The sequence below is a fragment of the Cyprinus carpio genome, chromosome A8 (assembly GCF_018340385.1).
Source record: "Cyprinus carpio isolate SPL01 chromosome A8, ASM1834038v1, whole genome shotgun sequence".
In the NCBI taxonomy this organism is placed as follows: Eukaryota; Metazoa; Chordata; class Actinopteri; order Cypriniformes; family Cyprinidae; genus Cyprinus; species Cyprinus carpio.
Window position 1 is genome coordinate 19,797,588 of NC_056579.1, and position 72,089 is coordinate 19,869,676.

A 72,089-nucleotide genomic window follows, 5' to 3' on the forward strand; every position below is an offset into this window, starting at 1 on the left:
AAAGAGACCATAAGTCGTTGAAACCCCAAACATACATTTGCATTTTAGTTCATATTCAGTCTCTTAAGAGCTACAGTCAGAATTCCCTTCTTTAAGTCTAACAGTAAGAGGGAGTGATTTCCTTCGGATGTCAGTTGTTGCCTTTGACACAACGGTTGCTGTGATTTTGCCAAGAAACACATGTTCCTGGATCAACATCTTTTGTTGATCCTGGATCAACATTATTGTCCAAAAATATAGACTTAACCCAATCCCTACCCCTAAACCTAACCCTACCCATAATTTATTCCTAAAATCAGTGTGAAATGACAGCTGATTAACAAGAGTGTAGAAGCACCTAACCCTCATTGTAAACCTAAAATAGATATTTCCTGAAAAGTTGTATCTCAATTCTGATTGGTTGATTGGAATGTTGTTCCAGAATCAACAAGGATGTTGTATTTGGTGAAATCACGCTTGCCCTTTGACACCAGTGCGTTCTCTTGCTGTTATTAGGCTATTATTATTATTATTAGGCTATTGTAATTATTCATATAGTTTTAAAAGCATTTTATAAAGACACAATATTACATGTCTTCTTAATCTTAAACACGCACGTTAAAGAAACTGTTTGTTTAAATATTTATTTATTTTCATTTGTTGTTTATTCCACGCGTTTTGTATTTGACAGCTTTTCTCGCGTTTCCATTATTTTCAGTGGCGTCACGTGTGTCTGCAATGCATGCTGGTAAATGTAGTCACCCAACGCGTCAAAAATGGTGGATGTTCAGCCTCCGCCTTTGCGAACCCTGGATGATTTTCTGCTGGGCTCGGCCCGATTCTCAGTGCCTGATGTGCGTAACTTAGACCGGTGGAACAACCGCATCATTAACAACCTGCTATACTACCAGTCCAACTATTTAGCCTCCGCCGTGGCGTTTCTGCTCGTGGTCGGGTAAGGAAACAGTGACGTGTTCGTTCATCCAGACCTATTCACTGTTCTTCTGTCACCCAGACGGGAGCAACACTTGTGTTGTGCTCTGTATAAAATGCACTTTTAAAAAGGCTCACAATTTATTACTTTGTAGTGTCACTTAACTGGAGAAAAAAAAGGTTAGGCCATTGTTATATTATTACAAACATTCACATCTGTTTGGAGTTTCAGTTTTAAGTGATAATGCAGATATGTTTAATTGGCTTTGATAGGTTTAGGCTATAAAAGACATTGTTTTGTTGGCAGTCTGTCACTAGATAGTTAAAAAGCAGTAGCCTAATTATGATTTAAACCCATCCCAGGATTGGATAATAAACAATTATCCAACCCATTTCAGTGCCCTGTACCTTATTAGGCCACCATTTATATGAAATGTACGAAATAAATTAATAGATTGATTATGCAGTGTGTATTAAAAGGCTATAACAGTGCCGGTGTCCTGAAATAGTCGGTGTCTGAGATTTTCTGGGCGGAGTTAAATGAATATTCATGAGTTTCCTGTTTCGCGTTAAAGCGCTACTAATGTTTCATTTTGCAAGCTTTTAAAACTGGTATAAATGTATCTTTTGCGGCATAATAAAGTTTCAGTTGTGATAATACTGTCTTTCCTTATTGCAGTTGGTGGCATACATAACTTCAGCTAGAGATTTGTATTAAATTAATGAATGTTTTTTAATGTTTCAATTCAAATATAAACATTCTTAATTTTTTTTCTTCCGCAAAACACACAATGCTCTGTATGGTTAGAAGCATAGGGTAAGATGGTAAAATGAGCAGCCTTGCTTTACATTTCACAATATTTTAATCCTATTCTACAATCTTACATAACAATTGAAAAGTTAACATTTTAGTTCCATGTGAATTAAATAATAAACCACGTTAAAGATGAAAGTCACTCATGATGCCATATTTAAATCTATGAATAGAGAGCAAAATATTAATTTTATTCACATATGTGTATATGTAAGACATGACACTTGACAAAGGTTAATGCCTGGATTTCAACAGTGTTGTGATTATTCTCTGCCATTGCATAATCTCAGGCTCATTATTTAGATAATAGCTTTAAATTCCAAAGATAATACAATAACCTTTTTTTAATCATTTTCTTTTGATCAGGTAACAAGGGGGAAAAAAGACAACCTACCCAACTTTCATAATTGTATAATTAAAATAATAATAATAATTAAAAAGCACTATGACAACAACATTCATAATGAGTATTTTTGAAGCCAACAAGCAATATTTGTTTTCTAAAATATTACTCAAATCACATGAAGGCCCATTGGTGTAAATGTTTGGGTAATGAAGACCAGTTCTGGACAATTACATATCTATAATCTAATGTGTGATGTCAAACAATTTAACATATGAGGAAATAGACAGGGTAACATAACAAGTTAACAACCAATGATATATAAGACCCCTCCACAGATCTGTCAGTGTGGTGTTGAGGCACGAGATGGATGAGGTAAAAGTCAAAGTCCTTGCAGATTTCAAAAAGTTTGGAAAGCTACCTGAGGGTCTTTCCAGACATGAATAAAAAATCATATTTCTTAGAAGGGCTAAGAGCTTCATTATTGAAAGTAAGTATTTGAAATATACACATGGGTTCAGTGGCTTCAGTGATTGTCTATAATGATCAGTCACAACTTTATACTACTTTTTAGATGAAGTTTTGTATTATGTTTGCAAAGTAGGCACATTGGCAGAAGCGGTCAGCAGTAAAAAAAAAAAAAAAAAAAGTGGCCATGAAATTTTTTGACCAGTTTCAGAGTAGCCCAATATGTGCACACTGTGGCATTCAAAAAGCCCTGGTGCCGTTAGAAAGTGCTTTTATTGTCCTGGCATGTCTGTGGACATAAAAAATGGGTGAGTTTAATAATGTGAATCCTTCCACAGGTGATGATACTATACATTTGCATTGTTACTGATCTGTTAGAATGTGCTTTTATTGTCCTTTTTTTACTTATCACATGTATTTTTTATTGTGTGAGATGTGATTATTTTGTGTGAAAAATCAGTGTTATTAAATAAATTTGTTTTTAAATAATATATACAAGGAATGATGGATTATGCATGTGATGACAAATATAATGTATATCACATTGATTACTTTCCACATGCAGAACCGCTTGATGACCTGTGCTTGAGAACAATATCCCCACACACAAGACCAAGACACTGTATTACGATGTGTTTCTTTCTTTTTTTCTTTGTTAACCATAACAGTGTATTTTTAAACACAAGATATGTCCATTTGTGTCTGTAAAGGCCCGTTCACACCAAGAACGATAACTATAAAGTTATGTTTTATTTTTATATTTGTTCATTCAGTTTCTTGAATGCCACTGCTAAATACACCTACTGTACCTGAAAAATGTTTTGTTTTATTTGTATATTATGTGTATTTGTAATGTGTATCTTTGTCCTTATTTTTTTTTTTTAATAAAAAAAGATCTTATACACACACACACACACACACACACACATATTATGTTTATTTGTACAATTATGTTAATCTTTCTTATGATGATGCTCATTATCATTACATGTGTCATTACATGTTTATTTATTTTAATTTTATATTTCTTTTGTGTGTGTTATTGTGTTGTAGGTATTTCCAACCACTCCAGCTGATTCTTGGGGCAACAGTTGTGGTCCTTCTGTTCTTGGGGTTTGTCTGGGCGGCTGAAAACAAGGCCGTAATCCGGCGATTCCGGAGAAATCATCCATCGCTCGCCGTCTCTGCAATTTTGGGCTCCAGCTACCTTCTTCTGTCTGTTTTAGGAGGGGTAGCTGTTTTCCTCATTGGCATTGCCTTCCCCATTTTAAGTTAGTAATCTTTCTTATGTGACTTTGTTGTTTTGATAATATTTTGCATGTACTGTATACATGCATTTACAAGATTAAGCGGTGTGTATTAAATGGCTGTGACAGTCCTTTTTTGACTTTTTCTCCTCGTAGTGATCCTTATCCATGCTTCAGTGAGACTCAGGAGCCTTAAGAATAAACTGGAGAATAAGCTGGAGAGTATAGGACTGAAGAGGACTCCTATGGGTCTGCTGCTGGAAGCACTGGGACAGGAACAAGAGGCTGGATCATAGCTGTATTAACTATTACCTAATTGTGCTATCGCTCACCCCTTCTGGAGCTTCTTACGTGTTCTTAAAATATGTATGAAAACAGAAATTGGCAAAACATGTATGGCATTTTGCTAAAGTCTCTCAGAAATGCAGGAAGGGCCCAGTGGACCAGGATTACATTATGATGCAGTATATGAAGGACAGCCAAAAGTAAAGTAAGATTACAGGATCAGGTGTGTATAACTATAGATTCCCAAATATAAGAACAACAATATAATGCCTTGTAAATAGGATGTAGGTTAGTGTTACTCATTTCACATTTTGGCTTCATTCTATGGATTTAATTGTGCCTACACTTTATTCCATCCCTAAGTGTGTTTTTCGTGAGCTTGATTTTGTGAATTGTGTTTGAAGGATGTCTCTTTGCCTGTTTGTTACCTGACCAAATATTATTTTTACTGATTGTTTTGAATTGTATTTCATGTTTCGAGTTGTTTGCACTCTTACAAAGTGCCAAGGTTAAGACTTCTCTGTCATTGCAACACAAATGAGTGATCAAGAAAATGAATCATGTTTCCATGTATGTGGATTGTGCATCACAAATTGGCATTGTTTGGCAAAATGAACTTATTTTAAGGAGAGATATGAACTGTAGTCATATACATAAATGATTTTATAAACATTCATCTTAATATTTTTGAAGGTGTAACCGAACACAGATTTGGCTGATTCAGAGAAATGTGGCATTATGCTCATTCTTACTTTATCCGAGGTATTTAATATGGTTGAAGATCGTTGCTTAAGTGATCATTCCTTCAAAAATGAAGGCATTTGTATTTCCTGCATATTTAATGTTTACAACGTCAGCTGCCTTGTATTTTCAGGAAATGCTCGTCCATTGCAATGGTTATAATAAACTTTCATATATTCGCGGCCTTTGTCTTGTCGTCTGCTACCGCTTAGAGGCGCTGTGGTCGTTAAAATGACTTTATAATAGAGATGTGACTCGTGAAGAATAATTTCGTTTCAAATTCTGTTTTTATTTTCCTACGATTAAAAATAGTTTACTTGGAGTAACTTTAGAAATATTTGGTTAGCATGCTTCAAGGCACCCAGAACTTTCCTCGTGCCTCCACCGCCCTTTTGAAAGGTTTGAGCACAATGATCCCCGTTAACCGGCTCACGCGAGTTAATCCTGCATTCACGGTTTACCGCACCCGAGACCTGCGCTCACGCGGGGAGAGAACACACTTTTGTTTTATTTAGAGAGTGTTACATATAAAACAATCTACGTGTTTATTATTATTATTTTTTTTACGTGTAAATACATTTACTAAAAATGTTTTGGTCTTTGGACCTAGCTTTTAAATCCCGTCTTTGGAGTCGCGTGTTTTCATTGCAGCTCGCGTGAGCGGATTCAGCTGCGCGCGACACCTGTTCGAGACGCGCTTCAGTAGATATGAAAGGTGTTGTAAGTTATTGTTTCATGTGAGTTCGTGGGAATAGGAAGCAGACGGTGTTGAAGAAGCCGTGGATATGGATGCGGTCCCGAAAGGTGAGTGATTTGACAGAAACCTGCACTGAAACACTGCCAACACAGTAGACAAGACAGCATTGTCGTTATTCAACTAAAATAATAAACAGATTATTGACAAATGACATTTTAAAATATAGAGGTTAGCCCATATATTGTAGGTGCAGTAAACATTTCTTAATTTTTTTTTATTACATGTTTGCATTTGCAGTTCACATCCTTGCATTTCTAGCAATAGATAGATAGATAGATAAATACTATCAGAGTGTCAAATACTAGCTGTTCTTTTCTCTCAGAACTAGGTCACTTAGTTCTGCCCAATCCCTTATAAGGCGTCTTAAGTGTACAGTATCTGTTTGCCACATCTGGCCTCTTTATTTAACATTCCTTTATTTTTTTATATTGTTATGTTGTTTTGTTGAATGGGGAATTTTTTATTTTTTTTTTGTTTGATAGTATGATGGTTTGGTGAATTGGTAAATTGTATGTTATTTGTTAGTTTTTGACTATTTCACTATTTTCTTTTTTTATTTAACATCAGAGGCTTTAAACGTTAGAAACCGATCACATAAATCTCACTGATGCTAAATTATCTTTGCTCTTATTGCCTTTATGGTTTAGCTGGAACATTTCTTTTGTTGTCATTTTTGTGTTTTGAGATGCGAGTTGATGTGATTAAAGAGTTCACCCAAAAATAAAAAAAATTGTCATCATTTATTCTGAACACATGAACACAAAGGAGAATCTTTGACTAATGAGCTGGTGCTGGTTTGTAGATTGTCAGTTTGGTCACACTTTAATTTGGGGACCAATTCTCACTATTATAATATATAGTATAATATGTGCTTAATATGTGTTTTATAAATACTAATAAACAGCCAATATGCTAATAATATGCCTGCTAATAAGTAACTAGTTAATAGTGAGAACTGGTGTATAAACTAAGTACTACCGAAGTACTACTGCCAGAGATTTTGTTTTTTGAGTGTACTTTTATCTTTTAATATTAAAATTAGACAGAGATCATTTGTTGGCGACATAGTTTTAATAAGAAAACCCTTTATTTCAGATGGGGCCGGTTTGGGTGACCCCAGCAAGACGGACACACTCAACTCAACGGGTTCAGCAGGGCAAAGGAGAGCTGGAGGAGCCAAGAAGCACACGCAAGCTAACAAATCAGCCCTTCGTGCACCCAGAGCTCTGTGCTGCCTCACTCTCAGCAACCCTATACGCATGGCAGCACTGGCCTTGGTGGAGTGGAAATATCCTTTTGCCCAATGTGTGTGTGTGTGTGTGTGTGTGTGTGTGTGTGTGTGTGTGTGTGTGTGTGCAAACCTTGTGAATTCTCTTGTATGTTTTCAAGACAATTGTTTCCTTGATCTTAGACCTTTACCTTTTGATATATTCATATTATTGGCCATCTTTGCCAACTGTGTTGCTCTTGGTGTGTCCAAACCATTTCCTGAAGACGATTCCAATGCCACCAACCACAATCTGGTGAGTGTGCATTGCCAACATTACCATGATCTGCCACAGTGAATGAAGACTGATTTCCCCTGCAACACATCAAACCACATAATAATAATATACCTCTGTGCTCCACCCAAGCACGTTCGGCTACTGACATTCATATATTAGATATATATATATATATATATCTATCTATATATATATATATATATATATATATATATATATATATATATATATATATATATATATAATATAATATAAAATTAAAGCCCACAAATGCCTATATTCAGCCATAACATTGAAATACATCCAATTTCTATCTATATTTTTTTCTATACAGTCTGTTGATATTTATAACATGTTTTTAATTAGTGTTTAATTTTTTAATTTATTTTGTTTTTTTATATTTATATTATTTTTTTTTTTTTTTTGTATTTTAAAGTTCATTTGTTAATAATAATAATAAAAATAAACTTTATCTTGTTTTTTTATATTTATATTATATTTATTTCAGAGGAACAGAGATTAGTTGACAATTAAAGTTCTGATAATAATGAGGTGACTATGACATGCGGCCACTGGCTGATTGGTTCAAAATCTTGCAAACATACACCTATGTCCTGCATAGACTTTTTTTACAGTGTTGTTATTAGTACTTAAATTATCTGCCCCTGTGAACAAAACTGTGAGGGATCTGCCAAACGCCTGTGATAGATTTTAATTTAATGATCTGCCTGTGAAGCTGCCAATGTTAGGTACAACACTATAATTGCATTAGGCTTGAAGTTTGACTGACAGCTCTGAATACCAAACAGGATAAGCGTATCAACCATCTGTTCTCTCACTATGGCCACTCGCTCATTGCCCTTAATGTGATCTACTCTCTGACTGCATATTTAATATAGACAATTATGATACCAACAAATCATAATTCTTGTTAGATTGCTTCCATGCTTCTTTTTCTCTTTTTTTGTCTGTTTTTTATTTTTCTCACACAACAATGTCCATCAGGATTTAAAGGGATAGTTCACCCAAAAATGAAAATTTTATGTTTATCTGCTTACCCCCAGGGCATCAAAGATGTAGGTGACTTTGTTTCTTCAGTAGAACACAGAGAAAGATTTTTAACACAAAATCAAAGATGTAGGTCTGTTAGTCAGTGGTATAGCATGTGAAAGCGGATCGATTCCCCGGGACACATCACGGTAAAAAAACTGAATGCACTGTTACTAAAAACAAAAAAAAAAAAACCATACACAAACAAAACCAAATTAAACCCTGTGGCTCGTGACGATACATTGATGTGTAAAGACAGAAACTGATCGGTCTGTGCAAGAAACTGAACATATTTATATCGTTTTTTACATCTGATCCACTTTTGTTTTTTTACCCCTGTTTCACTCCTGAGCGCATTCTCAGCAACAGGTGCATGAGGGATTCTTCTTGCTTTATGGTGGATCACAGACTTATAAGTGCATTACCGCCACCTATCGCTCAAGTGGACCATTGACACTCCTAATTGAGATTGTAGATAGAGTGTCAGTGGTCCACTTGAGAGATAGGTGGCGGTAATATTGGCATCAAATGGCATATTTTTGTCATAAAATGTACAGGATTTGAAAGCTGGGACTTTATATCTTATCAGAAGTAACAAAGCACAAAGCTCTTTGCGATTATTGGATGGGAGGCACATTACAAATAATCTTTGATGAAGGGAAAACCGCAGATCTGGCAACCCTGGCTTACACTACTGGTGATTCACAGGGTCAAATAGAACCTGCATTATTAGTGCTTTAACTTGGACAGCCCTAAATTTGACACAATAAACATTTTCTTCACTAAGGCTGCTGTCTGACACATTTTTCCACACTGTTTGGCAGGATATAAACGGCCCTGATCATCAGCTGTTTTTAAACAATTGGCCAATTGCCGATAGTGTAAATAATTGCTTTAATCAGCCAATACCATTTATTGGCCGATACATTGGTGCATCTCTATATATATATATATATATATATATATTGGCTGTTTTTAGATAGTTTGAATATTTGCTTTATTGAGAAAGTAATATTTGTTTGAAGATACATTGGTGATTCTACTGTTTGTTTTTATGTTTTTTTTTGTATTTCTTAGTTATTTGGTTATTTGGTACAGCATGAATTTAGTAGTTTTGAAGTTTTAGGGTATGTTGAAAGTTTAGTAAGTATTTTGATTTTTGATTTATGATATATATGGGTATTCTTGTTCGCTTGTACTTACTACCTTAATTATTCCTAGGAACAAGTGGAGTATGTGTTTCTGGTCATTTTCACCATCGAAACATTCACAAAGATTCTCGCGTACGGCCTGGTCATGCATCCCAGCGCCTACATCCGCAGCGGCTGGAACTTGCTGGATTTTGTCATTGTCATTGTCGGGTATGTGCGAGGTTACTTCACTTTAAATGTATTTGTATAGTGCTTTTCACAATACACATCGTTTCGAAGCAGCTTTACAGAAAATCAGAATGTTTATGTTTGTAACGTCTTCATGTCTTTTAGTTGCATTAAGCAGATAATATCGCGGTTAAGATATAGTATATATTGCTTTATATGAATATTCTTTATATATGGGGTAAAGTTGGATATATATATACATGTATATATATATATATTTACTTTAATTTAATGTATTTATTATTGTGTTATTTTTATTTAAATGGTTTAATGAAGACAAAGTTTAAGGCTGCATGATGTACTTAACTGACAGTAGAGGTCACAAGGTATGTGTGCTCCATTTGCAGTCTTTTCAGCGTTATAGCTGAGATGGGCGAGCACAAACCAGGAGAGGCCCATCACGCTGCAGGTAAACCAGGCGGTCTGGATGTCAAAGCGCTGAGAGCTTTCAGAGTACTGCGACCACTGCGGCTCGTGTCCGGTGTGCCGAGTAAGTGTGTGTTCATGTGTTCTTCTGACTGTATATTTGTACACATCTACAGTGATTGTGATTCTGTTTGTGATGTGTGCAGGTCTGCAGATTGTGTTGAACTCCATCATGAAGGCCATGGTGCCTCTGCTTCACATTGGTCTGCTGGTCATGTTTGTCATCATCATTTACGCCATCATTGGGCTGGAGCTCTTCATAGGCAGGATGCACAAGACCTGCTTCTATGTAGGAACAGGTGAGAAATGCAAACATGAAATGTTAAAGAAATGATGACATTTTTGGGTGAACCATCCCTTTAAATGGGAGCTTGTTCACTATTAATAATGGAAATCCTAATAAACTGTGTTTGTTTTCATGTGACAAGATCTAAATGTGGACGATGATCCAACACCATGTGCTTTTGCTGGTAACGGTCGATTCTGTGTGGGGAACAACACCGTGTGTCGGGGAGGATGGGAGGGACCCAATGGAGGCATCACCAACTTTGACAACATCTTCTTTGCCATGCTGACTGTGTTCCAGTGCATTACTATGGAGGGCTGGACTGATGTGCTCTACTGGGTACGGCCTGTCCTCCGTCTATTCATTCTTGATTTTATTAAGCCATAGTTACTAATGTTACAAAAACAGGATAATTTATTAGAATTAAAATAGAAGATTATTTGAGATGTTCCTTCTTTCTGATTTAAATATTACAATTTATGGAATGTTCAATTTATGCAATATTTTATATATATATATATATATATGTGTGTGTGTGTGTGTGTGTGTGTGTGTGTGTGTGTGTAAGAAATTTTTGATATCATCAGACCAACACACATGCTCACATATGACGATTCTTCCAGAACACCATTAAGGGTCAACTCGACCCTTAATTTTTATTAAAAACAAAAATGTAAAAAGCACTTAAAATTAAAGTAAGTGAGGCCAGGCAATAAATGTTAAAATGCACACTGTCTATAGCCTAAATGTTTAAATATTATACTTTTTAAAATATGACTAATGTGATACAATCAGTGTTTTTTCAGTATTATTTATATAATTTGTCTTAATTATGATTGTATTAAATTTATTAATATTTTAAATTAGCTTTTAATTTATGTTTTGAAGTTTTTATTTTAATTTCAGGATAAAGTTACAGTACTTTTGTTATGTCCTATTATCATTTTCATTTCTATCATTTTCAATTACATTTCTATTTAGCTGTATTTTTATTTGTTTTATTTTCATTTTAGTACTTAAATTACATTTATTTCAGTTAATTGCCAAGGCAACATTTTTAATTTCCACTTTTTTTTTTAGTTTAATTTTAATATTTTTATTTTATTTCACTGTAATTTAGATTTTTCTTTCCAGTTTTTGGTTTTAGGTAACAATAAAAACACTACATAGAATGACTTACCAACCTTGACTGTTAGTACAGTCTGTTTACATTTATATCCAATCTATACCACTCAAAAAACACTTGACAGCAAATATGCAGCTTTATAACATCTTATTGTTTCTCTCAGATGAATGATTCCATCGGGTTTGAGCTGCCTTGGATTTACTTTGTGTCTCTGGTCATTTTTGGATCTTTCTTTGTCCTCAATCTTGTTTTGGGTGTGTTGAGCGGGTGAGTGACTCCAGCCCTGATCCTGTTGAAGCCTTTTAACTCATATATATGTTTTTATAATAGTCTAGTGTAGTATGGTTAATAGTTGAGACTGCTATGTAAATATATGAGACTTAAGGGTAAGGGGGAGTTGTGATGTCATTTGTTGGTCATCTTGTGAAGGTTTGGACTGTAATGTGTGTGTCTTTTTCACATCACAGTGAGTTCTCTAAAGAGAGAGAGAAGGCCGTGTGTCGCGGTGAGCTGCAGAAGGCTCAGGAGAAACAGCAGATGGAGGAGGACATGATTGGTTACATGGACTGGCTCATCGAAGCAGAGGACATGGATGAGGATGGAAATAAACGTAATATAAGCTTTATTTAGTATTCCTTTCATATTACACATAATCACACTATCAAAACAGAGAGTGAGCAGCATATAAATTATAAACAAACACTTTTGCCCACTGAAGATGACAGAAAGTCACATGATGTGCCATCCATGTGAAAAAACAGTACACGCTTGCATACTCTTAAAAGGAGTACTTATTAAAGAAATATTATACTTCAAAAGAATATACTTAATGTTTTTAGACACTTAATTGCATGATAATTGCAATAAAATGAAAGTTTTAATTTTAAAGTTTAAATATATATTAAATGCAATTAGCTGAATTTTTTGCGTTTTGTACCAAGTAGGACTCTTTATATGTAATTTCATAATTACTTCTATTGAAACTGCAAAAACTGACAAGCATTTAAAATATGCATGAATGTCATTTCAATTGAAACTCTTTTAAATGTGTACTTAAAAAGGACAAAAAAAAGTTTTTAGAAACATAGCCATGAAAGTGGACTCTTTTTAAGGACACTTACAGTAAGTGGCAATTTATCACATTAATATTGTTTTATCTGCAAGTACCATTACTGAAAAAATTTACTTTTAAGATTTGAAGTGCACTACAAGTGCACATTTTCACAAGCGCAGCCAGCTCTGTTTATCATGACAGACAGGTTTTAGATATTTTTTTCAGTCAATAAACAACATTTTTGTTTGTGCATTTTGCCTTTTTGTGGTGTAAATGGCAGGTGCTGTGGTGGCTAAGAAAAAGATGATGAAGAAATATGGCTGGTACAAACACAGTGAAGATGGAGGTACTGCACACAGTTTCACTCAGATTTTTAAACTACAAAACTACACAACAGACATCTGACTTTATTTCTGAGTTACACATTCAGTCCTTTTTCTTTTATTCAGAATCGGATTCAGACTCTGAGTTTGAAGCGTTCCTGGATGATGACAGTGGCTGCTGTGCATCTATAACGTAAGTACAATGTTTATACTGCTGTTCCATCAATTATAAAGTATTAAACACCAGAACATTGATTAACATTGATCTAAATTCTCTCATTTTCCTTAGGGCACGACTGATGGCTATAAGTTTCTGGTAGGTGTTTATTTGTTAAATAATGTTTACCAGAACCCCAACATTTCTTCTCTTCATTTCTAAAATACTTTATTTTTTTTTATGTTTCATATTAATTTAATGCATTCATATATTTGCCGGTTCTTCTCTTTCTCAGTGAGCAGCTGTACCACTTGAATCTAGTCATCAGGAAGAACTGCCGTGTGGCTGTCAAATCCACTAATTTCTACTGGCTGGTGCTTCTGCTGGTGTTCCTCAACACTGCCGCCAGCGCCTCTGAACACTACAGCCAACCCCAGTGGCTCACCGACATACAGGGTGTGTGTGTGAGTGTGTGTCTGAGAGTGTTGCCAGAGTTTGCCTTTAATGACATGAATTGACCCTGTCTTAAATACGGTCTCTTTAATGTCCCAGAACGAGCAAATAAGATCCTTCTGGCTCTGTTTACGCTGGAGATGCTGATGAAGATCTACAGCTTCGGCTTTCAGATCTACTTCATGGCGCTCTTCAATCGTTTCGATTGTTTCGTGGTGTGTGGTGGGATTCTGGAGACGGTGCTGGTGGAGATGGATGTGATCCCCCCCATCGGGATCTCTGTGCTGCGCTGCGTCCGTCTGCTCCGTATCTTCAAAGTCACGAGGTGATTCAGCTCAGAAGTGTTTCCATCTGTTTGAGATTCACTGTGAGATTAATGATTTGGCTGTATCATTTCAACTAAAGGGTAATGGGTCTCAGTGTAGTTTAGGTTTCATTGAGTGCTTTTACATGCATGTTTTTAAACCGATTATGCTTACAGATGACAGCGCATGTGGTCATGTAAACATGTTAATTCGTTTTCCTTTATCCCCGTAAGGTCATAAACAGCTTAAAAATAAACTGACATCTAGATTTCTGCCCATTACCTGATTTTACCCAAAGCCTTAATCTGTGTTCTGTCGGCTTACTGGAGTGTGCATGTGTGATATGAGGAAAGTGTCCCTATACAGCGAATTTATGTGCATCCAGGCAGAACTAGTTTTTCAGGGTAGAGGAGGAGGAAATATACTGCAAACTCTGACTCTTTCTTGACCCAAGAAATTATAAAAAATGTGTTCTCATTTTGTGCAGCTGTAGGACAAGTGGTACAGTAGTAGAAACTTCAAATATGAGAGGAGAATGAGTCTTTTCTTTATTTAACATCACAACTCACATAATAAATAGAATATTCTGAGTGAAATAACATGGATGCTTTGGCTACATTTTGATATCACCACCAGGAAATAACTTAAAAATAATAAATTTTTGTGTCACACTGGTCTTTAGACACTGGGCTGCTCTATCAGACCTGGTGAGCTCTTTGCTGAACTCTATGAAGGCCATTTGCTCCCTGCTGCTGCTGCTCTTCCTCTTCCTCATCATCTTCGCTCTCCTGGGCATGCAGCTCTTTGGTGGAAAGTTCAACTTCGATGAGACTCAAATGAAAAGAAGCACCTTTGACACTTTTCCATCTGCCCTGCTCACCTGTTTCCAGGTAACTGCCTCTGTTACTAATACATTTGTGTTTTTCTAACAGTGTTTTCTAAATGACAATTAACTCCTAATCTAAACTCTTAAAAACAGTGGAAGGTAAAGGTACGGTATACCCATGTGAAAAAGAGTGTGCTTTAAGTTAGGCTTAAGCATATATATATAGAGAGAGAGAGAGAGTGAGTGAGAGTGTGAGATAGAATTAAAAGAATGTAATTAAATGAACTGAATGTAATGTTTTTAGACTCATACAGTGGGGGAAATAAGTATTCAACATATCAACATTTGTTTAATTAAACACAGTTCCAATGCAGCAATTCCCATGAAATTTTGACCAGACGTTGTTATTAACACAATAAATCTACACAGATAAAGAAATCATGGTAACACTTTAGTATAGAGGACCTATTCTCACTATTAACTAGTTGCTTATTAGCATATTATTAACTGAATATAGGCTGTATATTGGCTGTATATTAGTACCTATAAACAGTGTTGGGAAGTTTACTTTGGAAATGTAATATGTTACAGATTATAAGTTACCCTATTTAAAATGTAATAGGTAGTGTAACTATTTCAATTACTTTATTAATATAACTGATTACATTACTTTTCAAAATTTCTAACAAATGTTTTTCAAACATTTTAAACAGGCAGGGTTAACCTTACAGCAGGACTCAACACTGATTACTGTTAGACTTCAATCCTTCATCACTTAAATTAAGATTATAATCATTTAATTTTAAGATTAAAGGTTAAATAAAGATTTTAATTCATATAAATAACAGCAAACACAGGCATCTAACAAAAAAAACATATACATAAACTCAAATAGGAAATAAAACAGTTATTGTATAAACATGTTCTGCATGACCATACTCTACATCCCTAATCCTACACAATACCTAAACTTAACAAACTTTTAAATGTACTATATAAAAAAAGTTTCCCCCACTGTAATTGCAATATATATATTTATATTAAATGTAATTAACTGAAATTTAGAGTGTTTTTATCGACCAACTTAAGTAGGACTTAAGTAGGTCTTTACATGTAATTTCATAATTAATATTTCATTGTTACTACTCTTTAAATTATGGGTAAAGTGTACTGCTTTACCATTTATGGTAAACTAAAAAATACTTTAATGTAATTTCTACTGAAACCTGGATCTCATGTGTTTAAATATATTTGTATTTTAAAATATTAACTTTAAATGTAATATCAAATAACATGCTACGGTTAAAATTATAATGTGCTTCAGTATGTTAGTATCAAAATAAATGTACTTATTTAAAGCACGACAAAAGATTATTAAACCATAATGGTTTAATATGTACTTTAAAGTAAAACCTTTAATTTGACATTATTAAAGTGCCTTTTTTAAAAGTGTACTTAAGTGCCTTGAAAGTGTCTCTCTTTAAGTACACTTCAGTGGCCTTTTATTTCATTAATATTATATTATCTGCCAATATAGTTTTTTAAACATACTTTTAAGATGTAAAGAACACTACAATTGCACATTCAATACAATTAAGTGCACTTCTTTTTCACAAGGGAGTATAGGCTTATGTGCATCTACAGATAGTGTAGGAAGTGTCTTTTTTGTCCAAAACAATGATTTATTTTATTAGCATTCATTTTAATGATGGTTCTTTACATCTTTATTATACTACACAAATGATAAGAGATTGAGAAAAGATTCAGAATACGGTAGTTTCTGTACTGAATTGGGAGATGTAAACTGAAGTTGTTTCTTATGTAGATCCTGACAGGAGAGGACTGGAACTCAGTCATGTATGATGGCATCATGGCGTATGGAGGACCAGTGTTTCCCAACATGATTGTCTCTATTTACTTTGTCATTCTTTTTGTCTGTGGTAACTGTATCTTTTCAGTGTGAAATATGCATAAAATACATTCAATCTATAAGCTCCATATTTTTATATGGCTATTCTGTTCTTGTATCTGGAGTCTTGTTTCTGGCCCTTGACTTTGTCATACAGACATCTTGTTGAATGTCTTCTTGGCTATCGCTGTGGACAACTTAGCCGGAGACGGAGGCAAAAAGAAAAAAGAGTAGGCAGCATGCACACACACAGACACACAGGACAGAAGCAAAATGTGCACATCCTTGTTATTGTCCTGCATTCACAGGCACAGAGCTCAATCTGTTTGTTGTTTTAAAGAGAGAGAAAAGAAGAGGAGGAGGAATGGGAGGATGATGAAGACAGAGAGGAAGACGAAGCTGGAGTAAGTTCTGGAGTGCTCTTTCGTTCTCTCTGCATTTGAGACACATATAAAGGAATAGTTCACCCAAAAATGAAAATGTACTCCCCCTTAGGCAAAGCAAGATGTATATTAGTTTGTTTCTTTATTGGCACAGATTTGTAGAAATGTAGCATCACATCACTTGTTCACCAATGGATCCTCTGCAGTGAATGGGTGCCGTCAGAATGAGAGTTCAAACAGCTGATAAAAACATCACAATAATCCACACCACTCCAGTCCATCAGTTAACATTTGTGAAGTGAAAAGCTGCATGTATGTAATAACCAAAACCCATCATTAAAGCATTATAACTTTAAATTGTTCCTCCGGCCAAAACATGAATCCATAATCCAAAATAATGCTTTCTTCAGTGAAAAGTCCATCCTCTGTTGCATCATAATCCTCTGACATATTTGTTTAGAGATGTTTTGGACTGTTTTCACTTGTATACTGTGCTTGATCTATACATATTTCTCTCCTGATTCAGACGAGTTTTAATCTATGCAGTATTATAGATAGAGGTCTTGAATTTTAGCCGAAAGCAACATTTTGAACTTTAAAGTTATTATTGAGGGTTACTGTGATGTTTTTATTAGCTGTTTGGACTCTCATTCTGACGGCACCCATTCACTGCAGTGAATCCATTACTGAGCAAATAATGTAATGATCAATTTCTCCAAATCTATTCTGCTCTGTTCATATGATAGAAGACATAATTGATTAATATTAATGTTTTTTTCAGTGGAAAAAGTAAAAGTTATTACATTTTGTTGAATGAAAAATTATGGTTTTATATACACTTATTAATCATGTATTATATGATCAAAGAGCAAGTTAATCAAGTGATTTCCATTTGACTGAGGATTTCTATATTGTCTGTTGATTATAATTTCTATTAATTATCCACTTAAATAATTCCTATGATTGTTCTCATCATATTATTCTTTATATTTGTCTTGTTCTTAATTTGTTTAGAATGATGTGGAGGATTGGGAAGAGCATGAAGAGTTGAGAGCAATTGAAGGACTTGAGGGTAAATTCTGTCCAGTCCAATGCTTTATATTCACATTCATTATATATGTGAATTTATTTAATGACATTTTTTTTAAATCTTCATATTTTCTAAAGGTATAGGCACTCCCTTGAAAGTTGAAAGTTTTCAACCCAAAGAGAAAATTGTACCCATTCCTGATGGAAGTTCTTTTTTCATCCTTGGAAAGAAAAACTGGTATGTTAAAATTTTTTTTTTTTTTTTTTTTTTTTTACAAATTATGGTGGTTAATAATATTTTTTCTTATCTCTGACCTGAAATTGACCATGCTAATATTCACTTAGTCTCAGAGTCGCCTGCCACAACCTCATTCATCATCATTACTTCACCAACATCATCCTCATCTTCATCATATTCAGTAGTTTTTCATTGGCTGCTGAAGACCCAATCAAAACTCATTCTGTCAGGAATGTTGTAAGTTCATGCACCTCTAGAATAGAGGACTAGATCAGAGCACTTGAGGGCCAGTCTGTGTGCAGATCAGTCAGTGTTCCTATTGTTAAAAATAGTGAACAAAATTATAAATATAGAATTTTACAATTCTGAAATAAACTGTACTCAGGCGCACTTACTGGCCCTGCAAAATTAGCATTTGATGGTCTTAAAACCTTGATAGATGTTGTGTCCCCGCTGCATGGCTTTTCTCAAGAGGACTGTGGTTCCCATGATTCCTGTTCCCATGATTCCCTAATTTTACATCCATTTTTCCCTTGTGATTATTTTCATTTAAGCATGAATTTATTATTCACATTTATTACTTTAATGCAAAATCATTACATTTTTTAATATAATCACAGCATATAATTTAAATATTTATCTGTATAATTTTCCTTAAAATCAGCAAATAGTATGTTTACAATTGTATTCTTAAATTACAAAATTAAAATAAAATGTATTTTTCTTCTTAATGATCATAATTTTTTTTTTTTTTTTTTTATGCAAAGTATTTTATATTTTGGTGTGAAATATGACATGAAATTATGAGATTGACCAGGTGCCTTTATATAATTGCTGTTTTTATGTCTTATGATAGATGCTGGGCTATGCTGATTATGTCTTTACCACCGTCTTCACTATTGAGATCATGTTGAAGGTAAACTATTGATCATCTCATGCATAATAAAAAGTCACTCTTATGCTTCAAACAGATTTTTATCTTTTCTACAAGTCCAATAAAGGCCAGGGGGATTATTGTTAACTAAAACAAAAAACTTCTAAATAAAACTACCTTGTCAAAAAAAAAAAACTTTAGAAATATCAGAAATGATATATCAACTGAAAAATGAAGGTCAAAATCATCCTTTAAAATAACAAATATTAGATGGACAAACTTAAAAACACTAAAAACAAAAAGTTGAAGTGCATTTTGCTATGCAAAAACGTGGTGAACTAACTAAAAATAACTTTTCTACAAGTCAATAAGGGGGTTGAAGAAACGAAAAACAACTGCTAACTAAAACTAGGTGAAATATAAAAAATTAGAAAAAATACACTAAAACAAAAAAAGAATGCTGCATTGGCAAATTACTTCATAAAATATAAAAAAAATACAACAACAAAAGAACTAAATTACTAAAAATGTAACTAAAATTTAAATTGTATTATTAATATTTAAATTGAATGAAAATTATAAAAATATAAAATACTGGTTTTTTTATATTACAAGGGATTGGTCATGTGCAATATCATCAGATGTTTGTGAATATTGAGTTTAAACTTTACTTTTTTTAAACTTTTGTATATTAATGGAAATGTGTGGCGGTGTGTACTCAGATGACTGTGTATGGAGCTTTCCTTCATCAAGGTTCCTTCTGCAGAAACGCCTTCAACCTGCTGGACCTTCTGGTCGTCAGCGTATCCCTCACCTCTTTCTTCTTGCAGTAAGTGTCCATCTATCACTTCAATTATTTGTTGATTAATTTATTTACTTGTCATCATTTCTGTATTTAGTTCAAGTGCCATTTCTGTGGTGAAGATTCTTCGAGTATTGCGAGTGCTCAGGCCTCTTCGAGCCATCAACAGGGCAAAGGGACTCAAGGTACAAGCTCACAATGCATTTCTCCATGCTAACATCCACAGTCCAATCATCCAAATACCATTAGACCTGCATGAATTTTGAAATATAAATTTGATATTGCAATATGGCTTTACTGCGATTATCAAATCGCAAATGCTGATTTAATTTATAATATACATATGTGCTGCGGTAGTGTGAACAGAACTGCTTTGAGATGAAGAAACACTGTTGCATGAGCTGCACATGTAAAAGAACATATCACATTTTCAACATAACACATCATGCTGCCCTAAATACCATTATGTTCATTATTTCCAGTTATGTTTATTCATAACCTTCAATGAGTGTCACTGCTTGTGTCTTCAGAGCGTGATTCAGTGTGTGTTCGTGGCCATCCGCACTATTGGCAACATCCTCATCGTCACAACTCTGCTCCAGTTCATGTTCGCTTGTATTGGTGTGCAGCTTTTCAAGGTGCATAAAGTCAACATGAATGCATGTTCCTGGTCTTATTGTGCTTGATTCATCAATTCATTATTTCATAATAAAAAAAAGGGTCCATCTTTAATCAGTGAGCCTTTCATTAAGATGTAGTAACTTTCCTTTCAGGTTGTCATCACCTAGGCTGTGCAACTATTAGTTAATGTCAAACAATATCCAAATAGCTATTTCCATTTTCTTGTTGATTAACATCAATGTAATCCCTCTTGCAGGGCCGGTTCTACAGATGTACGGATGAGGCGAAACATACACCTGAAGAGTGCAAGTATGTGGTTTGGTCGTAAATGTGTTCGCTTTGCACTCACAGTGACTCACCGGGTTGTTTTCTGAGACTTGTGTGTGTGATTGTTTCAGGGGCACATTTGTGGTGTTCAAAGATGGTGATATGAACCATCCAATGGTGAGGGAGAGAGTTTGGGAGAACAGCGACTTTAACTTTGACAACGTGCTGATGGGGATGCTGGCGCTTTTTACCGTCTCCACATTTGAGGGCTGGCCACAGTGAGTGAGAAAACCACTCAACAGAACAACACTGATAGTGGATCCTCCAAACTTTAATTGTCTTTCATGTATTTCACAGGCTCCTATATAAAGCCATTGATGCTAACGCAGAGAACAGAGGCCCCATCTATAACTACCGTGTTGAGATTTCCATCTTCTTTATAATCTACATCATCATCATTGCCTTCTTCATGATGAACATCTTCGTGGGTTTTGTCATCATCACCTTCCGTGAGCAAGGAGAGGCTGAGTTTAAAAACTGTGAACTAAATAAAAACCAGGTTAGTCTGAATTCAAGGCCATTTATTTAGATACTGAATAGGTGATGGTATATTATCTTTCTTTGGTCATCTAGTCCAGTCATTTGATTCTTTTGTTGCTTTTGTTGTCTGTGTCACGGTGTCTCTCTCCTTTGCTCACAGCGGCAGTGTGTGTATTACGCACTGAAAGCTCAGCCCATAAAGATTTACATCCCCAAAAACCCCTCTCAACTCAAATTCTGGAAGATCATCAATTCCTCTCAGTTTGAGTACATCATGTTTTTGCTCATTCTGCTTAACACGCTGGAACTGGATGTTCGGGTAGGCTGTAAAGGTAAAAAAAACACACACACACACACACACACACACACACACACACACACACACACACACACACACACACACACACACACACATTCATGTAGCTATCTAAATGGAGACATTCCATAGACTTTTATTGTTTTTATATACAGCTAGTTATACTGTAAGTACTATCCCTTGAGAAAACCCCTTGAATATCAAATTATACTTTAAATCTTAAAAGTATATTTAAAAAAAACTGTACTTGCAGTTGTTAAAGGGATAGTTCACCCAAAAATGAAAATTATGTCATTAATGACTCACCCTCATGTGGTTCCAAACCCGCACACAGACACTCCGTTTATCATCGGACACACAGTATAAGATATTTTAGATTTAGTACGAGAGCTTTCTGTGTCCTCCATTGAGAATGTATGTACGGTATACTGTCCACGTCCAGAAGGGTAATAAAAACATCTTCAAAGTAGTCCATGTGACATCAGAGTGGTCCGTTAGAATTTTTTGAAGCCTTCGAAAAATACATTTTGGTATAAAAATATCTAAAACTACGACTTTATTCAGCATTGACTTCAGTTCTCCCAGGGTCTGTTATTTGAGCGCGTTCACAACACTGCAGTTTAGTGATATCCGGTTCGCGAGTGAATCACTCACTCGATGTAACCGGATACTTCTTGAACCATTTGTTCACCAAATCGAACTGAATCGTTTGAAACTATTCGCGTCAACAATAAGCATTAATCCACAAAAATGACTTAAGCTGTTAACAATAGCTTTTTTAACATGGCTGACACTCCCTCTGAGTTAAAAAAAACCAATATCCCGGAGTACCTTCTGTTTACTCAAACAGTACACTGAATAAACTGATGACCGAGCCAGATAACGAACGAAACATTGACTCGTTCTCGAGTCAAGTAAATTTCTGTCGGGACGCGTGCATTCGAGAACCGAGGAGCTGATGATACTGCGCATTTGCGTGAAGCAGACTGACACACAGCGCGTCTGAACTGAACTGGTTCTTTTGGTGATTGATTCTGACAACGATTCTGTGCTAATGTTATGAGCGCGGGTCAAACCGAAGGCTTGAATCAAGGGCAATCATCGCCAATGAAGTCATTACGTCGAGTTTAAAAGAAACTGGTAAACGTTTTTCGGCAACCGGTTTATTGAATCAGTGAACTGTGAACAAAAGAACCATTGTGTAAATAAAATATAACAGAACTTCCCATCACTACCGGTGATCCGAAAACCGATGCAACCGGTAGTTTGACTCGAGAACGAGTCAATGGTTCGTTCGTTATCTGGCTCGGTCATCAGTTCAGTCAGTGTGCACTGTTTGAGTAAATGAATTACTGGATATTGGTTTATTTGAACTCAGAGGGAGTGTCAGCCATGTTAAAAAAGTTAACAGCTTAAGTCATTGTGGATTAATGCTTATTGTTGACGCGAACCGTTTCAAACGATTCAGTTCGATTCGGTGAACTGGTTCAAGTAGATCCGGTTACATCGAGTGATTCGTTTCTAAAACACGAACTGGATATCACTAAAAACTGCAGTGTTGTGAACGCGCTCCTAACAGACCCGGGAGAGAAGTCAATGCTGAATAAAGTCGTAGTTTTTGATATATTTTGGACCAAAATGTATTTTCGATGCTTCAAAAAATTCTAACGGACCCTCTGATGTCATTTTGGACTACTATTTGAAGATGTGTTTTTTATTACCTTTCTGGATTTTGGACATTCTAAATACCGTACAATACATTTTCAATGGAGGGACAGAAAGCTCTCGGATTAAATCTAAAATATCTATATACTGTGTGATAAGATGCAGACGGAGGTCTCACAGGTTTGGAACGACATGTCTTTTTGAGTCATTAATGACATAATCTTTCATTTTTGGGTGAACTATCCCTTTAAGTTTATGTATGGGGTTGAGATTAAGGGATCTAAAATATGGTCATGCAGAATAAGGCATTGATATGTGCTTTATAAGTACTAATAAACAGCCAATACGCTAGTAATATGAATGCTAAAAAGCAACTGGTTAATAATGAGAATTGATCCCTAAACTAAAGTATAACCCTTTTTTTTACATTTCACAAATGAATGTCCCCAAAATGTTTTGTCAAATTTAGCACATTTCTGGGTTCATAGTTCATACGCACACACGCACGCACACAATTGTCCCCAAAAGGATGTTTTGTCAAATTTAGCACATTCCTGGGTTCATAGTTCATACGCACACACGCAAGCACAAATGAATGAAGTCTCTTTAAAAGTGAAATTCAGCACATGTGAATGATTTCTCTTTAGTTTGAAATTTTGGTTGCTAATTTTAACAACACGTTGGTAAAAACAGAGACTTCTATATCCACCTTTTATATATATATATATATATATATATATATATATATATATATATTTCAGTGTGAAGTTAGTGCTCCTCTGGAGAAGTTCTAATCAAAGTCTAGAGCACTAATGAGATCACTTGACTGTGACCCACAGCACTATGAGCAATCCAAACTCTTCAACTCTGTGATGGACATCCTGAACATGATCTTCACTACGCTCTTTACTGTTGAGATGATCATCAAACTTCTGGCTCTGAGACCTTACGTGAGGCCTGCTGCACACTGTCCTTCCTCTTTCACTTTTTTACTTTGCTCCAGTAATTTCATGTGCAGAATTGATATGTCCATTTGTGTTAGTGCCTTGACATTTGTGCTATTTTCTCTGTGTCTCTTGCTCTCGCTCTTTGTGTTTTGGACTACACAGCACTATTTTATAGATGCCTGGAACTCTTTTGATGCTCTGATAGTGGTGGGCAGTTTGGTGGACATCATGATAGCAGAGTTCAGTGTATGTAACTATATCTGATCTGTGAGAGATTCCTATGCATGTCAAAATCTAGTCAGTTTGAACATTTGATAGGACATATCAAGTACTATATCTTTTGTTATCTCTCTCACACACACACTTATCAATTTCTATAATCTCTTCTGTTTCCTGCTCTCCTGTGTGCATTTGGATGGTCCTGTCACTCACTCAGGGTGGAGGAGGCCATGGTGAGGTACGAATATGCCACTTTATACACCAGCTAAATAAGTATTCATATCTTTGAAGTTTTATAGCTATTGTTCATTAACAGTACACACAATACAAACTAAATTGTAGTCAAAAGTCACAGTAAAACCTTATTTATGATCAGTAAGACTTTGCTGCTGATTTGCTTCCATCATTTTTAATTAACACACTCCAAATCAGAACATCAGTGAAACTGTGACTTTGTGTCACTTTGGACTTTATGCACAGTTATCTTGTAAATATGATTATTCCAACATGACATGAATTTTAGGGTGTTGTTATGGTGAAATTGTATAGAAATCTGCAGAAAGAAACTTTGGTCCTGGTTTATGTGACAATAAATAGAAGGTTCTAGAACAGCAGTTTGATGTTTTTTATTTTATTTTAATATTAATGCTAGTTCTTTATTTAAATGTTGTTTTTATTGAGCTTCTCTGGTCTTTTCTTAATTGAAATGAATTTAATTTAACCATTTGATTGTCTTTTGAATTTATTTTTTCTTGAACATTTAATTTACATTAAATATGAATTAAATATTTAACTGAAATTAATAATTTAATTTAATTTTATGATTTGATTGTCTTTCAAATTGAATCTTTCTTGACCATTTTCCAAATTTTTTGTTCCTTACACTTAAAACAGGTTGTTTTTTCTTCTTTCTTAAAATGAGCTATTATGAATGTTTAACCTCGTGTTCCAGGTCTGATGTAGTTTGCACTGCCATCTCTTAGCAAAACTTGCATTATATTGTGACTGCTTAACAAAACAATTCACACTGAAATGTCAGACTGACAAGATCAGAGACTTTGTTGACTGGACTCTTTAACCACATTAATATTTGGTCTGTCATTTTCCTTCTCCACTTTTAAAAGGGAAAAGAAGGGGAGAGTGCCAAAGTGTCCATCACCTTCTTCCGTCTTTTCCGAGTTATGCGACTGGTCAAGCTGCTCAGTAAGGGTGAAGGCATCCGAACCCTCCTTTGGACCTTTGTTAAATCTCTACAGGTGAGAAATTTAGATAACAAAGCTAAACTATCTTTCTCAGTTATTTATATATATATGCATAATTTCTTCCTGTCTCTCTGCTTACCTTTAGGCATTGCCATACGTTGGTCTACTCATTGCCATGATCTTTTTCATCTATGGCGTGATTGGGATGCAGGTGGGTTCATCTTTATACATTTGTCTATGTTCATTCTCTGCTTCTCCTCACACGAGGAGTGTTACAGATTGGGAAGTTTAAACTCTCTTTTCTGTTTTTTCAGACATTTGGGAAGATAGCTATAGATGACAGCACAGAGCTCAATCGAAACAACAATTTCCAAACCTTTTTCATGGCTGTACTGTTGCTCTTCAGGTGAGCATAGACCAGCATTAGCCTCCTGGTTGATTTCTGAATTGTGTTTGGTTAATTATCTCTAATTAGTAAATGATTTTAAGTACATTTCATTGAATGGTTTTTTTCTGCTTCAAACCCAGATGTGCAACAGGTGAACAGTGGCAGCAGATCATGCTTGCAGCACTGCCAGGGCGTCGATGTGACCCAGAGTCTGACATTGAGCCGGGAGAGGAGTATAGCTGCGGAAGCAACCTGGCGTACCTCTATTTCATCAGTTTCTTTGCACTCTGTGCCTTCCTGGTAAGAGATAACACATGCAAAGCATTCACTTCAGCTTCAGAAGTTTTGTTTTTGCTTGCAACAGTTTTAAGTTGACTTTTTACGTTAACTCACCAAAATTTAGCATTCCCTAGAAATGTTTGTTTTCTCACAAAAGTTTTGTTCTCTTGCAAAAGTTTTGCATCAACTCTTTGCAAAAGGTAAAAAAAAAGTGCATCCACCTGCATTTCTCACAAAATTTTTGCGTTAACTTGCAAAGGTTTTGAGAGTGAATGCGAAACTGGTAACAGAAATCATATTAGGTGGGAGGAAAAACTACAAAAATGCAAATGCTAAATTTAAATAATCCATCTCTGAAAATAATAAACAATTTTGTTTAGTGATTAACTGATCCAATCTGTGTTTTCTCAGATCATTAACTTGTTCATCGCTGTCATCATGGATAACTTTGAGTATCTGACCAGAGACTGGACTGTGCTGGGCACTCATCACCTCGATGAGTTTAAAAGAGTCTGGTCAGATTATGACCCAGAGGCCACGTAAGTGATATCATACAAGCTTTGTGTCTGCCTTAAATGAGTATGTAAATTAAAATTACAAATACTTTTGTATCCTTTTGCACCAGGGGACGGATTAAACATCTAGATGTAGTCACCATGTTGCGCAGAATTCAGCCTCCGTTGGGCTTTGGGAAACTCTGTCCACATCGAGTAGCCTGTAGGGTAAGCATGACTTGGATTTGTATAGTCACTGGCTGACAATGAAATGGGTGAGAAAAAAAAACAAGCCATACACTACTGTTCAAACGTTTCTAATCAGCATTTATTTGAAAGCTTTTTAAAATGTCTTTATTGTCACTCCTGTTTATTTAACATGTCCTTAATGTATAAAAGTACAAATAATTGTTTTTTTAAAAAAAGACCAATATATCATAAAATCCTGTGAGGCCCAGTAAACAACTACCCAGAATGAGCAAGCAACCTGCTCCACATAGCAAGGTCATTACAACCACTAATCTCTGCACCTTTCTGTTTGTCTCTCTCTTTCTCATCGGCAGAGATTGGTTGCTATGAATGTGCCTCTCCATCCTGACGGAACCGTGTCTTTCAACGCCACTCTGTTTGCTCTCGTCAGAACGTCACTCAAGATTAAAACAGAGGGTAGAACTTCTACACACACACACATTCTACAAAAAACACACACACACACACTAGCATACTAGGTTATTAAAAGTTAATTAATTTTGTTATTTCAATTATTAAATAGAGAGGATGTTAGTAATTGTTTCTATAAATAAACTTCTATATGAAAAAGGTAGATAGTTATAGATTTAAAGACTATTTGACACACTACAGCAAAAAATGAAGTGTTTATCTATCTTAAATACAGTAATGCAGTACCTTTCCATTCACTACAGGCCCCATTGACCAGCAGAACGAGGAGCTGAGAGCTATCATTAAAAAGATCTGGAAACGCACCAAACCCAAACTTCTAGATGAAGTTATTCCTCCTCCTTCAGGTACAGTATGTTATGAGATCTTCTGCCGTTATGGACAAACAAATGACAAAAACAAAAATACTTTTTAGTCTTTTTATAAATCCATCTGTCTGTGTTTTAGGGAATGAGGTGACTGCAGGAAAGTTCTACGCCAGTTTCCTGATTCAGGACTACTTCAAAAAATTTCGCAAGCGAAAGGAGAAAGAAAGGAAGAAGAAAGGCAAGGACAAGTCAGCCTCTCTCCAGGTAAAGAATGTGTTGTCTTGCTTTTCAAATGGCCGTTTTACATGCATTGGAATTATAACTATTTCAGATCAGAAATAATATATTTATAATATATAATATTTAACAGCAAAATTAAGTATGACAGAAAGCTGAATTGGGCAGCATGAACTTTATTATTTCTTATTTAAAGTGCATACGTTTTTCAGTGGAACTCAAGTTTGGCATGTTATGATGATGTTCGTATCTTCTGAGATTTAAATATAATTTTACTAAGACATTATTGTGAGATGTTGTGTGACAACTGATATTTATATACATTTTATGGAAGTGGTCTTTTATACTGTTAGAAAAACCTCATTTGAGTACATTACAAGCAATCAGAATTTCTTTTTTTTGGGGCTATAAATATCAGCAACTGCACATATTTGCATATGCTTTTTCCTCTTATGAGTATGATCTCAATATTCTCTCTATATCATACTACATGAGCCAAATATGATACTCAGCAAAAACACACAACACATCTTTGACTCTCATCTTGTGTGCTCCAGGCCGGGTTACGCACACTACAGGATCTGGCCCCAGAGATGCGGTTGGCTATAGCGATGGAGGATGAGGAAGGGCTGGAGGGGGAGATGATGGAAGAAGAGGAGTTCTTCAGGGTGAGAACACACGGCATCTAACATTAAAAATCCAGTAGGAATAGTAAAATCAGTGTGCTTTAAGATTACCAACAGTATTATTTTCATGTCCTTGTTTCATGTACACTATGGGCAAAAAATGTTTTTTTTTTTTAAAAAGGTCTTTCATGCACACCAATAATGTGTTTATTAAAACAGTAATATTGTGAAGTATTATTACTATTTACTGTGGTTTTCTTTTTTAATTAGTGCTGTCAAACGATTAATCACAATTAATCGCATCCAAAATAAAAGTTTTTGTTCACATAATATATGTGTATTATTATTATTCATATAAAAATACACACACATGCGTTTATATATTTAAGAAAAATGTTTTGTTTATATATAAAATATTTATATTTATATGCATGTAAATATTTCTAAAATATATACATGTATGTTTGTGTATTTATATATACATAATAATTATACACAGTACAGAGTGTTAATTAGTAGTACTTAATTGTACAATTTTACTGTAAAAATCACAAATTAAAGTGTAACCAGGTGGCATTTGTAATTAGTCTCAGTGCAACCACAATTAATTGTGTTTCCCTTGACGGCAGAGTGACAGCGTCTTCAGTGATGCTCCTCCCACACCGGCCATGTCCACTCCCAGAAGCACCCCCATGCCGCCCCATCTGGACGAGACCACAGTGAGCATTGAGCTTCCTCCTAGAGTACACAGTGGGAGCTTTATGCTGGAGGAGGCCCTGGTGGACTCCCGCCCAGCTTCCGCCCTCTCCGAAAACACAGTGATAAGTGAACAGCCTCAGAGGTTGTCTCCCCTGCTCAGCAGGTGGGCCTCCAGTCACAGCAAACTCACCCCATTGTGGATGCTGAATAACAACCAAAGGCAAGGAGCACACTAAGAATAGAATTATACCTGTATAAACAGAGGCTAGTGCAGCTTGCCAAATTAGAGGATTTAACACTAATGGCTTGATTTGCTCAGAGTCTCGAGGTCTGAAAGCTGTTTGATCTATTTTGACTGAAGGATGTTATATTTGGTCAGATTTTAGTCCAAGACAAAACCTAATAGTATTTTTATCTCTTGTTATTGGGCTATAATTTGATAACTGTCAGCTAACAAATCACCTTACAGCTTTGAGACGCTCCAGAAACTTTAACATGAAAATATTCTAAGTATTTTGAATTCTGGGGAGTTGCGATGCTTGCCAAGCTTGACACATGCTGTGTATGTAGATGTCATGCTCTCTAGTGTACTCTAAAATGGGAGTATGGCAGGGGTTTTCAACCTTTACGCGCTCATTAACCTCTCAGCCAACCCCAGGGTCATCAGTTTAACTGTCTGAATTTTCTCAGTAACAATTTCTAGCAACTTCCATCAAGAGCATTACCATTACTGCAATATACTCATTCTCATTATTTACAAATTAATTTAAAACACACAACCCACATGCAGTTCCTTCAGGGACCACTGGTTGAAAACCCTGGCACCATGAATTATCACAAACAGGTGACAGCTTACATTTTTTTTATTTTTTTTATCCAGCTGTATTTACTCAGTGCAACTTATAACAGCCAAGTGAAAGATATAACACCAACATGTCAGGAAAAAAACAAAAACAAAATATTTTAAAGTCTTACTGACTCCAAACTTTTGAAATTAATTTTTTAATGATCCGTGTGAATAGGCTTTTACTGTAGGTAGCACACTTTACTGCACACTCAGTTGTTCGTCTACTCATACATTCAAAAGGGATTTAAAGAACTCCTATAAGTTGACAGGACGACCTAAAGTTTTTTTTAATATACCATCAATGTATTTCTCATATTCAGGACTGACACAACCAAAGCTCATGACTATATTCCTTCGCCATCCCCGGATGGAGGAATGCAAAATGGAGGAGTCACAGGAGTCGTCGTCACTCCAGGAGGAGTCACAGGTGGAGATGAAGGAGTCACAGGAGGAGAAGGGGGAGTCATGAGAGGAGGAGTCACAGAGATGCCATATCCTACAGAGCAAGGCAGTGTCAGCAAGGAGGAGTCTCAGAGTGCTGTCTCAAATGATAGGTGAGTACAACATGTTTGACTACCCATTATGCACCAAAACAAGCACCGTCATGCATTGATATGTATACGTAGATGCATCATTAGCGGCTGTTTCTATGGGCCATTTTACAGAAGTCATCCTCCACATTGGAATAGTCCGTGAACACTTGAGAGCAAGATGACTTTGTGTCTGCATCTGCAATTATAAGCATGTATTAATATCTGTATCTGCAATAGATTTCAGCAGATGATTTTGCTAAAATAACACAAGACAATAAGATGAATGCATTAAATATAAATACATATAAAAACACAAGCCAACATATTCTCACCTGAAAATTTTATCCCATTGCGCAATGTTGTGGCATCTTGGAAAACTAATTTGCTGCATCCCAATTCTCCTACTTATATTATGCCCTAAAAGTATGTACTCTTTTTGTGAAGAAAAAGTACATATTTTGAGTATGTAGCAGAATAGTAGGCAAGCTTTGGGACAGACTACTTCATCATAACTGTGTCTTTAATGGAACGCCCCTTTACTTATAGTTACATGCATTCTGTCACCGTTTAAACTGCCCTGTCAATCATCTTGTCACAGTCTTTGGTTAACATCATCCACATTTTGTTTAATTGCCTCCCGTATTGGAGAGAAAAGTTATTTTAAAAGTTAATAACCTAACATGTCTTTATGAAAGTTCACAGTGTTGTTACAGATGAAATTTAACATTAAATAAATATTTTTTCATAAGGTTAGATATTATTTATCACTCAAACCCCTTTCTCTACCTGTCCATCTGTCTCGTTTCTGCCATGTTTTTAGATTTTTTTAACGCTTTTAATGCATGTTTGTTTTTTTAATCCTCGTCCAACGTGCAATAGGTTGTGGGCAATATCAGCCGTATATGGATCTGCACTTCGATTTTCTACCAGAAATAGTAAACCTTTTGGATACTCATTTCAGCATACTACAATTTGGGACACACTAATTTTAATTTTGAATACTATATAGGATAGATAGTATGCGAATTGGGATGCAGCAATTAATTTTCACTGTGAGTGACGACAAGACCGTTGCAAGATGGCGCACACATCGACGGTTGAATGTGGCATCTACCTTTTCATATCGATGCTGTCAAGGCCCCGATATACTTCAAGCTAAATCAAAGAACGATGTCATTTCAAACTAAATCAGACCAAAACAGAGTTTGTTTAGAGAAATTTTAAACAGTTTGCCAAAGCAAACTTTCCAGAAAAAAATACAATAAAAAATATTTTTTATTTTTCTATAAATTACAATGAAAGGACAAACTGGTGTGATGTCATTTCAAACAAAATCGAAAAAATGAAGTTCATTTGGAGTTTTGGGAGTTCAAAACAGCTTATCAAAGTGAACCTTCTAGAAAAGTTCACTTTGGCTGGAGCTCCGCCTTCTTTAACATGGAACTATTCTCTGGTTCATTTCTTATGTTCAGTCTAGTCTGTCGAGGTTAAATGCATGTTAAAACATGAACACACCGGAGAGCTGCTTTATAATAGAATAATTCTAATAGAAAACAACACTGACACTGTTTTATCATGTTTAATACTGTAAAGCCGCTTGCTTTAAAGCAATCTATTGTATAAGTGCTATATAAATGAACATGACGTAACTTTACTGGAGTGCCAAATGGCAGAGCTGTTGCAAACATCCACATCACTATGATCAGATGCTTTCTTAGCTGCTGTTTTCTCACTGCGGTCATTTAGTTGTGTTTATATTGTTATTGAGAGGAAAGCACGCAGGACATATTTACATATTCATCTAGACGCTGCTCTCAACAAATGTGGTCAGTGTCAGGATATTTGCTAACAGTAAACCACTGCAAAGGTATTTCAGTTTTCTTTTTAACCCTAAACGAAAAACAAAAAAGAACTTTGCTGTAAGTATATTGGGATCTTTACATGACTCAAACAGAAGGGACTTTCTCATATTTTATAAACGTTGCTCATAAATGAATATATCTGAGTTTGTGTTGATGTTTGAACAGACAGTGGTTTCCTGAGGTTCCTCCAGCACAAACACCAACACTTAATGGGAGCATTGAAAGTGTGGCACCAGTTCAGCCCAGTAACATTAACAACAACAGTTACCAAGGCAACAGCCAAGATGCTGGTGGCTACCATGGCAGTGGTTACCCTGGAAATGTCTACAATGTTAATGGTAACAATGGGACTGGTTATCCAGGCAACTATTACTCCAGCAACGGCTACAGCAGCAATGGATACAATGGTAATGGTCACCATACTAATGGATACAATGCTAACGGATACAACGGCAACGGTTTCTCTCCACGGCGACGTATGCTTCCCCCGACTCCCTTAGGTAAAACTAAGTTCTATATATCAGCACTGCACAAAATATAACGTGTTCAGCTCTTCAGTGAATCTAACATTGTTTATTTTTTCCTGTATCTGTCAGGTCGAAAGCCAAACTTCAACATCCAGTGTTTGAGAAGGCAGACCAGTAATGAAGATCTGCCCATTCCAGGCACCTACCATCAAAACTCCCCTCCCTGCAGGGCACTCGCACAGGTACACATCCCCCAACATGATCCATACTTTACTGTATAGCAGGCATTTGCAGTATATTTATTTCCGTCATCATTGTTATTTATTTAATGGTATATTACGACTACCATAATAAAAATCATTTAATCATTATTTTAAATTAATTATATTGAATTATATACAAAAATTGCTATTTAAGTAGGAGCTAAAATTTATATCTAATTATTTATTTATAAATGCAGGCTGCTGTAACTTCTTTTGCTATAATAATCTTGTTGCTACAAATGAATTTTAACTGTAATATATATAATAATCTATATATTACATTAAATAAACATTTTTACATTTATATTTACAATATACTTCAATCTTGTCACTGATGAAACTATAAACGCATAGCAAAATAGGTGTCATGGATTGTAAATGTAATAAAAAAAAACATTTTTGTCAATAAATTACTATAAAGGCCTTATATATTAAATATAATGCAAAGAAAACAAATAAATTATTTTTTAAAAAGTATGCAACATTAAAAAAAAAAAAACAGGGTTTAAAAGATGTAGTGTACAGTATAATTCTGATAATACAGTAGCAATTTACTTTAAACAAAATCAACATTGTGCAAAAAATAAATAAAATAAAATAAAAAAATCATTAAATATAATAAAATAAAATTTATTTAATTATTAAATTAAATTACATTATGACTCACTTTTTTCCACACACCAAAAAAATAAATAAAATGATTTACGTACCTGCTCCAACAGACAAACAACAGCTACGACTCACGGCGGAGCAGCATTTCATCCGGAGTTTCTTCAGCCTCTTGGGCAAACAACCAGGCCAGAAGGGGCCGTCTCCTTTACGCTCCCCTCATTCTGGTGAACGAGGTGGGGGGCACTCAGGCAATGTGGGGCGACACCAATGGCAGCGCCAGTCTGCCGGCATCGGCCCGTCCCGGATGGATTGGCAGTGGAATGGCAGACGTGGCCCAACAGCCTCGGGCGTACACCACTCTCAGAGTCCCGTCCCAACACAGCCCCGGATACATAGAGAAGGGAAGCGCTGACAGCCTCGTGGAGTCGGTAAATACGCTTTTTGAATGGTGTATAAAATTACAATTTTGCCTGAAAATTAATAATAAGGATAGTTGTTATATGTGCAGGTACAGTGGCTATAAAAACTATTCAAGCTGGACTTTTTGCTTTACAGCAGTGTAGCATAGACTTAATTTAGCTTTTTGGCTGTGATTAAAAATAGAGGAAACACAACCCCTATAAAGCCTACTTTATCATATTTTTATCATATTTTTCTAAGGCCTCTAAATTATCAGCATAATCGTTGAAAAGAAAATTAAAAACCTTTTAGTATATTTGTAAAAACTCCCCCCTTTCAGGTTGCCCCCCACCAAATGTCACTTTTGGCCTCTGAATAAAAGGTGTTATACTCCTCAAATATGAGCTTCATATTCTCACTAAATGATACTATATGAGCCATAAAAGCCTGATGTATCAAATATGATACTCAAAACACATATGCAAACATTATTTTTGGATTTAGGGTTCAATAAATGGTTCCATTTAAAAACAGAATTTTTTGCACTATTTTTGTTATGACATATCCTAAATTATTACTGGTGCAAATAATTGGTTTAAGCAGACACATAAATAGTGAAACGGAGATCACCTGTGTGTAGTCAGTGGGTTTCAGTTGGTTGTAATGTAAATCAGGTCCAGGATCTCTTTGTCTTCCTGTTTTGTATTTATTTAGATCCTGATCTCTGAAGGCTTGGGTCAATATGCCAAAGACCCCAAATTTGTTGACTTTGCAAAGCGGGAAATTGCAGATGCCTGTCACATGACTATTGATGAAATGGAGAGTGCTGCAACTGACCTTATAAGCCGAGGAAGGGCAGGACAACCGATCGGACGCTTCGAGGAGGATCTGTCTGATGAGATGAACTGTGTAATATCATACTAATTGGGCTTCAGTTTGTTGGCGAGGGCAGGACAGTCTCAGTGTGATTGTTATGATCTCTGCATCATGAACTTAAATACATTCACCTCTTCATTTTAAGCTTGGTTGGGTAGATTTAATAATTATATTCATTTGATTCAGTAGATAATAAGGAAATTGTGGTGACCACATAGACATTTAGTAACTGCCTAAACAAAATACAGGATTACTATTCATATGACTCCGTTAGTTTATATTCACAAAAACAACTTTTTTTTTTTTTCAATGGAATGTTTCAGCATTTATTATAAATTATTTGTTGACTTTGTAAAATGGGAAATTGCAGATCACTTGCTAAGACATCCAGTGACACCAGCTTTAGATTAACATACAACTGTCTAATATTATCATTGGAATTATAACGATCACAAGCTGTAATCATTGCTGTAACATGTTCATCATGTCTGCTTAATTGAATACATGATGTTTACTAACCATATAGACATTACTATTATATACTCGCCTCTGGCTGAACAGAATACTTCTTGATTGTAACATTGAAACATGCAATTTCTGTTTAGCTGCTTTGAAACAATATGTATTGTGAAAAGCGCTATACAAATAAAGTTATATTGAATTTATCCATGCAGATATTTTTACTTGTCATTGTAATCTTTAAAATGAAAAGATTAACATCCCCTCCCTGGGCAAAAAGTTTTTCTGATAGATTACTTTCAGCAATCCTTCCCCTGTAGCACCAAACGATCACAACAATACAATGATCAACTCAATTCCTGATGGACAAAAGTCCAATCCTTCATTTTCTTTTTGTTTGAGAAGATGGGTATTTCTCAATAGGGAAGAAAAGACAATCCCAGTTTGTTGCATGCCACCTTTAAGTTTGATATTGCTTAACATGATGAATAGATCAGTATGTGGGTAAAGCATTATATTCAATACTGATACTTTACTAAACCACTCATCCAAAAATATTCAGCCGAAACAACATTAGCAAGAAAAACTGCAATCACAGAGATATTCATATTCAGATGGGAATAGATTGTGAAGTCTGGGACCAAAGGATTTAACCAAGCTCCACAGGGAACCAGTCCTGTGCGAATAGGGCTTACGTCAATTCTGAATCTGCTGGCTTACCGTACAAGATGCAGAACAATGGCCAAAGATACCCAACTAGTTCAGAATTAAACAGATCAAAAACACCCTGTGTGAACTGATGTGGTCAACTATTGGGTGCTCCAGTCAATCAGTCCACAAGTGGTGCATTTCCCAAAAGCATTGTTAGCTAACTATTCCATTGAAGTGCCGTAAGTTCCATTGAACTCTATTGGTAATGACACAACTTGCAACCATAGTTGTTTTTGGGAAACGCACCCCAGGAAGGGCATTTTTTAAGCGGTTTACTCAATTTGCTCTAACCCACTGGGCACTAGGTTAAGTGTATGCATTATGAGTTTAGAAAATTGGGAAAAGTGATCAAAAAAATAAATAAATCTCAACACACCAACTGGAAAATATCCATGATGGTTCTGCAGAGACACTGAATGGAATTCAAATTTGAGGGCTAATAATAAAAGTGCAATAGCCATGTTGTGTTCTCCATTTGCCAGTTCTAATGCACTCTATAAATCCCCAGTCTGACTGCTCATATTTAGTTTTGGGTTATATTTAATGGCATTTGTTTTACTTCATGATAAACCATCCCATGCACCATCAGTGATACTGCAGACTAGAAAGCACTGCTTCATGCATCTTCAAAGCACTTACTGCAAGGACGATTGGGGCTTTAGTTTCAGTTTCAGAAGAATTCATTTAATCAAATCTGATCTGAAGTCGTCAAATCCACAATATCAGCCTCTACAATTTTGCTATAAACACAGTAATACTACTTTCTCAAAGAAAAATAAGCAGTGCTCATGTAGCATAATACACACCACACAGAGTATTATTTGCATGTTCACAGATCACACTTGAACCTACAAAAACACAGAGGATGCAAGAACAGTTTAGAAAAGTGAACACTGTAATCTTTCAAATAAAACAGGCTTGTGTGTACTATAAGAGTCCTGCAGAATTCAGCTCCAACCCCAGTTAAACACACCTGAACCAGCTAATCAAGCTCTTACTAGGCATACTAGAAACTTCCAGGCTGGTGTGCTGAGGCAAGTTTGAGTTAAACACTGCAGGACACCGGCCCTCCAGGACAGAGTTTGGAGACCCCTGTGCTAAACACTTCCTGAACAGAAATGAGTAGGAAGTAGAGAGGTTAACGGACACTCGCGAACTGCAGGTAGGCTACAAAAATAAGAGATCGCGAGGTACTTGTATGTGCCAATGCAGCGATCAGTAAAGACTGTATGTGTCGCAAACACCTCACAACTTTCCAGACCATTGCAGCTTTACATGTCAAAAAAGAGAGGTTTACATTAGTCATTACTAAAGACAATGAGGTACAGCAGAATTTACATACAGCCTCTGTCTACCTTTTGGACACAGGAGCCAGTGCATTGGGTGAAGAGCAGTTGGTGTTTTGGAGCTGTTCGAATGGACGTCCTTTAGAGCAGGTGGTTTTATCTGTACGTCCATAGTTTGCAATATTTATCTGAATACATGGAGATTTAAAAAAAATAGCATTTAGGCATTTGTGATCTAATCTATTGAAATGAAGTAAAATTGCTCACCAAATTTCAAGTAACTGAATCCATCCTGACAAGTCACATTTGTTTCTGGAAGAAAGCGGCGGTTACAGGCTTGCACAGAAAAGGACATTTTAATGAACAGGAAATGGAAGAGAGAGAAAAAGAACAAAACCTGCTGGGATGCAAATGTGGTTGGTAGTGTAATACTTGTAGGTGGCAAAACATGGATCTTGTGCCAGTCCTCAGTCCAGGTGGTGTGGTAGTTGTAGGTGGAGAAAAATGGATGTTGTGCCAGTCCTCAGTCCTAGTTTCCCTAAAGTAAAAATGAGCTGTTGTTAATTATGTCTGAACTACAGTAGGACATTGTGTCCCTAGTAAAAAAACAACCACATTTACTAGTGATATTACTTGATGTTACAGTGCATTACATGTATTATGAATATTGATAGTATATAAATTTATTTATCTGAATACATCTGTCATGTTACTGTCACGTGACCTGCAGCATCAGCTGTGTCACATCACTACCATTCACTCCTCTTCCGTGGCCTCATGGGATAGTAAAGTCAGATGCACACTTTAGAATCGCAGAAGTTATAGGTCATCCAGGTACTTTCCACATACAGGTTTTTTTTGTGTGTGTGTGTGTTTTTTATACTATAAATTTGGACATATTTTCCATGTACTGTTTTCACCTACTTTATAGTATGGAAGTGGTCATATTTGGATGAAGCAATGGTTTCAATTTAATAAACTCAGTGTAAACACAGCTAGGCAGTTCACCAATATAAGCATCCAAACTGCAAAATTTAACATGTAACAACTGCAAAGCATCCAGTAATATAAACAATTAATTACATTCCATTAAAAGTAACTTGCATATTTTTAAATGCTCACGACAAACGTCACTACCTGCACCTGACAGCAATTAGCGGCCAGGTTTTGTTTGGTTCCTGTAGGATTGAACTAAAAACATCCGCTCTGCATCCATCTAAATGCATCTTTATGTAACATGATATACACTCACCTAAAGGATTATTAGGAACACCTGTTCAATTTCTCGTCAATGCAATTATCTAATCAACCAGTCACATGGCAGTTGCTTCAATGCATTTAGGGGTGTGGTCCTGGTCAAGACAATCTCCTGAACTCCAAACTGAATGTCAGAATGGGAAAGAAAGGTGATTTAAGCAATTTTGAGCGTGGCAGGCTGCTCAGTTTGGGAACGCACAACCATTTCTAGGGTTTACAAAGAATGGTGTTTTGCGGCAGTCCTGTGAAAATGCCTTGTTGATAGAGGTCAGAGGAGAATGGGGGCCGACTGATTCAAGCTGTAGAAGAGCCACTGAAATAACCACTCGCGAGGTATGCAGCAAAGCATTTGTGAAGCCACAACAACACACAACCTTGAGGCGGATGGGCTCGGGTACCACTCATCTCCACTACAAATAGGAAAATGAGGCTACAATTTGCAAGAGCTAACCAAAATTGGACAGTTGAAGACTGGAAAAGTGTTGCCTGGTCTGATGAGTCTCGATTTCTGTTGAGACATTCAGATGTTAGAGTCAGAATTTGGCGTAAACAGAATGATAACATGGATCCATCATGCCTTGTTACCACTGTGCAGGGTGGTGGTGGTGGTGTAATGGTGTGGGGGATGTTTTCTTGGCACACTTTAGGCCCCTTAGTGCCAATTGGGCATTGTTTAAATGCCACGGCCTGAGCATTGTTTCTGACCATGTCCATCCCTTTATGACTAGAGTGTATCCATCCTCTGATAGCTACTTCCAGCAGGATAATGCACCATGTCACAAAGCTCGAATCATTTCAAATTGGTTTCTTGAACATGACAATGAGTTCACTGTACTAAAATGGCCCCCACAGTCACCAGATCTCAACCCAATAGAGCATCTTTGGGATGTGGTGGAATGGGAGCTTCGTGCCCTGGATGTGCATCCCACAAATCAACTGCAAGATGCTATCCTGTCAATATGGGCCAACATTTCTAAAGAATGCTTTCAGCACCTTTTTGAACCAATGCCACGTAGAATTAAGGCAGTTCTGAAGGCGAAAGGGGGTCAAACAAAGTATTAGTATGGTGTTCCTAATAATCCTTTAGGTGAGTGTATTAGGAAGCAAGTGAGCAGTCCATTCTTGAATTTCATGTTTTGGGAGCAGGAAATATGAGCAAGTAAAAGTATCTGTGGCTGATCAGTGCAAAGCCACAGAGTACAATTTTAATAATTCTTCTGTCAGAAGTTTGAAAGAAAGAAGATTGCTACCGTTTAGAGACCGCAGGGACATCTATTGAACACTGAACATTAGATGTTTCACTTTGTTCCTGACTGACATTAAACTATAACTACACACACTTGATTTGTAAGCCTTTTTTAACTAGTTAAGACCAGTCATGTCCTCACTAGTGGGTTATCAAAGTATTTCAAAATGTAAGTGAGGTAATTTGGACCTCACAAGTATAGTCAAAACAAGTACACATACACACACGTACATCTGCTTTTCACTTCATCACCCGAATTTGAAGGCCATTGGTTTATCGACAGTAAACTATACATATTACGACCTGCTGGCGAAATTCTGCCTACAGTGTGAGCTTCATGCAACGTGTTGCCAGGTGTACGATAATTATTGTATTTGTACGATAATTTTGACCTCTGTACGATCTATACTCACTGATCTAGCTGTGGACCCTACGTCTACCGTCATGATTGTGAGGAGAATGTGAAAGTGGTGTAGACCACTGGTCTCAAACTCAATTCCTGGAGGGCCACAGCTCTGCACATTTTAGTTCCAACTCTAATCAAACACACCTGATCCAGCTAATCAAGGTCTGCAGTATCACTAGAAACTTCCAAGCAGGTGTGATTTGGACGTGGTTGGAGCTAAACGCTGCAGAGCTGTGGCCCTCCAGGAATTGACTGTATAAGAACATGGATGTATTGTCCGTGACGTCACCCGTAGATTTCCAAAGAGCGTTTTTGAAGCTCAAAGTGGGCGGAGCGGGCCGTTGCCATCTTGGCAGTGCGTCACTCCCGGATAATTGAAAATGGGCAAAGAGGCGGGAACAGGTTGCTGAAACCACGCCCACCTAGCTCGACATGGTGACAGCAGCAGCGATCCACCTGTCACTCAAGTGGCCACGCCCTTAATTATGCAGAACTTTAAGGCTTAATATAATTTAAACGGATGAGTTATAAAAAAATTCACCCCCCTCACAGTTGTGAAGAAAGGCAAAATTAGCTATATAGACCAAAATCATTTTTTTAACCAGACTGTTTAGGGCTTAATATAATTTTGCTGTAGAGTTGGTCATTTTAACATGGGGAGTCTATGGGATTGACTCCCTTTTGCAGCCAGCCTCTAGCGGCCAGTCGATGAATAACAGTTTAAGTCACTTCCTTGTTGGCTTCACGAAAGAGAGCGGGAGGTTGCCGCTTGGGTGTTACGCATGTCTTCCATCTCATCTCACGTTATGTCTTCTCGGCCAATCATCGTGGAGAATGACTCTCTTACAAGCACAAGTTAACATTCCTGGCATGGCGATTAGGTCTGTTGTACAAGCACAAGTTAACGTTCATTGTTTTGAGGTTTGTTGTGTTTTTTATAAGCTTTTGTCAATAGTTTAGCAAAATAAAGTATATAAAATGAGTGCTTAACATTGCATTGAGGAAGCATGTCATTGGCGACTGTTACTTTTAAGAGTGTAACTGAAATTCTGAAAAGGAAAAAATTCTGCGTTTTGATTGACGAGTCAACAGACATCGGGAATATGAAAAAGCTTTGTTTTTTTGTTTGTTTTTTTGATGAGGGTACAAACAGGATTCAGACTCATTTCTGGAAACTATAGTGCAGATCTATTCAGATCAACACAGACAGTTTGCCACTGAAGGGGCCACTGCAGAGAGTTTTACAACGAGATGAAGTCATTCACCGATGCAGATGTAACGATTGAAAACATATTGCGGTTTGGGTCAGATGGCTGCAATACAATGATGGGAAAAAACAATTCTGTCTCCAGCCGCCTTAGAAATTATCTGCCAGGCGTCACTGTGCAGCGGTGTGTGTGTGTGTGCCACTCTGTGTGAGTGAGGCATGCAAGCAGCCAGAGACATTTATGGATATTTAAAAAACGATGCAAACCATGCCACACTTCAGAGAATTTCAAGACTTTTGCCATGTCAAACCCCACAAACTACTGAAGCCCTTCCAGACCAGATGGCTGTCATTGAGCAAAGTTGAATCCCCTCCGGCTTTTTTTCACTGACCAGTGGATCAATCCCAGATTGACCACTGCAGAGAATATTTTTCACTCCCTTCATGATGAGTCTCTTTGCCTGTACTATTTTCTAGAGTGGGCGCTACCTAAATTCACATACCTTAATATTTTCAAAGTGAAAAGGTGGTGATTACTTCACTGAAGAGCAAAGTCTGTGAAACATATACAGATCTCCTTCTCACCTTCATGGACAGAGACTATGTTCAGCACACTCTGTTGAATCAGATCGACATAAATGATGGCCCAAAGCTCAGACTTCTAAACACTATGGACTTGGGTGTAAAAGTGATGCAGCATGTCCAACAGGCTAAGATTCCAGCAGCCATCCTGACAGATTTTCATGTGTGCTGTCAGAATTTTGTCCAGATTGCCTGCGGAGAAATCAAGAAACTGTTTGACTTTGATGATGCCCTCTTGACCCAAATCGTGTGCCTCTCCCCTGCTGCTGCGATTGATGTCAAGGTACGAGCAGAGCATCCGTCTTTGCTTCCCCTCATGCAACAAGTACCATGATTGACTGACATAGACGCAGACCGTCTCCAAGCCATCGACGACCATTGGAGGCGATTGCCACTTGTGGCCTTAAGCGAAGATATAGAGGCAATGGATGTTGATGAATTCTGGCACCATATCTCTACTTATCTACTTATTATAGAAAATTGGGAAAGTTTGCCCTCGACGTTCTTGTGTTTCCCCATTCAAATGCGTCATGTGATCGTGTTTTTTCCAAAGTCAATCTCATCAAAACAAAGCCATGAAATCGGTTCATTAAAGACACTCTAAATGGGCTCATGCAGACCTCAGAGTGTCGAATATGGTGTTTCGTTTTGTATTGTTTAGGAGTGTGGGATGGTTTTTAAGCACGGTCTATAATGGCATCAAATCTGTACTGCAAAGGACCCCCTCAACAACTGGCAACACGCAGGCTTCCAGTGACAGTGACTCAGAGGTGGAATTTGGACCTTACCTCTAAAGTTTATCTATTGTGGTAATTTGCAGGTCTTGTCAAAAAGTTGTTGGTCTAGATTAGTTGATTTGTTGTTTTCTGTTTTTTTTAATGTTGTATGATTTTTTTCTAAATATGGTATTTTTTAGTAGATAAATAGCTGTATTCTGTACCAACACTGTTCACGTTCCAGTTTCAGTAAGGACTTGCTTGTGCAACTCTATATACTCTATGCCGCAGTACCTGACGCCTTGAGAGCGAAAACGTGTTGTTTTTCTCACATAGTAGAGATCAGATATTTATATATATATAAATATATAAACACTTATAATCCTGAACTTGGAGATCTTTGCAACTCTTAGCCCATTCAAGGTTGTTACCAATTTATAAAGATCCCTTTATCCTGGAAGACTTCCCCATGTGAACTTCAGCCAACATTCACTACCATGTACAAGTGTTCAATACTTAAATCAATATGCAAGGAAAGGCTGGACTACACTATGAATAGTCACCCCTTATGTGTACTGTTAAATATGACCGAGTATGAAGGTAGTGACTTAATGTGCACTTGACACTGTAATGCTGATAAAATGACAACAGAGTGAATATGAAAAGATTTTATTTACTGAAAAGAAACCATCTTTTAGAACAGACCATTAAACATGGTGGAACTTTGAAGGAAAATCTCCCTTGTACACTTGCCTTCAACAAACATCGACTGTTTATGTGAGAGAAAGGTAGAAATGGTAATACAGCCACGTCTCTTGGAGTATGGTATCGTTGTGTTATGTTTTGTTATTTTAGTTTTTGTTTTTACAGTACAGATGTTTAGCCATGAATACACAGCATGATTATTCTTACTACTCCTAAGTCTTTGCAAACCATTGAGTGATGCCTCCAACCAGCTTTGCAACCAGAAAGAGGAGTGTTAATAATCAAGGTCAATTTGAAAGTTTATATTCTGGAATAAAAATCTTCTATAATTAACTGTGCAGTCTGTAATTAACTGTGCTAAGCTTATTTAGTGTTGCCAGAATTCTTTGATTCTACATGTGACACCTCTTTGCTCAAAGATCCAATCGAACCAAGGCGCAAAAGCATGGCAACAATTACCTATACCAGTCCAAAACAATCAATCTCTGGAGCAAAACTTTGATCTGTAGTTTGCTCTTAATAATCATCTGTCGTGTAATTGTAGTTGTAGTCCAGTGAATCTGTCAACTCAGTCTCTTCTGGTGATGTTGTGTTCTCTTCAAAAAATTCCCCAAGAGGCCAAGAGCCATACCAGGGAGTAGTACTCTCTGTGGTAGGTGGAACTGTAGTTGTAATTGTCGTGGTTGTGGTAGGTGGTGGTGTTGTTGTGTTTCTGGCTAGAAGTCTCTGTTGCCTTAGGCGGCGGATTCTCATTATCCGTAATTGACGAAGACGAGCCTTACTCATGTCCCCACCATTACTGTTAGGAAATTGGTTACTGAATTTAGAATTTGGGATTTGGTTCCTGCTGTATGTATAGCGATGTCCACTACCCCTGTTGCCACTGCTCAGCAATCGGATGGGTCTATTGCCATGGAGAGCCATGATCTGTTTGATGCGGTCCCAGTTAGATTTGTTGAGGTCAAAGCTGCAATAGGTAGCGCCTGGGTCGAACCCTACCACACATAGACGGGTGAAGGGGGAGTAGCCTTCTGCTCGGGCCGTTACACGGTACTCACCGGGATTTAGAAGTCGCCAGTAATCTCCAGATTCACCTAAGAGTAGAAGTCTTTTTTGAAACTGGTCACTACCCTAAAAACAGGACAATTTTCAGAACTACAGAAAATATCTCACCTGTCCTGATGTCATGGTTGATTCCCTCCACAGACACAGTGGCATTGGAAATAGGATTGCCCTCCTTATCTCTCACAACTCCCTTAATGCCCCGATGCACCTGGTAAAAGGACCGTGGTTAACGTAAGGTTGCGTAGGGCAGTGCTGTAGTCAGACTGAAGTCAATCTCAAGCTCGATTCCTATTTTTTTAAGAGCATTTGGGCTCGGCAATGACTTTGACTCGAATAGTCATAGAAAATATGGTCTTGGATTTGATATGGACTTGAGTCTGAGTCTGGTTTTGTCCAGATTCAAGTACTACAAGACTGATGCAAGGTTCTTAAAGTCTTACCTACAAGGGATTTTCTGTTTCTAATCACTTGCGACTGATATCAGTAGCTCACCTGAGCCATGAAGGTCAGCAGGGCCTCTCTGTTGTGCTCCCACTCTCTTATAAGTTCACTCTGATGTGGGAACTTATCACAGCCCAGGAAAATGGACAGCTCAAAACAGTTAGTGTGAAGGTAGCTGAAGTCATTCATACCTACAAGACAGGAAGGGACAGGAATGTGTATTAAAAAGAAAATTAGTCTCTAGGGTGTCAGTGTAGATTCAAATTGATCTTACAGATCCTTCTAGATCAAGGGTGTCCAATTCTACTTTTGGAGGACCACAGAGTGTAGTTTCAACCCTAATTAAATACACCTGAACCTGAGCTGAAAACTAATTTTTGGATTTATCCATTTGTTGTGGTATATCGACCTCTCGATAATACTGTTTCTGGTTCCAAGGCAAAATTTCAGTTGTGAATACTGTCTCAACAGACATTTAGGAACACTATTTATTTATAGTACACATTAAAGCTAAGCTACTAATATATTCAAAGTGTATACTGCAGTCTCCAGACTCACAGTGTAAAGGACACCAATATTTTATTGATTCAGAAAAGATTCATGTCTGTCTGGCTGAATGAGATTTCGGTGTGGTGTAGATTATCACTCTTGTTGTTTGCTTCTGGTATTAGACAAATCCTTTGGACTCATAATATCGGACTTAACAACAGGATAGAAACTTCCAGGCAGGACTGGGGAAGCTAATCTTTGCAGGAAGGTGGTCCACAGGAGCAGGACTGAACATTCCTCTTCTAAATTATCCACTTAATGGTCTATCACATGACTGTGCAACAAAAAATCCCTAATGCTCACTTCCTGGGATGGGCTTCCACTTGGCACGGTTGACAATTCCCATCCCACCTGTTGGGTCATCAGTATGGCATCCTCCCTGATGGGTCTGAGTCATAGTGTGGTGAGTAGAAGCATAAGATATGGCTAACCAGCGGAACAAAGATTGGTCCTCAATCATTCTGATCTCCTCTTCTGGTTCACCTTCTCCATATCCCTCCCTATATCCCTCCGAGTATCCTTCTTGATAACCCTCCTGGTATCCTTCAGATTGACCCTCATGATGGTACCTTTGGTTCTCATCATGGTACCCTTGGTTCTCATCATGGTACCCTTGGTTCTCATCATGGTACCTTTGGTTCTCATCATGATATCCTTGGCTTTCCTCATGATATCCTTGGTTTTGATGGTGATACCCATAACTTTCTTGATGGTACCCATAGTTCTCTTGATGATATGCTTGGTTATCATGAGGGCCACTGTAGCTCTCCTGATGGTATCCAATGTGAAGGTAAGGATTGGGTTCTTCTTCTTCCTCTTCCTCATACTGTCGCTTATGTCTGTTTGCTCTAGAGTGGAGTTTTTTCTCCAGCTCCTCAGACTCCTTGGTGAGCCGGCGCATGTCGAAGGGGTATGTCACCAGTCTCTCGCCACCCTGCAGATTGGCACCAAGCACAAATGGATGGCTCTCCATCCAGGACATAAGAGCAAGAGTCTCCACTGCAACCTGAAAGGTAGAACATAAATAATATTATACAGCAGTTGGATTCTATTCCATAACCTGATTGGCCAAGTTCAAGGAGTTCAAGACAAGAGTATGTGAGTGGTGCTCATTAAATGCACATAACACAACATTATTTCCTTACTTACTGAGCCATTGCTTGACAGAACACCCTCAGGGATGGGTACATGGTGATTTGATATCAATTTGGGCACCATGCCCTTATCCTCTGCATCCCAAAGAATGTTATTTAAGTCTGGAAAGTTCTGGAATATGTCATGGCCATCTTCAGTCCAGTGCCCTAATGTCCAGCTGCCCAACTCAGAGCCCTGTGAAACAAAGTGACATTGCTTACATTACTTTAATGAGATTAAAGTGTCACAACACCATTTCTTATTTGTACTATTGGTAGACTCTTTTATCCACACTGATCTGTTAAACCTGACCTTGGCATTGCTAGCACAATACAGTACACTACTGGTAAGGTGAAGCTGCAATTGTTAACATTTTATATGGGAATTATACGATTTTATGCAAGATTATAAGACAGGGTTCCTCAAATCTTGGCCTGGAGGGCTAATGCACTGCAGAGTTTAGCTCCAACCTTGATCAAACTCACCTACCTGTGACTTTCTAATGATCCTGAAGACAAAGATTAGCATGCTCGGGTGTGTTTGATTAGGGTTACAGCTAAACTCTGCAGGAAAGGGGATCTTGTGGGCCAGATTTGAGAATCCCTGCTATAATCCATGATGGCTGAATTCCTAAAGAAATAAATGTGGCGCTTCTAAAACATTGCTCTTTAATTTTAGCAGTCCAGCATGTCAAATTCTGTCTCAGTCAGTGGCTGAATTTGGAACAGGGCTATCTGTAATAAGCTATTTGGTGAGGACTTACTTCTTTACCAAACATGTACTTGTTTACTAGCTCAACTGGTGAATAACTTTAGCTTTTTCTGCATTAGCTTAATATTACTAAATACTAATATTAGATATCCAAGATTTTTGGTAAATCAGTTTGAAAGCAGACATTATTTTAGCAATTTCTGGCCTCCTAGTTGCATCACATATTTCACTTTTAACCTCTGTATACATTATAACACACCTTTTCAAAAGCTTTCATATGGCCATCAGGATTAACTGATGGCACCAGATGAATTCGTGTCTCATCCACAAGGTGGCGAACTCGAGGGTTGCCATCTTTATACTCTTTACACAGGTACTGCATAAGCATCAGAAGAAGCTCTCGTCCCAAAGCCTCATTACCATGATAACCTGCTGTGTACCTGAACTCTGGCTCTCCTGAGGAAAGATGGTATGTTCGTGAAATGGATAATGAACATAATTATATTGCTTGTTTCAGTACCTGTAACCATACTGGAATAATAATACTGTGTCTTCCATATTTACTCTGATGTTCCTCACCTGTTTCATGCATCCCAGGATTATCAGAAATCTCCATGGCATAAATTTCCAGACCTTTAAAGCTCTTGCCCAAACTGTAAAATCTGCTGATGTTGGGACACTCATCAGAGATGGATTTCATGAGCTGTGCAAATAAGAAAAGTCACATTTGGAAGCGATTAGCACACATTTAGCGTTTTGTTGAAATTCACTCATCCCAAATGATTTGTGCTACAAATATCAATGACACCTCAAATCTTGTGGCTTAGAAATCCCTTGCAGCCACCCACACTTTTCTTAAATGTAAACACTAATGTATTTCTTATATCTTTTCTCCATTCATGAACTTTTAAGACTCCAGGCACTGGCACTCTCCCTTCACCTTCTCCATGTCGAGGTAGTTGTGATGGGTATAGTCCAAGTCATCTCGATGCATCACTTCATTCTGACTCTGATACTGGCTTAGATGATCTGAGTAAAGCAAATGCAAAATATTCAGTAATATACCTAAACTATAGATAAAAAGGTATTTAAACAATGTGGATCCAGACAGGCATATTAGTTATAGGAAATACTCTGTCAGCACACATTGCACAAACAAACAAATAAAAATAAAGACCACAACAGGTCCTGAGTCTCTCACCTGGTACTGGGCATCCCAAAACCTCCATCCTCATACACATGGTGCCATTCCAGGTCTGTGGCAAGATGCGGATATAACGTGCCACTACTGGCTCCATAAACTGAGACAGCACTGGGGTGTTTTTATCAGAGTTACCAAAGAATAACTGAGAGAAGGAAAAAAAGAAAGAAACAATTGTTGATGTAGGTAAGAATGTACTGTAGGTAATTGTCTGGTTGCCTACAGTTTTGTGTTCAGCTGAAAGAAACGCATAACGTTTTGGAACAACTTGAGGGTGAGTAAATGATGACAGATTTTCATTTTTGGGTGAACTCTTTTTAAGATTTGGCAACCCAAAGAAGAAGAGAAAATGATGACAATCTGGCAACCTACCCATTCAGCATATCCATCATGAAGGACAGTCCACTCTCTGCTGTCATTACTAAACGCCACATAGTAAGAAGACACATAGTCACTCCTGAAACAACAAAACAAAATTACAAGGACTGTAGATGTAGACTGTAGATCTACTTTGCGAGGGCTCCAAGGTTTCTAATGTCTGTCTTACTCTATGGGATCATCTCGACCCTGAGTGATAACGCCAGTGAACTCTGTTAGTGTGCGAGCATCCAGTTCAATCCAGTTGATTTTCTCTTCAGGGTTAGCACACCATGCCCCACCATTCATATCATCTTCATCCCCAGACGCCTGTGAAATGAACCATTAAAACACCACATCACATTTAGTTCAGTTGCCGGTAATAAATTTTCAGAGTGACTATCTGCATATGTTTGTACCTGAATATTGAGACGAGCTCTGTGTGAGCCGTAGCGATGTTGATAAACAGAGGAAGTCAGCAGCTGGTCATTCTCTATGCGGTGAGACTCCATACCCAGAGGAGGACAAACTGATACACACCGCAAACCAGACAAAAACATTATATGGACAACATGTTCACACAATATGTTGAAATACAGACTGAAATCAGTTTATCTGTGCTTTCTCACTAAGCACTGTGCTACACTTTCTGAAGGCATCACATTATCTAAATTTATGTGGTTTTATTTATATTTTTTGATTAATGTTCTGTTATTTTAAAATGTATTTTTCTTTTTTTATTATTATAATTTTATATATTATTATTTTATTTATTTTAAAACTGACACCAATATGTATGGTGATGTATAAATATATATAGGAACATATATATTTATATTAGTTTTAACTAGCAAGGTAAATGGAAACAATATAGACAGACTATGCACAAATTCTTGTGTCATCAAGATGTAATGAAACAACAACTATAATGGAACTTAACATATATTTAACTCATATCTTACAACTTATATTTAACTTAACTTATAACTGCAAAACAATTTGTTCTGCCACTTGTCTTCATTCAGAGTAATGTGCCTGAAGATGAAGGACTACATCCATGCATGTGTTTCATAAGCAGGGAGGACATTTGGAATTTCCTTTGAAAAGAACCAGCTGTGGAATTGGAGCAGGATTTTGGCAGGATTCGGCATCTGTAGTGACTTAAAAACAGCTAAAGTCTTACAAAACGTTCTCAAAAAGGTCTCATATTCACTTGAACCTAATGAAGGCTTCATCAAGATATCACTATTTCAGTTACGTTTGTTAGCATTAATTATGTTAGCATTAATTAACAGTAGTATCTAAGACACTACAAACAAGACACTGAACTGAATGCCGAGGTTTTGCTTTAAGGAACATATTTGTTTGGTAAGATCTGTGGCTAGAACTGAGAGCTGGGAGAGCTTCAGTATTACATCACTTGAGTGCTCTTATATAAGTTTGTTGCATGTTAGTGTTCTATAAAAAAAATTCACAGTTATTTTGCCCTGAGTGTATTTATTGCTCTATGTTATCTATTAAGTGATGGATCCCATCTGGCTACATGCCTAAACCGAGTCCCCTCCACTCACTTTTAGGCTCTCTGTACACGCGTGGTGGAGGTCTGTCAATCCTGGGTTCCCTCTCCTCCTCCTCTTCCTCATGCCTCCTCTCTTCTCTTTCTGAGGAGAAAAATTATTGGAGAAAACACAAAGTTCACCACTGATACTATGGATTCATTAGCATGAAATATAAAGATTAATCTCTTAACTTTCTTGTAATTAAAGGGACAATTCACCCAAAAATAAACCTGAACGATTTGGCAAAAACCAACCAGTCATAGGACCATATACGGCAGTATTTTGTCTTGTTTCTAGTCAGTGTGATTGTCAGGCCTGAATGAAAGTGAGTTTTGATTGAGTACCTGTTTCAGATGATTCAGTCCAATTTGGTGAACTGGTTCATTCAATTCACTAAAAAGAACCGGTTCAAATGAAGGATTCATTCGTGAACAGGACATCACTCTACAGTAGACTGTTTGTCTCTGTATTACAGGTAACAATGTTGTAAATAAGGTTCAGTTTCTTGCACAGACTGATCATTTCGCTTCATAAGACCTCAATTTATCGATTTCGCTTCATAAGACCTCAATTTAAGACCTCATATCTTTGATATGCTTTTTTTCTCTCAAACAACCTGTGAGTATCTCACTAATCGTTTCTGCTCATTAAACTGAAAAGAGAAAATCTAAAAAAAAAATACACATGAAAAAAATAACAAACTTACCTTTCACAAAAAATCAGGTGAGCAATTTGCAGAGAAACATGAATTTGACACCAATTATCTTAAATGTACAGTAGATTCTCGCTATGTTTTTGGTAAACATTATAAACTGTTCACAATCCTCTGGAATGTTCTAGAGCTCCATTTCCATTTATATTTACAATCCAGAGATGGGAGGATGTAATATAGATCTGTGCCCTGTAAATCTGAAGATTATTGTTCTTAAAATGCTCAAAGACCAGTCATTGTAACAATGGTTTTCCAGTTAAAACAAGCTAGCATCAGTATTTGCTTTTTAAGCAAGTAGCAAACCCTTTTAGTGTAATTCTAAAACTGTCAAACTTCAGGTCGTTGTACACATGTCTTTTTGCTGTAAAATTATTATTTATTTTAAGTAAATGTAAGCATAAAAATGTAAGAATAACTTTAAAATTATTAGTAATGTTAATTTCGGTTTACTGGATTATCCATAAATCATTTTTTAGAAAAACCATGTTAAAAAAAAAAAAAAAAAATTATCAAATATTCACAGTATCACTACCATTTCCTTTATTTTGTCCCATTTTTACAAATTTAGGGATGACACATGGTTATTTTCGCTGGTAATGCCACAGATTCTGTTGATAGAGCTTAACTTTTGTTGGACCTGGAACTTTCTTCATCTCTTTCTCAGCTCGCTTTCTAATTTTGGTTGATATGTCCAGTTCTACAATATCCTGCATATCAAAATTGTCCTAATTCCTGCTCCACTGCCTTAGGTCAGTGCAAGGGATATTGTCCAGTCTGTTAGGAACCAAAACTGAAGACAGAGCTCATGGGAACAGGCTCCGTTCTCTGTTGTTAATGAATGCTTGTCATTCAGTAATTTCCCACAAAGTCTATAATCAAGTGTAAGCAGATTGTGGGGCAGCTGGAAGACAAAACAGTGTTATTTAAATAATTTGTATTGCAGAGAGTTCTAAGAGTTCAGAGAGTCCAGTTGAGGACTGTTGGCCATGCACATTAATGTTTTTCATCAGTAAGGTATTTTTTTCAGTTCAGCTCAAGACAAACCAAACAAAAGGAATGAATTAATATAAAAGAACAAAAGAAAGTAAATGATCTTGCTTGTGAATTGTATGTCCTAGTATCTGACTGAAACCAATGATAGTCTAATACACTTACTGGAATGAATACATTACTACACTATTGTTGTGGTAGACTGAATAGTAGTTACTGTATGGTCCTCTAAATTGTACTGTTGTTCTGAACATCAGTACCTGCAGTTTAGTGTCTACTTGTTCAGTACAACAGTACTCTTATATCATATTAGCTGACAACTTACAGTGTACAAGGGTAAAAACACTGTACCTTTTTCCTCTTGCTCTTTTCTTTCTCTTTCTCTCCCTCTTTCCCTCTCCTCTTCCAGTTTCCTTTCTGTTGACAAAACAGGAACCAAGGGTGTAATTGAACACATTAAACAACAGTTCAGTGTCACACACTAAGTATAGCAAGTTTCACAAGTCTGAGACCACTGAATTTAAAAATTAAAACAAAGTTACATATTACAATGCATAAGAAATAATCCATATTCTGAGCTTTTAGGTCACTGATCAGATATGTAAGTTTTTGTTTTGGAAACAAAACGTACATATTTTATTCATTAAAGCAAAAGAGGACAAACAAAATACTAAATTCAAAATATCTGAGACAATTCGAACTGAAAGTCATACTTGCAACTGAAGTGGATTAGATAAAAACTGAATCAGATAATCAAATCAGAATGGTTCCTGGCACATTTGTCCTTGAGGCTTTTGCCAGATTTCCATTTTATACCCTAATAAAAACAGGCTCTGCCTGCATAATCAGAAACCGGTGACATTTTTCATTTTTACTCCAGGACATAGTTTTGTTACCAAATAAAATTATATTTATCTAAGATAACTCCATGCACCAAATATCATCTTACCTCTTTAAACTTGATAACAGAGGTAAAAAGCGTTTTTATACATGCACATTTTTTTTTTACAGTAAAGTATCATAACTTAACATTAGTTAATTCATCAACTAACATTAACTAAGAATGAGCAATACATTAGTTACAATATTTATTGATCTTTGTTAACGTTAGTTAATAGTACAACTATTCATATTTAGTTCATATTAGCTCAAATCCATTAAATAATATTAACAAATACAACTTTTGATTTTAATAATGCATTAGTAAACATATTTTATATTAACTAAGATCAGTATATGCTTTATTAGTATTTTTCATTGACTAATATTAACAACCATATTGTGAAGTGTTACTTTTTTTTCTTTTTTTTTTTTGAGTAAGATTTAGTTGGGGAGGAGATATACTACAAGACAATAGTAGTTTTCTGGTTGGAAAATATTTCCATTTATAATTTTCATCTAATGTCAACATGACTTAAAATGTTCAGCTTGACATCAAGCAGCACCTCTGTGCCTCTGAAAGTGTTTATTTGAGTGCAGAAATGACAGGTCACACTGTCTGTACTCTCATTAAGATGAGAGCGAGGCCAACACCTCTCATGCCGTCTCACTGTACAGTATGTTTGTTTTCTTTTCAAAATAGAGGATCAAAGCGGTATGTACCATGTCCATATTCATATTCTTCATACCAGTTGTTTTCAAATGGAGGGACGGTAGGCTCCTCTGTGACAGAAAATAAAATAAATGCAGGTTACATTTGGGATTTTTCTGACAGTACAGTAGAAAAACTTTAATGACTCATAAAACGTTTGCTAAATGTCTGTCGCTGATGGTCTGCTGTCTTGTAAGAACCACAACAGACATTGTGGATTTGAAATAGTGTAAAAACAAGATATTTCATGAGATGGGTGTATACTGTGGTAAAATTGTTATTTGATTCACACACAAATTTATAGGGTGCTTAAATTCACTCTTTTGTAATGTAAAATATAACAATAAAATAACTCTGAGACAGCAGAAACCTATTAACCCAACTGACTGTTAAACCTACTTTTTTTGGTCTGTTTTTAACATGTTTTAGAACTATAGTCACAATTACATTATGTGAACAATGTCATTTTAAAACCTAGTAAGCAGCAGCAGTCTGCAATAATAGTGAAACAAAGAAGTAGCATAAGAACATTTAATAAATCATAATTTATTATCAGAGTGTTTAGAAGGAATGATCAGTTTACCTGTGGTAATGTAATGCAAGTCACCGTCAGTAGAGCTGATCTCTTTGCCATCAGGGAAAGGCATGTTTTCTGCCACCTCATCTGTTACCAAAAAAGGTTTATTAGCTGAACAATCAGTCATTTGTGACCGTTGCTAACTAACTTTAATTACTGGAAGACTCACATCTGGCATCCCAATAATCATCATCATCAGGTGGACGGCCAGCGATCACAGAGGTTGTAGGTGTGGGTTCATCCACCTTCCAATAGTCATCGTCTGACAGTAAATTAAAGGAAATGCTGATCATGATGAACAAAAGTGGTGTTTATTTACACAGACATGAGTGATGCTCCGCTTACATGAGTCAGGGTAAGGTGGGGAATACTCGTCCGTGTCAGGAGGAAAGTCTGTGGTTTTCTCAATCGGGGGGTTTGTAGGCTTTGCCGCTGTTGTCGTCTCTGCAGGAAATTCTGTGGATACCAAACAGTCTTCGTAAGTGCAAGTCGATTCTTCCAGATGACGCAAAACAAAATCTTGATCTTATTCCAGACACGGCATGTTCTCCAAGGTTGTTTAAAAATGCTTCAGCAGAAGCTACAAGTCACTTCATTTTATTTATTTTTTTTCATTGGCTTAATAGCTAAATTCCAGGTGAAGAACTACTGTACACTACCCATAATTCCAGAAGAGAGATACACTAATCAGAGAAGCTGCTTTTACCGTACAAACATAAATTGTGACAAACCTATATCAACAATTGTGATATGTTTGCGATTCACAGTGCGTCATTTGATGAGTTCATTTTGAATTCATTTGTAAAACAATGTCATTTGATATTCATATACCGTTTCGCTTCAAATCAGAGTGTGCAATGCTATGATTCATCTCTGAGCTGGTTGGTTTGGTTAGGTCTGGTAGTCTTTATGAAGAATGTTTTGAAACCCCCATGGAGAAAACAAGTGGGAAAATCACTTATAGAGAACCAAAGCGGTCACTGTTCTGCTCCAATCTGCACCAAAAATACACAGATCTAAAAGAGTCTTTTATTGAGAAGGGCTTTTCTAACCTTCATCCCAGTACTGGTCTGTTTCAGGGTCATACAACTCCTCTTCATAATCAATGGGCACAGTGGTTGTGGGAGCCACAGTGGTAGTGGTGGTGGTGGTGGTGGTAATCGTGGTGGTCTCTTCCTTGTTCTTCTTGCCTTTCTTCTTCCCACCCTTCTCTCCTTTGTTCTTCTTCTCACTCTTGGGTTTCTTGGTGGGCTTGGGAGCTTTTGGTTTCTTGGTGGGCTTGGGAGCTTTGGGCTTCTTGGTGGGCTTGGGCTCTTTCTGTCGTTTTCCTCTTCCCTCCCTCTCAGTTTCTCGACGCATTCTCTCTGCTTAAATAACACAGGAAAAAAAAGAGAATGAAAAAAAAAACACTTGGCAAAGGTAACCCTCTTGAATTTTGGACAAGTGAGAAAACTGTAGTTTATACCTCAATCATAAACTATAACTACACATCTAGTTCATTGAATGTTACTTTAAGGTCTCAAACTGTCTTATGTACAGTATATTGGAAACAAAACTATCACTAACCAAAAACAGCAAGCTTATCCTATTGGTTGGATTCCAGGGTGTGTGTATATATATATATATATATTTATTTAAAAATTTTTGCTTATCCTATTGGTTTGTTTATATGGTTTGTGTATATATATATTTGTTTTTTGTGTTACGGAATGTAGTTTTAAAGGGGTCATATTATGCAATTTAAAATGTTCCTTTTTCTTTGGAATGTTACAAGCTGTTTGTGCATAGATAAGATCCCTAAAGTTGCAAAGATTAAAGTCTCAAACCCAGTGTGTTTCGTTGTGAAAGCGAACCTACTTTGTTTGGCCTTCCAAAAGGGGACACAGCTAGAAATCAGTGGTTAAGTTAAGTATTTACAACACTGTTCCAGAACAGTTCAACCCAAATATTCAGATGTGCAGTGCATTTTATGGAGGACTGTTTCCTGAACCTGCAGACTAGCCTACAATGGGTCTGTGATCAAAGGCTGTTCTATAAAGTGAGGCAGTTCTAACTTTGCAAGGACAGTCTGGCGCTTCTGACTCACAGCCTGTAAGTACATTTTTTATATTTAAAGAATTTGCCAGTGATGATTCAAACACGAGTTTTGAGCAGTGCAGAGTAGGCTTGTTGTTTGTTGTTTCTCCAATCACAAATACAAACATGGTTTTATGTTTACGCGGTGCCATTCCCAACGCAACGTGTAAAAAGACAGTATAAGACATAATCAGTAATTATGTCCCCACTGGATGCAACAAATGCCTTGTTTGTAAAGGGTTTTATTGGTTTTGTCTGGTCATGCTGGGAGGTGTTTTGTCTTTTTGGGAAGGTTTTTTGCATTTCCGTCACACACTTGAGGTATTTGGCCAATTACAATGCACTGGATAGCTGGCCAATCAGAGCACACCACGCTTTTCAGAATGATGAGCTTTGTAAAAATTGATGCGTTTCAGAAAGGTGGGGCATAGAAGAGCAACAATAATGTACATTATGTGGAAAATAATGTTTTTTGAACCTTAAACTGCATAAATACATTGCAGTACACCAAATACACAACATAATGTTCTTTTTAGCAACGTCATATGACCCCTTTAAGAGTTTTTTAGGCAAGAATGTAAAAATTTGCTACAACATTTTTCAGTGATGTAAGCTCCAGGGCGTAAATTATAGTGGATTTTCCCCTACCTCTGAGCAATACTGCAAATGGAGTGATACAAACGATGAAACAGTTGAACTTCCGATATCACTTGAATATCGCACTCCTGGAAAAGGCTCTCAGCCAATCAGATTCGAGGACCAGAAAGAACTATTGTATATATATCATTCAGTTCACTTTTATTGACTCTCCATACATTAAGTTAAAACATTCTTCAAGTATATTGCAAGTCTTATTTGGAAGTACTTTCCCCCCACTAGTTTAAGCTTCCTTTCAATTTTTACCGAGTTAAACCTCTCTCATGTTAAAAATTAATGTTCCAAGATGGGGTTTTTATGTGTTCCCTTAAGAACCTCTAAGGAACAGTTCCTAAAAGAACCATTATTTTTTTCTCAATGTGAATAATCTGAAGAGGAAATCATTGAAGAAAACCCTTTTTAAAATGTGGTTTTAAAGAGTGAAGACATATTTCACAGCTAAAAAATTTTTAAAAATACAGCCTGTCATGTCTGTTTTGATTGAATCTGTCATGACCAAAATCCTGCTAGGCTTAATTGATTTGAGCTGCTTCATCAAATGCAAGAAGTTTCGGGAAACCATACAAAGAAACAGCCAATTCTGGCTTTCTTAAAAGCCTAGTTTTCTCCACTGCAACATTGGCTTCCTCAGTCAACCCACACTTTTTGGATGCTTGTAACAGGAACTTACAAAGAGAAAGGAATGTATCTGTGTCTACCAGGATGTCTGCCTACACTTTGATAATTCCCTCCAAACATCCAACACATTGTTCTGGACGACTCACTAATTCAAGCATGATTCAAACAGCCCATCTAGTTACTTCTGCTCCAGATTTTGAAACGAGAAAAAAGTTCTCTAAATAATACAAGAAATATTACAATGACTTAGCACATACAATAATAAAAATCTTTGAGGAAAAAGTTTCACACGGTCAATTTCAAGCTCTGTTTGACTCTATTCTACTTCTATATAGTTAGATTAAACTTTTTATTATTATAATTATAAACAATGCATAAATGTTTCGAATATCTGAACATCCATCAAAAACTTTGTTAGAAGTTAATTTTGTGTGTTCAGATATCGGGTTAGTGGACACTGAACGGGAAGGTTTTGAGAAAGGGTAGTTGAAGATTGCGAAATGGCATAAGTTAGCAAAATGTTAATCACTTACAGTACATTTAAGTGTAAGGCTGCACAATTAATCAAATTTCTAATCGCGATTACAATTATGGATGCCACAATTATGAAATCGTTCAAAGTGGCAATTAATTGTTCAAAGTCCACTTATGTTATTCTGTGTGCTTTAGATGCGTTTTTTTTTCTTTCTACATGTTATCTTAAGGGTTTTTCTCATTATTTTAATTTTAGTTTTAGTATAACATTATAATACCCAGTGTTGGGGAAGTTACTTTTAAAAAGTAGTGTTTGCTCGATACTCGTTACTTTTTAAAAAAGTAATCCGTTACTTTACTTAGTTACACCCTTTGGAAAGTAACTTTTTATGTTACTCGTTACTTTTACATTACTTTTATGTTGCTTGACTTTGGGCAGAACCCAATATCTGTTCCTAAATGTGTAGGCCTACATAAAGTTATACTATGGAGGACATAACAGGTATTTCTTTTGTGCTCTTTATTATAAAAAAATAGTATCAATAAGCTCCTTAGGAACAACATGGTAACCTCAAAATGGGTCATATGTCTTAAAATAAAACATGCATGCCTCATCTAAATCCAACAGAAAAAAGAATAACTTAAAAATGGCTTGATGTCGATGGCTTGTGTAAATAAAATAAAATGACATAATACAGCTTAGAGGCAAAGTCATTGCCTCTTCAGAATCTAGACTTTGCTTAGACTAAAGTTGACGTTGCCGAACTTTAATTTTCGGCAACGTCAAGGCAGCCAATAAAGCTTCCATGCTCTCTAACACCGGTGCGAGTTTGAAGTAGTGGGAATACCTCCATCCCTCAAAAGTTAGCATCGGCTGCTTCTCACTTGCCATGATTGCTTTGCTGACTGCTACCAGCCTCTGTCACGTTCCGTGTGGGGCTTGTGACTATTGCTCAAGTGCGCAGATGGCAGCGTCGCTGTCAAATCTAACCATGGGAAAAGTAACGTTGCGCCAAATTGAAAAATGAACTACGTTTCGTTACCAAATTTTCAGAAGTAGCGCGTTACACTACTTTTTACCCAAAAAAGTAGTTACGTTAATGTAACGCATTACACACAACACTGATAATACCATTCAGATTTTTACTTTTTTATAATTTAAAGAAGAAACCAATCCGATGTATAGTTGACATTTGAGGCTTAATACTATAGAAAAGCACTAAAAGTTTTCAGTTAGAGTGTTTTCAGCTTGTTTATTTTCATATAAAAATATGGCATGCAGTTGCATCAAACAATGGTATAAACACCATTCATTGTAAATTGTGATAATCATAATTAATAATCGCAATTACAATTTCAAGGGAATAATCAACAATTTTGACTAGTGACTAGTTTGACTAATAATCGACTAGTGCTGGGCAACGATTAAAAAATGGTTTTAATCACGATTAATCGCATTATTGTCTGTGATTAATCACAATTAATCACATTGTTATGCACAAAACTAATAATGCATTCAAAAGTACTGTATTGTGCTCTTTTTTTTCATTTAAAAATAGGCCTACTGCTATATGAACAAAAGTGTAATAACATCTGGTTTGCAAACACTTAACAATTAAGGTGCTTTTTACAGCAGTGTTCCTTTTTTTCAAAGTAACAGTTAAAATATTTATTGTAGCCTAAATCTCAACTTATAACATTAACGTAATTAAATTAAATATAAAACAAGATATTTGTTACTGCCAGGACATTAACATTTTTATAGAAAATATTTTATAGTTTGTTATAGAAAAACAAGTTATGCTCAGAGTCCAGAGCCTCGATCATAACATTAAAACAGGCACCTTACTATTAGAGACCTGCACGATGTGTGCGGGATGCGGGAGAATAATTAGGGCAATCTTAACCGTGCTGGAGCGCGTTTGACCCCCAAAGCCTGGTTCGTTTGACTAGTTTGATCGTTCCGTTTAGGAGTCCCTGGCTCGGTTGGAAGAGGTGGGCAAGAGTGCGGTTCAGTTATATATAGATCAGTGAGTGTGAGTGCTAACCACGCCGGAGTGCAGATCTTCTGATATGTGCTGTATGATTGCATGAATATTTCTGAGCGGCAAAAGCGATAGATCTGTAAAGCAATATATTGTGAGAGGGACGTGTGTTACTGCGTCCCATACGAATCAAAATAATAAACTACAAAGTTAACAAAATGATTCACTCCACTGTGTTGAGCGAGAGCGCTTCTCTGCTGTCTTCACGTGCTATCGGAAACTTCCTTTTTCCAACTTATAAAGTCATGATTACGAGCTTGTTGAATTCTTTTCTGTTAAAAATAACAGTGGACAGTGGTTTGTGAATGTTGATGCTTAGCCTAAATGATTTGATTGGGAGCATCCCCTCCTGTGACCCATGATTTGTCTGTATGTATGTGTATTCAGAGCCAGTGAGTAACGGACTTTCATAATAATAATAAAAAAAAACTGCGTTAACAAGCGATAAAATAACTGTCGGCGTTAATCAATTAATGCGTTAACGCGATAATAACGCATTAACTTCGCCAGCCCTAATTTTAACCCATTCGTTTTTGAAACACTAAATGTATTCAAACAGTCAAAATATGACTATATTAAAACAGTTAAATATATGTTCCATTGCTTTCACTATTTCTATATTCCTCCTTCTTCTTGTTTGTACTATTTTGGGCAATGTTTGAAGCTTTGCATTGATAGCACTTCTCGTTTTATTGCCTTATAATGATAAACCACTTGTTGTATTGTTAGTCACTTTGGATAAAAACGTTGGCTAAATGAATACATGCAATAGTAAAGGCCATGGTTCAGTATTTTAATAGTTGCTGACAAAAACAGAATCCAGAATGTTAAATGGATCATAAAAATGCAGACTGGACTTCATTCCTTGTTGTAATATTTGTGATGATAATATTAATGTAAATACTTACAAAGGATGTCCAGCTTGGTCGTAGCTTGTGATTCTGTGTCTCCATTTCTGGCCACACATTTGTATATCCCAGCATTGTTTAATTTCGCATTGCGAACAATGAGAAAGGACAAGGAATTGCCATAATTGCGCACCCTGAGATTGTCATGTCTTGTTGGAATCTTCTCACCATTAGGAGAAAACCAGGCGATCTCCCCTGCACCCCCAACAACTAAGAAAGAACAGAGAAAAATTATTGAACTGAATTAGCATCTGAGCTAGTTCAACAACAAGCGCATATCCAACCACTGCCCACTGTCTAATGTTTTTTTTTTTTTTTTATTATTATTCATGCTCATGCTGTTCCAAACTCCTATGACTTTCTTTCTTCTATGGAAACAAAAGGAGAATTTTTGGATGAATTTCCCATTCTTTTCAAAATACTTTTGCACTATATTCCAAGCCATTTGACAGCTTTGCAAGAAGAACAGACTTAAGTTTATAATTTCATTCAATTAAAATGTCCGTCATGCATTCAAATGAAACACTGTATGGTGCCATTAATGTCAATGAAATTTAGTCTCAAATGTGGCATTGTAATATAATTGACTTTTGTTGAGCTTTATTGGCTAGTTGCAATCCAATCTCTTTCAGTTTGAATATATTGGAAAGAGTAGCCAGGATGTTCTCCAAAAATTTACCTTTTGTTGTCCATGGAAGAAAGTCAAATGGTTTGGAACAACATGAGGTTGAGTAAATGATAACAGAACTATTATTTTATGGTTAAACTTGCTTCTCACCTCTGCATAACAATCGTTTGTGTTGTCCAACATGAATCTTTGCATTGAGTGGGACTATCTTCACTTGCAGAAGATCTAGAGAAACATAATCAATTATTTTTGGATCTTCATTTCCACATTTTTCCAAAATGTCAACTCATATTTAATTGAAACTGCACTCTAATATGCACACAGACTGTCCCATTTAGAGTTCATAGCCTCATATGTTGACACAGACGCTCTGGCTCTTGAAACTCATCCTGTCAGGTCTCCAAAGGGCGTATTCATCCCTGCTGGGAAAGTTTTAAGCAACATTCTTGCCTGTTGCTGTGGTGTCATTACCCCCACAGAGCTAGTCCATGACGCCAGTCCTCAGGAGTAATCTGGCAAAAGTTTACTTATCTGTCAGTCAACACTGGCTTGAAATGGTGAGGGGGGCTTCAAAACAGGAGATTTATATGACCTTTTTGCAATTTTTACATTTTAAAATGATGAGAAGAAAAGCAGGAACACGATCAGTCAAGCTCATTGACCACATGTACACCAGAGCACGTGCACTAACCGCTACTCCACAGTTTAGGCCAAAACAGGACTAATGACAGTGGTTTCTTTTCATGCATAATGGTCAAACTGTTTTCACACTATTGAGACATTTCCAAAAAATTCTACCTTCCAAGTGTTTCTTGGAGAACGGTTTGCTTTTACAACTTCAGAACGTCAGTTCCAAGATCAGATTTGACAGATTGGAAAAGTATCAAACATCTGACCCTTTTCAGCCTGACAGTCTAGGAGTACTAACTAATCTTGGCTAACAGATAGGAGCAAAGCCTGGGCTGGTGCACAGGTGTGTTTGAAGTCTAGCTAGAGCATCTTCAGAATCTAGAGCCACAGCTGGGCCAAAATTGAGCCAAGTAGCCAAGGGTCTTAAAGTCAATGTGAAGCCCCTTTTAAAACTCATTTGGATTGTGAAAAATTGGAATTACATACCAGAACAGAGCCAGAACAGATGTGAGCTTGATAAAATAATGCTTACATAGCTATTGGTTAATAACAGCCAATAGCCTGTGAGGCCGTGACATCAGCAAAAAGCAAAGTCATCTCAGAGGAAGAGTTTTTACATTTGAATTAAAGCTAGCAAAAACTTTTCTTCTTTGGAAAAACATGCATTGATGAATCCTTCACAATAAGACCAGGAGCACATATTAAATGAATAAGGTCAATAGTGAATTCATGTTAACTTTAAAGGGGTCATATGATGCGATTTCAAGTTTTCCTTTCTCTTTGGAGTGTTACAAGCTCTTGGTGAATAAAGAAGATCTGTAAAGTTGCAAAGACTAAAGTCTCAATCCCAAAGAAATATTCTTTATAAAAGTTAAGAGTCAACCACACCCCCCTAAATCAGCTCATTCTAACATGCCACCACATGTCTACGTCACTATGTGGGAAGATTTGCATAACGCTGCCCAAATGTTCACACAAAGAAAGAAGGCGTAACCTTTTATTCTTGCTGTTGCCGCCATGTTGTGGAGATGCTGTTTCGTTGTGAAAGCTAAACTACTTTGTTTGGCCTTCCAAACGAAAACACAACTAGAACTCAGTGGTTAAGTTGTATTTACAACACTGTTCCAGAACAGTTCAACCCAAAAATTCAGATGAGTGCAGCACATTTTATGGAGGACTATTTCCTGATGCTGGGAGAGAAGACTACAATGCCGGCGCTTCTGACTCACAGTCTGTAAGTATGTTTACATATGTAAAGGATTTGCCACCGATGATTCAAACACGAGTTTTGAGCAGTGTAGAGCAGCAGTTCTCAATTCCAGTCCTCGCGCCCCCTGCTCTGCATATTTTGTATGTTCTCTTATATGGCTTCAGACAGATTTTTTTTTGGTCTATTCAAACGTACCATGGTAATAAGTGCCCTGCGAAGTGGACATCATACGTTCGGATATTCCGCCATTGATTCCAGTTCGAAGCGAACATATATGTTCCATTCAGTGTGAGTAAGTGCATTAAAGTATTGCGAGATGTGAATTTAAATTGTATTTATGCACGTTAAATTTACATTGCGGTGTAATTTAGTCTTTTTTTTTCAAAATTAGGTATTTTTTATGATGCCACAGTTGTCCGTGTGTGAAGACATTGCGCAGCGCAAATCAGTTAATAAATGTTCCATAAGAAGTGAGGTAAACTTCAACAGACTTTTCCCCCTGCTCAGGGAGTAGGGAGCAATGAAACACTGTGTAGAGAGACCATGTCAATGGGAACACAGTTCATGCACGGAGCTCACTTCTAACGAGCTGATTATCTGTATTAGGTGTGTTAACAAAAAGAGATGTGCAAAATATTTAGAGCTGGGATGCACGAGGACTGTAATTGAGAACCGCTGGCAGAGTAGCGGTTGTTGTTTGTTGTTTCTCCAATCACAAATGCAGACATGGTTTTATGTTTAAAAAAACCAGTATAAATCATTATATTCTGTAAATATGTCCCTACTGGATGCAACAAATGGCTCGTTTGTAATGGATTTTACTTGGTGATTTTGTCTTGTCTTGTCACGCTGGTGTTCTGACCAGGACATGCAACACAGTATGTTAAGGGGCGTAACATTTCCGTCACACCGCTTGAGGTTTTCGGCCAATCACAACACACTGGATAGCTGACCAATCAGAGCACACCTCGCTTTTCAGAACGATGAGCTTTGTAAAAAACGATGCGTTTCAGAAAGGCGGGGCATAGAGGAGAAACAATAATGTACAGTATGTGGAAAATAAAGTGTTTTTTGAACCTTAAACCGCATAAACACATTTCATTACACCAAATACACAAAATAATGTTCATTTTTAGCGTTATTTTTTGCTAAATGGTATCCTAAAGTGTATTAATATGTCTCTTAGTCTGAAACCTTTGTGGAAATCTTTTTGAATGTTTTTTGAAATTTGGGGAGTGACCAATAACATTATAGATATTTCTCTCTAAGACATGTATAGTCAGTGCATACATTCCTATTGGGTTCCACAGGGAGGGATGTTGATGCTTCCTCTGTTTTTCCTCATTTCTTTTTGTATTTTACTAATCTGTCCAGTTTGTCAGAGTGAGTCTGCTTTCCTGCATTTAATGGAAATGCTGTGTTACTGAATACCAAAAGTCTGGCAGTAACCATATTTTCCAAACTTCAGCCACAGCGCCGCTATTAACTCTTAAATTAACTCCTTAATCCAAGTGGCAAGAGTAATGAAGCTATGACGTTCTTTTGAAACTCAAGGATGAAAGTCTGTCTTCAACTTCTACAGCACTAGTTTTTCAGCTTCTCCATTCGTCACATCGTGTCAGCTAAATATTCATTTGTACTGGCCTTCTGCAGCGGTTTTCCTCTCTGAGTTGGCTTCTTAGACTTGGCTTCTCCAAGCACAGGTGCAATATTGAGTATGCATCTGCCACTGTCAACAAGAGCTTTGCACATGTAACTGCAAAAACTCTGGCATCCTTCAAGAAGAATCCTTGTCTTTGGTAAAGTACCACTTAAAACATGCTGTTAACTATGTGGAAAATATAACCTGTCTACATGAATACAGTGTGTTGCTGGAAAACTGCATATTAAGTTATAAGTGCTTTTGTTCCAAATCACAGAAAATTTGTCCCTGGTAACCATTATGGTCTCTTGAGACTGATTTCATAGTTTCTTACATTAGGGGTCCCAATGACCTCTTTTACCTAATTAAAACCCAGTAGACAGATATTATTGAAGCTTTTAGGGATCATTACAAGTTATTATCAACCTGACAATGCTTATCCACTGGGAACTGATTGGTCTGTAAAAAGCTGTCATTAAATACCAAAATTGAGCCAGAACGAATGTGGGTTGCAAGCATAATGAAGCCATGACATTCTTTTGAAACACAAGGATGAAAGTCTGTCACTAGTTTTTCAGCCTCTCCATTCGTCACACCATGTCAGCTAAATATTAATTTTTTTATTGGCATTCAGCAGCATTTTTCTTCCTCAGTAAGCTGGCTTACTAAATGTGGCTTCTCCAAGCACAGGTGCAAGTACATTTTATACAACAGAGTTAAAAAGAACATGACAGACAACAGCTATTTTGTCATTTATACCTGCTCTAGTTGTTGCCCTTCTGTCCTCCACATGTTGCTCTGGGTCTGTGTGGCTTATCTCTGAGCTGCTGTGGTCTGTCAGTCCATTTACAGTCCAGAAGCGAACCAGCAGGGACAGACAGAGAACTAAGAGTGCTGTCTGGTCCCTCAGTCCCGGCATGGTGCCTTATTCACTGCTGCAAACAGAAGAGGTGCTCCACAGACAGTACTTCTCTGATGAGAGAAGTGAGAGGGAGTGCTGGAGAGGGAAAGAGAGAATGTGTGAGAGAGAGACAGAGGGGTGTGAGGAGAAGGGGAGGGTGGAAGAAACACATGAGGAGCTACGGAGGAGTGTAAAAAAAAGACTTGAAAAGGGTTTTAGAAAGAAAGAAAGACAGAATAATACAGAGTCGACCAGTTTTATTTGTAAAGTTTACTGATGCTTTAACTCTTTTTGTTCTGCAAAGAGACAACTCAAAAACCATATATGGAGAAAAATGGTTGTTGATATGTAGAGGGCTTTTTGTTGAGTCAAGGTACTGTAAAGAACCATTTAAGATCCATTGAAGAGTTTTACTAGGTGATGAGATATATGGAGAAAACCCTGATAATCACCGGCACCCCGTCCTAAATCGCCGCCCTTCACCAGGCTCCCGATAGGAGTGGGTGTGGGAGAGAGGAGGGGGGCTGGACGAGTCAGGGCTGGCGGCGTGTGATGGGGCACACCTGAAGGAAATGGAGCCTCATCACCGCCGCTGTTTAAAAAGCCCAACGCCTCTCCTCGAGAGACGGTCGTGCCCAACGCGCGCATGCACACTGGTGTCCTCGTGGGTCCAGGAAGGGTGCGTTGAGGGACTCCAGCGCCACCGGAGACGTGAGCTGCCGGACCCGCGGTCCGGATGGGGACCGCACCCGTGTATACGGCCATAGGCCAGAATGCCATGGCCGTCCATCCCCTGCAGGTGCCGCGGCCAACGAGAAGGATGCGGCCGCTAGAAGGAGCCGCCGCCCCTCGCGCCCCGGGACCCTGGAGCGCGTACACCGGACTCCGCCCCTTACTGGACCCTTCCCTCCGTGAACACTGCCAGACCCCCACGAACCCCGCAGCACGACGAGGACACCTGATTCCCTGTTGTGTTGGACACTCTTCCCCTTTTGGACACTTATTCCCCCTTTGTTTGGTTTTTTCTGTTAAATAAAAACCTCTCCGAGGCCTGACGCCACGCCCACTGTGTCTGTCGTGGCTCGTCCCGTCACAAGTTTTACTAGGTGATGAGAACTTTATGCAGGAGCTCTATAAACAGAGAATCATTCAATGAAAAAGACTTGAGAGATCCAACAGGTGTGGCTAGAAACCAACTGCCATATACAGATATATGCTAAAGGAAGAGTCTGGAATTACACAGGATTATGTCATGTAATATTTATATTCAGTGTTGGGATTTCAATGTTACGTTAAAGAATTAAAGCTTTCAATTGATTAGGCAACTTAAAATAATCACAAGTTTGGGTCAAAGGGCAGTTTTTTATTAATTGTAATAAATTGTGTTAAATTGGGAGCCCTATAAACATTACTGAAGTTACTTAAATTGGAAAAAAATACTTTTTACTCATATTCTATTCTACACAAAAGATTCTGCATGTGCGCTTTTAAAAAATAATTTCTTCAAGGTTCCCGCCACCTGCAAGTTTTTCCTTTTAATTATTATTAATTTCATTAAGTAGTAGTAGTAAGGTACCATTCTTTGTAAAGCCGCTTTGGAACATTTTATATTGTGAAAACATTACATAAATAAACTGAACTGAATCTGCAAAACAGATCACATTCCAAACTCTTGCAGATGGCTGAACCAATATTGGTATGTTAAGGTGCTCAAACCAGTAGAGTAATGTTAAAAATGCCAGAGACTAAGGCCCCATTTACACTAGTGTGTTTTCGTTTTTAAATCATTCTATAGTGGAAGTCCCGATTTATTTTAGTGTGTTTTTGTTTTTACACTACACAACCTAAAATGCATGTCACGTGACCATTCATGCAGGTACAGCCATAGATATGAATAGGTAGATTCCCTAATATTTAGATCGCGGATGTGTATATGTGCTTGAAGTGACTGAATGGGGAATCTACGTATACATCTATGGGTACAACAATGCGCATGTTGTTATGGTTTATACGGTCGTCAAGGATATGCAGAGCGAATGTGGGCAGCCACGCCATCGTTTTCAAGTATCCATTTTGGTCTGTTTACACTGAAAAGCAACCCCAGAGTTTTCAAACTAAAACGGGGTCTGCAGCGTTTTCGAAAGTCTCTGTTTTCGATGGTCAAAAACTCCAGAGTAGTGTAAACGATAGGCATAACCGTAGCAAAAGTTATGCGTTTTAAAACGAAAATGCACTAGTTTAAACGGGGCCTAACAGTGTTTATATCTACACTAATTGTATGGATAGTTTAATTCGTCTCTGCATTCTAAGCAGGGACCGAAGAAAGTATTTTAACGTAAATAAAATGCATAGATCTTATATTATTTTGGTTTGGTGAGGTTCAATTTTGATTTTAAGGTCTGAAGGGACTAAAATTGTTTAAGGTTTGGGTGCAATTTCCTTTTATAATTGGCAAGTCCAATGATAGTTAAGAAGGGAGAAGAAAGAGTGAACAAGTGTGTCTGGTGGCAGACTGGAAAGGGGAAGGATGAAGAGGAAGTACAGAATGAGAGAGAAGAAGAAAAAAGACTGAACGAGTCAAAGGAAATGGATTCAGAAAAACTGGGACATCAACACAAGTGTGTCCAGAGAATTTTTATTATAATATCATGATCTGAGGATTGGGAAGAATTTGAGTAGTGTTTATGCTTTGATTTATTTTGTATTCATGACAAAGGTTACAAAGACTTACAGTTGGCATCAAATCAGAGGACAGAGATTTTTTTATTTATTTTTAAATATTGGTAAGGAATTTGATGACCTGGTTTTGGCTCTTATAACTGCAGCAACTGTTCCAACCAAACTGAATGTGCCATAAATCTGAATGAATCCTTTACTTATAAACCTTTGCTTGTCATTTAGGAGAGGACTTTTTTTTATTTTATTTTATTTTTTATGAAGTTGATCTCAAATGTGTGATGTGTCTTCCTGCCAATAAGTGTGATTATAAATACACAAATTAGATTTGAGGGGTAGGACTAACTTACATGCTTTAGAAAAAAAAGTGACTGAAAATAAAGTCCAGTGGACAAGAATGAAAAGGAAGTTAAGAGTTTAAATGATATTGAATCCCCTACCAAGAGTATTATAACACAGTATTAGAACAATACTTCATGCATAATACATAGCAAACCATGTAATTTTGTAAATTTTATTTTGTTTATTTTTATCTGTCTTTGATTGATAGATTTTAGAGAATTTCTTCCACCTCCTCGAATGGAACTGCTGTTGGTCTTTAGTGTCTTAGACTAATGTAATATCCCCATGGTGGCAAGAAATAAATAAATAAATAAAAGAAATAAACATTTGAAATATATCAGTCTGTGTGTAATGAATGAATATAATATACAAGTTTCACTTTTTGAATGGAATTAATGAAATAAATCAACTTTTTGATGATATTCTAATTATATGACCAGCACCTGTATAGACAGATACTGTAGACAGACAGACAGATAGATAGACAGTTCATGATCCGATTCGTGAACAGATGATTCTTTAGAGTCAATCTTTTAAAATAATTTATTTTGTTTAACGAAAACACTGTGGAAACCAATAGTTCACAAACTGTATGGATCTGAGGGGCAGGGCTCGCAAAATCACTAGCCCGACGTCCCGGGGCTATTTTGTTTAGGGATGCACCGGTTGACCGGCCATAAATCAGTTTTTGGTCTTTTTTCGGCCGATTTTTCCAAAAGTGCACCCGTGTGCACAGACTACATTGTATTCATTCGCTATCATGTAATTTGTGTGGAAGTATTTCGAAATCTGTGCACAGGACACGGGCAGCCGTTCAGCACTGGAAGTGCAGAGCTACATGTCTGAGGCACAGATAGCAGGAAGCGCAAAAGAAGCACAAAATAAGAGCCCCTTTCCTGCGCCGCTCACTGAAGTGCAGACAGTGAAGGGATGTTCAGCTCAACTTCTTGCGTGTTGGATGAGAAACGAAAAGGACTAAAACGCTTTTTTTGTGTGTGTGTGTACAGTAGAACTTGCATACACGTTTGAGAAGCCAGAAGTAAATTTCAGTTCTGTATAGGATGATTAATTTTATTTTACCTTAAAATTACATCGACTAATTTAATTTGATTTAAAAATCACTGCTGCAGCAGCACACTGAAAAAAAGTGTTTCATTCATCCAATTAAAAACATTTTAGGGTAATGATTCAACATCTATCTGTTTTTTTTTTTAACTTGAGCCAATAGTTGTTATTTATTTTTCATTGGCTCAAGTAAAAAAATATAGATGTGAATCATTACCCTATTTTTTTTTTTTTTTAATTGGACGAATGAAATACTTTGCATCTTTGTTTTATTTTCACCAACATTATTTGATTGTAACATTTTGGAATAATTTATTTATATAGCATTCTTTTATTTAGGTCTCACTGGTAAAGATTTTTTTTTTTTATTTAAAACCAAATTTAAAAACTAAAACAAATACTGAATGCTGATTAAGAAACATCTCACTGAATGTGTGTTGATTGTGTTGTTTGGATTGAAGAACTATGCAGTTGTTGCCTTTAATTTCACATGGTTACAGTTAATCTTTTCATTTAAAGCCACTTTATGTAGTTTCAACCCAATTCAAAAACAAAAGCTAAATGCTGATGTCTGTACCATCTATGTTTGTATTGAATGTAGGCTATTTACTGTGCAGTTACTGCCGTTCATTTCAGATGGTAATGGTTATTGTTTTCAATAGCCAAAAGCCAGTTTGGCCTATTAAATACCAAATAAACATCTTGTTTATGCATACTTTCCTTCTTTCTTGTTTGTTGCTTAAGGAAAAAAAAAAATCGGAAATCGGTATCGGAATCAGCCAGTTTGCTTGTAAAAAATCGGTATCGGAATCGGCCATGAAAAATCATGATCGGTGCATCCCTAATTATGTTTTCCAGTCAGGCTACCAAAATGCATCACTGCCCTGCCCGACAGGCTATCTTGAATAGTGATGTAAAATTCCTAACTTGATTCGCGTTGTTCACTCGCTTGTAGGGGTGAAACGGATAGTAATTGATCGTTTGCACTTGTTTCTAAGTCTTGCAAATTCAAGCGTTTTAAACCATTTGCGCGCATTTGGAGCTTAATTAAAATAAATAATTTGCACACTTTGAAGTATAGTCTCAGTAAACTTCTAGTTTAGTAGTTTTATACTGCAAGCACACTCATAAGTTTTCTTTAAGTGAACTTTACATCATACTTTAAGTACACTACTATGTCCCTATTTAGGTTTTAATTTGTATATATTTTGTTATATGAATATCTGAACATACAAAACATACAAAGAAAGAACAGGATACTACAGATACTGTAGACAGACAGACAGAAAGACACTACAGAGATACAGATACTGTAGACAGTCAGACAGATACTACAGACAGACAAACAGATACTACAGATAAATAGATACTGTAGACAGACAGACAGACAGATACTGTAGACAGTCTTTACTTACCAGAGAGCTGTATATTTGTGTTTGTGTACACATCTGCCTTTGAATTGTGAGGGATGAAAACATACATGAAGCACATCTCTGCTCAGATTCTGAATTGACTGACCACAGTATGACCTGGGAAGAACCGCATCTGCAGACCCTAGTGAAGATCATTAAGAAGGGTGAGCAGAGGGAGGAGAGAGAGATGGAAAAAGAGCTTAAAGGGGGGTGTAAGGATAATCTGGTATAAAAGTACTAAGAGCAGGAAAACTGTCCATAAAGGAGGGAGGGGAGGGAAAGAACCAGAACATACAGCTCAGAGAG

At 36.9% G+C, this 72,089-nt stretch overlaps 3 protein-coding genes and 1 long non-coding RNA gene across 5 annotated transcripts; 2 read left to right on the plus strand and 2 right to left on the minus strand.

The window, feature by feature from the left end:
- Positions 1–500: 500 nt before the first annotated feature.
- Positions 501–4,991, plus strand: LOC109102307 (PRA1 family protein 3-like). The gene is made up of 3 exons (XM_019115646.2): positions 501–934; positions 3,591–3,808; positions 3,941–4,991. Exons 1-3 carry the CDS (start codon positions 756–758, stop codon positions 4,078–4,080), a joined length of 537 nt encoding a protein of 178 aa, XP_018971191.1. The 5' UTR covers positions 501–755; the 3' UTR covers positions 4,081–4,991.
- A 131-nt stretch (positions 4,992–5,122) lies between these two features.
- LOC109055931 (voltage-dependent L-type calcium channel subunit alpha-1F-like) lies at positions 5,123–35,702 on the plus strand. The gene is made up of 47 exons (XM_042762677.1): positions 5,123–5,614; positions 6,663–7,090; positions 9,344–9,483; positions 9,849–9,991; positions 10,074–10,226; positions 10,356–10,552; positions 11,503–11,606; positions 11,807–11,949; positions 12,674–12,739; positions 12,843–12,909; positions 13,006–13,032; positions 13,169–13,329; positions 13,426–13,651; positions 14,314–14,521; positions 16,283–16,403; positions 16,524–16,596; positions 16,707–16,770; positions 17,764–17,821; positions 17,917–18,016; positions 18,124–18,253; positions 18,873–18,932; positions 19,613–19,719; positions 19,790–19,877; positions 20,223–20,330; positions 20,570–20,622; positions 20,712–20,858; positions 20,938–21,139; positions 21,281–21,439; positions 23,941–24,051; positions 24,211–24,294; positions 24,485–24,505; positions 25,392–25,523; positions 25,615–25,680; positions 25,784–25,875; positions 25,998–26,157; positions 26,548–26,675; positions 26,762–26,858; positions 27,194–27,296; positions 27,554–27,655; positions 27,756–27,880; positions 28,411–28,521; positions 29,109–29,398; positions 30,346–30,579; positions 32,586–32,920; positions 33,017–33,129; positions 33,873–34,190; positions 34,876–35,702. Exons 1-47 carry the CDS (start codon positions 5,596–5,598, stop codon positions 35,083–35,085), a joined length of 6,384 nt encoding a protein of 2,127 aa, XP_042618611.1. The 5' UTR covers positions 5,123–5,595; the 3' UTR covers positions 35,086–35,702.
- A 423-nt stretch (positions 35,703–36,125) lies between these two features.
- LOC122145947 lies at positions 36,126–37,969 on the minus strand. The gene is made up of 4 exons (XR_006160679.1): positions 37,891–37,969; positions 37,761–37,805; positions 37,563–37,681; positions 36,126–37,476 (listed from the first exon to the last, which is right to left on the minus strand). It is a non-coding gene; the product is annotated as an uncharacterized LOC122145947 (long non-coding RNA).
- A 5,787-nt stretch (positions 37,970–43,756) lies between these two features.
- Positions 43,757–71,917, minus strand: LOC109095573 (inactive carboxypeptidase-like protein X2). Of its 2 annotated transcripts, XM_042762678.1 has the most exons (23): positions 71,787–71,916; positions 66,147–66,384; positions 62,056–62,130; positions 61,278–61,487; positions 55,552–55,866; positions 54,845–54,955; positions 54,669–54,761; positions 54,506–54,586; positions 53,934–53,993; positions 52,683–52,748; positions 50,642–50,731; positions 49,490–49,599; positions 49,261–49,400; positions 49,086–49,170; positions 48,714–48,858; positions 48,453–48,541; positions 48,092–48,215; positions 47,772–47,968; positions 46,817–46,996; positions 45,971–46,673; positions 45,170–45,309; positions 44,786–44,885; positions 43,757–44,706 (listed from the first exon to the last, which is right to left on the minus strand). In XM_042762678.1, exons 2-23 carry the CDS (start codon positions 66,304–66,306, stop codon positions 44,129–44,131), a joined length of 3,852 nt encoding a protein of 1,283 aa, XP_042618612.1. In that variant the 5' UTR covers positions 66,307–66,384; positions 71,787–71,916; the 3' UTR covers positions 43,757–44,128. The 2 variants fall into 2 exon arrangements, with proteins under 2 accessions (XP_042618612.1, XP_042618613.1); XM_042762679.1 differs by lacking the exons at positions 61,278–61,487; positions 62,056–62,130 and having other exon boundaries at positions 71,787–71,917.
- Positions 71,918–72,089: the final 172 nt, after the last annotated feature.

Bases quoted from the DNA above. Each gene is read 5' to 3' on its own strand.
- LOC109102307 (XM_019115646.2), top strand. From the start codon at position 756: ATGGTGGATGTTCAGCCTCCGCCTTTGCGAACCCTGGATGATTTTCTG. The intron at 935-3,590 runs GTAAGGAAACAG...ATTGTGTTGTAG, and splicing joins GCGTTTCTGCTCGTGGTCGG to GTATTTCCAACCACTCCAGC. The intron at 3,809-3,940 runs GTTAGTAATCTT...TTCTCCTCGTAG, and splicing joins CATTGCCTTCCCCATTTTAA to TGATCCTTATCCATGCTTCA.
- LOC109055931 (XM_042762677.1), top strand. The intron at 13,330-13,425 runs GTGTGTGTGTGA...TTAATGTCCCAG, and splicing joins GTGGCTCACCGACATACAGG to AACGAGCAAATAAGATCCTT. The intron at 19,720-19,789 runs GTAAGTGTCCAT...TTCTGTATTTAG, and splicing joins CTCACCTCTTTCTTCTTGCA to TTCAAGTGCCATTTCTGTGG.
- LOC109095573 (XM_042762678.1), bottom strand. From the start codon at position 66,306: ATGCCGGGACTGAGGGACCAGACAGCACTCTTAGTTCTCTGTCTGTCC. The intron at 54,956-55,551 runs GTTAGAAAAGCC...TGGTATCCACAG, and splicing joins AGACCAGTACTGGGATGAAG to AATTTCCTGCAGAGACGACA. The intron at 44,707-44,785 runs GTGAGATATTTT...TTCTACTCTTAG, and splicing joins CAACCATGACATCAGGACAG to GTGAATCTGGAGATTACTGG.